General features: G+C 40.6%; 1 long non-coding RNA gene across 2 annotated transcripts; it reads right to left on the reverse strand.

Moving 5' to 3' along the window:
• Positions 1–12247: 12247 nt before the first annotated feature.
• LOC112586883 lies at positions 12248–41188 on the reverse strand. 2 transcript variants are annotated; one of them, XR_006553338.1, is made up of 3 exons: positions 40969–41188; positions 28082–28201; positions 12248–12421 (listed from the first exon to the last, which is right to left on the reverse strand). It is a non-coding gene; the product is annotated as an uncharacterized LOC112586883 (long non-coding RNA). The 2 variants fall into 2 exon arrangements; XR_006553337.1 differs by having other exon boundaries at positions 28114–28201; positions 40969–41185.
• Between the last annotated feature and the right edge of the window lie 11656 nt (positions 41189–52844).

Genomic DNA, 52844 nt, shown 5'->3' on the forward strand with positions numbered 1-52844 from the left:
AAGATTATACAGAAAAATATTTAACCTTACAGAAGCTATATGATTAAAGCTAAAAGTCTTTCTTCACTTCCTTCAGCCTTGAGTTCCATACTTTAAAAACTACCACTGACCTTTCATAAACCATGTATCCTTTCAGAAATCAGATAATGTATAAAGAGAGATATATACACAGATGTATAAATGTTAGTGGTAGCTTAAAATAGTGCATAAAAGCCCTTCAGGCAAATAATATCATCTTATCTATACTGTCTATACCTTACTTTTTCACTTAATACATTTTGGACATCTTTCTAATCAGTACTTTTTTGTCTTCCACATTCTTTTAAGCAGCTGCATGGTATGTCAGAGGTCCATAGACCATAGCTTAGAAATCTGATCCCCTACTTTTAGGCATCTGAATAATATTAATTACTTTGCTATTATAAATAATATGAAAATCAACTTCCTAAAGTATATGTAATTGTATCTAGAGCTGAGTATGTATATAAAATTATTCTCAAACAATGGCATTCCTAGAGCAAAGAAAATACGCATTTTCATAAACATTACCAAGTTTTTGAAAACATTTATACCAATGGTGTACAAAAGTACCAATATACCCCTGCATCTTCGCTGATATTGAGTTTCATCAAGCATTGTATTTATTGTCAAGTTAGTAAAAATGATTTTGTTTGATCTTTTTTGTCAATCTAGTGAGGTATGTTGCTTTGCTTTGTGTTTCATTATGATGAGGTTGAACATCTTTTCATGATTATCAGTCACTTTTTTCCCATGAGCCTCTTGTTTGTAATTTTTGCTCATTTAAAAAATTTTCTGTTTTGTACAGTGTAAGCTATCTCTATACAAAGATAACCTCTGTCATGTGTGCAGCAAATTTGTATTCCTAGTTTGTTATTTGTTTTTTTTACTTTATGGCATTTTTATACTACAGAAGTACTTCATTTATGTGGTTTTCCTTTATGAATGCTGGGATATATTCATTTTAGTCAGACATTTGATGATATCTTCTTCTTGTGACTTCTGATACTGGAATCAGAATGTTGTGATTATTAAATCAAAGTCAAGAATTCAGAATTCTCAAATTGTATGATTCTTAGCCCAAATTTGATACTTTTACTGACCCATATTTTAGTTAACATCTATGTATGTGTGTCTGTGTGCATATTAATCTCTCCAACTACATGAAAAGCAACTTGAATGGCTGAAGGAATGAATTGCTATTTTACATACACCACTCCGCAGTGTCCAGTATCTAGAAAGGGAAAAAATTTAAACCTGAGGGAATTTCAAATTAGAACACTGCCAAGAAGAGTAGTGTGTTATAGGTCCAAATTGACACACTGGCCCAAAGAAGTAAGATTTCCCCAAAGAAGGTAGGAATGATTCCAAGACAAACCCAGCCTTCATTCTCCTTTTGCCTAGAATAGAGGTAGTTCTTAGTTTTTCAAGATCTTGCTCTACCTACCTTCCTGACTTCTCTTGTACTATTCTTTCCCTTATTCATTTTATCTTATTACTCTTGGCTCTTAGCTGTGATTCAAATATTCAAGTTACCTGTCACTTAGGGCCTTTGCCTGGCATGTTCTTCTTGACTTTCATGTTCCTCCTTGTCCTTGTCATTCAGACCTGTGGCAGATTAGATTTTCCAAAGATGGCCACACCACTATATATCCTACAATGTAAGGATGACATGCCTCCTTCAAGAGGTGGGGTCTCTGTTGCTCCCTATTGATCTTTTCAGTCATCCTAACCAACAGAGCACAGCAGAAGAGACTTTCAAAGCTGGGCCGCAAGAAACGATAGTGCTTCTGCCTGGCTCGCTCACCCACTCACTCTCCCGAGACACTCACCCTTGGACCCCAGCCACCATATTGTGAGGAGACCAGAACATGTAGAGAGACACTGTGGACGTGTGCTGGCCAGTGGTCCCAGTTAGCACTCAGCAACCACCAGATATGTGATTGAGCAAGCCCTGAAGTGGTTCCAAACCCAGACTTTGAGTCCTCCAGCTTGGCCCCAGACATTATGAGGCAGAGACAAGCTGTCTCCACTGTGCCTTCTGAAAATCCCTGACCCAGAGAATCCATGTGTGTAATAAGCTGTTGTTTTAAAGCTACTGAGTTCATGGTACTTCAGTATGCAGCCACAGGTAGCTGAAATAAGACCTCAGCTTAAATGGCCTCAGAGAGGCCTTATCTGACCACCCAGTCTAAAGCAGTAACCCAATTATCTCATCACCTTCTTTAATAAAATTAAACGATGCATGGCACACTCTTGTTTGGTTGGCTTGCTTGTTGTCTGTCTCCCTCTACTAGAAAGTAAACTCCATGTGTGCAAGGACCTTATCTTTCTTGTCCACCTCAAAGTCCTCAACACCCACAACAGTGTCTGGTTGTAGATAGGTGATCAACAAATATTTGCTAAGTTAATAAACAAATGAATGAATGAAACATTCCTAGGTAAATAGATTCCTCCATTAGACCTTATTTTTCCTACTTGATATAACAAACTTTTACTGAGAACTTCCTCTATTCTTAGGGGATATGTTATGATTTCCTATTCTATGGCTATAAGTGTGCTTCAAAGAGTGATTTAATGCTAATAGAAGGAAAAATAGTAATAAACATAGCAATTCACATAATTAAATTTTTTAAATTGGATTTAGAAATGACAGAAGTAGGGAAGAGTAAAATAAAGGGAAATAAGGCAAGATCTTTAAACATTAAGAAAGGAAAATAAACAGAGCTTGCCAAAGAAAGTGATAGTTTTCAGTCACTGCAAAACAGAACTCTACCATTTTTATATGATTTTCAATTTCCTAAAAACAACTCAGAGAAGGCAATGGCAACCCACTCCAATACTCTTGCCTGGAAAATCCCATGGATGGAGGAGCCTGGTAGGCTGCAGTCCATAGGGTCGCTAAGAGTCGGACACGACTGAGTGACTCCACTTTCACTTCTCACTTTCATGCATTGGAGAAGGAAATGTGGCAACCCACTCCAGTGTTCTTGCCTGGAGAATCCCAGGGACGGGGGAGCCTGGTGGGCTTCTGTCTATGGGGTCGCACAGAGTCAGACACGACTGAAGTGGCTTAGCAGCAGCAGCAACAAAAACAACTCAGTGCTTTTTTATTTATTCAAAGAACACTACCATGTTGGTCAGAGAATTCATTGGACAATATGGGAAAAGTAAGCTCCTTGAAATCTGATTCTTTATGGCCAGGTAGTATGGTAACCAAAAGCTTCCCTTCTCTCTCACTTACTTAACCTTCTTTGCCCAAAAGAGGTTGGAACCAGTGACCAAACCAATAGATCAGTGAGAAAATCTATAGTGCATGAATAGATCTCAGGCTTTTAAAAAAGTCTAGATTGCTCTTAGAAATTGTTCGTGAAGTAAGTCTGGTTTAGCCAGGTACTTGGAAGTTTCTTCCTAAGACAGTGAGTTTTTTTCCATTGCATAAGTATATTTACATTTTTGTTTTCAAACAAAACCACCTTTGCTGTTTTATAAAATGTTGAAGCTAATTTAACAGTTCATTGGCCTTAGAGAAAATATTAAAATATCACAAGGAAGCATAGAACAGAATATTATGGAGAGTTGCTAGGGTAAATATGTATTTTTTATGACATCCTTGGGAAAATGAACACCTCGCAGCCATAAACCTGCAACTTGTTTGTATCTATTATAACTTACAACCTACAGTGATGACTTCTTGTCACTAAAAATGTTGAAAGTTCCTTGGCTAGACAAAGATGAGGCATGGCCTGTTTGAAGTTAACTATCCTTCTAAAATAATCATATAGTGCATAACAGATAATACTTTCCAGAGGATGCCAGGGTTGAAATGTGAGATGCTATAATCCTCTTGATCCCTTACCATCCAACAATTAACTATTATTCCATGGCCTTTCATTATGTAATCACAGAAATACCCATGTTGATATTACAGTTGACCTTTGAACAACACTGGGCTTAGGGGTTCTGACTCTCTGAACAGTAGAAAGTCTGTTTATAGTAAGCCATCAGTATTCAAGGTCCCTCCATATCCTCAGATCAGCAACCACAGATTCAGCCATCTGCAGATTGTTGGAGAAGACTCTTGAGAGTCCCTTGTACTGCAAGGAGATCAAACCAGTCAATCCTAAAGGTAATCAGTCTTGAATATTCATTGGAAGAACTGATGCTGAAGCTCCAATACTTTGGCCACCTGATGCAAAGAAGTGACTCACTGGAAAAGACCCTGATGCTGGGAAAGACTGAAGGTGGGAGGAGAAGGGGACAACAGAGGATGAGATGGTTGGATGGCATCACCGACTCGATGGACATGATTTTGAGCAAGCTCCAGGAGTTGGTGATGGACAGGGAAGCCTGGTGTGCTGCAGTCGATGGGGTTGCAAAAAGCTAGACACAACTGAGTGACTGAACTGATAGTATTTACTGTTGAAAAATTCTGTGTGTAAGTGGACTCACAGTTTAAATCCATGTTGTTGAAGAGTCAGGTGTACTTACAACCACCTATGCCTTTTCTTCTGATTTGGTACCTGTTCTGTAACTTTTTTCATGAATCTCAATTTAGGTAAAATTCTTCATAACCCTCTTTTCAAATATCAGTTGAGAAAAGTGAATTCAAAGATTATAAAGTAAAATTGCTTACCCCTCTCTCCCTATCATCTGTTAAGTCAGAAGGCAGCTAGGGCTCTGACCTGAAAACAAGACTATAACCAATCATTAGACCAAATCTTAATGAGACTAAAACTGTGGATTCAGCTCTGCACATGGGTTAATTGTACTTACTTTACAAGATGCCAGAATTCCTCTAGTCTTTTTATATGCTCTTTAAAAAGCAATTAAATGAGGAGAATGTAAAAATTCGTCAAAAAACAGCAAATGTCTGCTAAACAGCCTTTGGAAATTTGTGCTCCAACCTGAATTTACTGTCTTAGCTTAAGCCAGGTCCCTATTCCCTCTTACCAGTTGAATGTCAAACAGATAGCTGCTGCATAGGAGTTAACCCAGTTGCTGCCTTCCCAACCTTGGAGCTTACCTTCCAGCAAGGAGACTAATTGAAAGCTCGTAAGATACTTTTTACTCAGGAAGTCAGTTCACAGACTAGAGTTTCTGCCTTCAAACTTAATGTTCCTTATGCGTGCCGTTGCTTTTAGCCCAACAGTCCCTGACTGTTTCTTAGTTTTCCCTTCCAGTTCTTATGCCTGTTCAATTTTTATAGCATAATTGTTAGGAAAAACTTGTTCCAAGAACAATCAGAAAATAATCCAAACCCAATCAGTTAAATAACCACAATCATCATCATCATCATCCTTATAAGATGGTGGCAAAGGTCAACTTGGTTTTTAATAAACAGATTCCAGCAAGTTTAAAATTCTTGAACCTTCTTTCTGAGTTAAATTCAAACTGAAAATTTTACATTCTTTTTATTCCTTTACCAAACTCCATATCCTAACTGAATAAAATAAGCTTTCAGGAGTGTTTTTGTTTTTTTTTTTAATGATTTAAATGGCAAGTTTAAAAATCAAATGGTTCTGATACAACAGATAACTGATGCATTAACTGTCAGTGAATATACCACAAGGATGAAAATCTTCCTGAAATGCATGTGGGTGTGTCTGAGGGTAGGGCACTTGGGGCAAAAGACTTTCCAAGCTTTTCTAAAATCCATATATTTGCAAAACTCACTTGATGCATTTTAGAAACTAATTCCAAATCTAGCCTGTTTCAAGGTCAAAGAATTTCTGATCTTTTTTAGGCACCTTCCTCTGTTTCTGTACAGGTACTTTCCTTTTTTTTTTTTTTTTTTTCCTTCTTTTTCATGTTCTTCAGTGAAAGAAAATGTCCAGCTTCAGAAACAAGAAGCTTATCCATACTCTCAAATCTACAAGCAAAGCAGCAGGCTGGGAAAAAGAGAAATTGAAATTCATTTCCAGTGGAGTAGCTAGTATTGGGCTACCCTGTTCAACTCTAGCAGCCCACCATTGCTCTGGAAAATTTTTGTAGTCATCCTATCGATTCATATGGAGTTTAGGGTTGAGTCTTTTCTCCTGAGCTGCTATCAAGCCAAATTTCCCCAATCCTACAATGGAAACCATGACTTAATTTTGAATTTAAATACAGGTCTATATTATTATCCTCATTAGCCTTCATCTTGTTGGTTTTGATTCATTGCTTTAGTATCTTAAGATTATTCTGAATCCTAACTCAGTCAGACATTAGGAGGAAATTACATTTTACAAGGAGATTTGAGTCTAATATCCATGCATTTAGTGGTTAGTCTGTTATCAGTGATATTCTAGATAAGACTCAGAATCCTTCTCAGTGTTCCAGTGCCTGCTATTAATTATTCTGAGTTGGCATTTGAGAGCATATCTATTCACTGTGCCTGATTTAGGTATTCACCTTTCTCTTCATTGGAATTATTCACAAATAGGCAGTCAAGGTTACAATCTTAAGTAACCTACGTCTCTTGATGTCGATCTCTTGGAATTTCTGCCATAGCAAGCCTGCTCAGGTCATTTGAAATCTATTTCCAGAACCTGGAACACACAGCGGAGTCCTTCGAATCACCTAGTTTTAATGGCAGATTCACCTTCTCCCAGGCTCTCATCCTTTCCACATCACCAATCAGTGGCCATTTGCTCATTGGAAAAACAGTGGGAACTTCTTGTGGGGTTTTCCCCCATAATTTTTGACTGATAAAGCCCAAGCAAATCAAATACTTGTCAAGAAAAAATAAAAAGCAGTAGATATTTGTTACCATTTCTACTGATAGAAGCCTAGGTGAAAAACGTGGAAAGTACTTTACTACCCAGAGACTGTATAGACCAAAGGCAAGAGAGGACTGCGTCCTCTGTTTTATATTCCATCCAAGAGTCTTATCCATTGCATTATCAACATCTGTGAGATAGTTCTTTCTTATGTTCCACTGTCAGCTTGATCTTGTTCATCGCCTCTAAGTATCTGTATACAGACGGTAAATTTAGTGAAGGTGGGAGTCTTGACTTAGCTCCACAACCCAATACTGAGTGTGCCAGTAGTGGTTTGAATGAATGAATGAACATGAGCGTTACACAATTATTTATTTTTTTCTGAGTAGCATTAACTTTTTCCTATGTTACAGTTTTATATAAAAGCAGTTTGAGTAAAAATGAACAAGTTTCTATGTTTCAGTTCAGTCGCTCAGTTGTGTCTGACTCTGCGACCCAATGGACTGTAGCACTCCAGGTTTCCTTGTCCATCAGCAACCAGAGCTTGCTCACACTCATGTCCATCAAGTCAGTGATGCCATCCAACCATCTCATCCTCTGTCGTCCCCTTCTCCTCCCATCTTCAATCTTTACCAGCATCAAGGTCTTTTCCAGTGAGTCAGTTCTTTGCATCAAGTGGCCAAAGTATTGGAGCGTCAGCATGAGTCCTTCCAATGAATATTTAGGAATGATTTCCCTTAGAATTGACTGGTTTGATCTCCTTGCTGTCCAAGGGACTCTCAAGAGTCTTCCTCAAAACTACAGTTCAAAAGCATCAATTCTTCAGTGCTCAGCTTTCTTCATGGTCCAACTGTCACATCCACACGTGACTACTGGAAAAACCATAGCTTTGACTAGAGGGACCTTTGTCGGCAAAGTGCTGTCTCTGCTTTTTAATACACTGTGTTGGTTTGTCATAGCTTTTCTTCCAAGGAGCAAGTGTCTTTTAATTTCATGGCTGTAGTCACCATCTGCAGTGATTTTGGAGCCCAAAAAAATAAAGTCTGTCACTATTTCCATTGTTTCCCCATCTGTTTGCCATGAAGTGATGGGACCAGATACCATGATCTTGGTTTTCTGAATGTTGAGTTTTAAGCCAACTTTTCAGTCTCCTCTTTCACTTTCATCAAGAGGCTCTTTAGTTCCTCTTCATTTTCTGCCATAATGGTGGTGTCATTTGCATATCTGAAGTTTTCGTATTTCTCCCAGCAATCCTGATTCCAGCTTGTGCTTCATCCAGCCCAGTATTTCACATGATGTACTCTGCAAAGAAGTTAAATAAGCAGGATGACAATATGCAGCCTTGACCTACTCCTTTCCCAATTTGGAACCAGTCTGTTGTTCCATGTCCAGTTCTAACTGTTGCTTCTTGACCTTCATACAGATGTCTCAGGAGGCAGGTAAGGTGGTTTGCTGTTTACCAAATTTATTTTTCTGGAGTTTCTGAATCAGAAAGATTTACTTTGAAATCAAAGATTGGAATTACTGATTTTCAGTTTCTCTCATCTCCTTTCATCTCTCTTCACCTTGAAACACACACAGTGGAGGCAGTTTAGTGAGTATGTCAGAGTACTTTGTTCAGTAATAGAAATGGAACTATCCAGACTATCCCTTGGATCCCTCTCATGTACAAGAATATTTTGGGGCGAAATGGATGGTATGTGTTAGGCCAGAGCTCTGGATCAAAGAAGAGCAAAATGCTTCCCATAAAAACACAATCATCAGATTAATCTTGCTTAGCCAGGTACCAGTCCAGCTAACCATCCATTGACAATCTTATAACTATCTGCATTCATCCACAACAAACAAAGCAGTGCCTGATTCCAAAGGAAGACAAGGGGAAAATGAAGTATTTCTGCTCATTTACTTTTCAAACAAAAGACAAAACGTAAGCTAGGATGCAATATGAAAAGCACAGGTTTAGTAAGATCACAGAAGCTAAGTCACTTTGGGTACAAAGTGTATATTTTTGAGTGTACCTGGTGCTTTCAAATCAGGACATTATAATAACTGAAAATTATAGGTCAGTGATGGAACCTCATGGTTAAGAGTACAGCCTTTGAGGTTTAGCAGAACTGAGTTTGAGTTCCTGTTTTGTCACTTTCTTTCTGTGTGCCTTGAACTAATTATTTAATCTCTCTGTGCCTCAATTTCCTCAGCTGTAAAGGGGACACTAGCAGTTTCTATAATATTTAACAGGGTGGGTATAAAAATTAAATGAGGTAACCCAGATAAAGTCTTCGCAGACTGCCTGGCACAGAGAAACAATGAATGTTTGTTATTATAGCTATGTGTCTTACATTAATCCGAGAGCAATTAATTTGGTAGGAAGGTTGATAGATTGACTAGAAATAGCACAGAAGTGTCTTATCACAGAACGTAGCCTTTCTGAGAAATCATCTGCCCAGCAAGGCCAGTAGCTTAATTACAATTCATTTGAAATGAAAGGGAGACAAATACACCATTGTAAGAATTGGAATGGAGAATTGCTAATGAGGATTGAGACAGTGGTTTGAGGAAGAAAAAAAAGGCCAGTCAATCTATTTGCAGTGGACAGAACCTCTGGCCAGTGGCCCAGAACAAGAACATATATCTGAAAATCTTCATGACTCCCTCTAAAAGCTGAATCGGAGTCCTTAGAAGCTAGGTCTTTGGTAACCAACCAGGGGTACCTTGGGAACTGACGAACACCCTTTCTACAACATGCTGTGAGGGAGGGTCATGAGGCACGTTGCACCAGGGGATCTCTGCGGTGCCTGAGATGGGGGTCCAAAGTAGCAGTCTTGCTGGTGGAAGCTGACCCCACTTTCACTAATTCCTTTCATTTGAGATCCCCCAGAGACGTCCATCTGGCCTCATGGAGCTCACAGCTTAGTGAAAGGGTGACTGGATTAGAGCAACAGTTCAGAGGGATGGGTACCCTGGCAGGGATACACGCAGGGTATTTGTGGAGCTCAAGGAAGAACCATGTAACCAGTTTTCTTGGAGAAAATATCTCAGATGGGACAGGAAGAATGAATACAGTTAGAAAGACAGTAGGGCTCACAGTTGGGGAAGAGGAGAGAGGAAAGCATGGGCAAAGGGCCATATGAGGAGCAAGAGCGTGGCATATTTGAAGGATTAAAAAATGGTCTGTGCAGCTGCAGCGGGGAGCACATTCATTTTGGTGATGGATATCCAACATTAATTTGCACTTACTCTGTGCCAGGCCCTGTCACAAGCAGACCCATTATGAGTATTGGCTCATTAAATCTGCACAGCAGCCCTCTGAGCTAGAGACTGTGGTTCACCTCGTGTTACCGAAGGGGAAACTGTGAATCCGGAAAGTTAGGATTCATGATATTAAACCTGAACCATAGATCCCACCTTTTGTAAGTAAGCTGAGATTTCTATTCAGGCTTTCTGGCATGCACACTCACATTCTTAGCCACTGTACCTCCCCGAAGGCATGGGTTCCTGCCACCCCAAGAGTGTTAAGATACAGAAGACTAGAGAGTGCTTTTGTGTAGAAGTTTATGCCTGTGACTGGCCTGAAGTTAAATTTAAATAGTCCACCCTCCCACCCCCAAATCTCTCCAAATATGTTTCTGAATAATAGAAAGTATGAGCACAAGTTTTTAATTCTACACAAGTTTTACTTCTACAGACCGGAGTTCCTGCAAAGTCTTGATTGAGACTATTTTTAAATGCTTTGGGTAAAAAAAAAAAAAAAAAAAGCCTCATCTGAGAGGGCTATTCTATCTGGGACTCAGGCAGAGTTTCTGAGTGTGCCCAAGGCTGGAATTCTATCCATATCCCAAAGGAAGGAGCTTCCAGGTAGCCCTGTGACAAAGAAGAAAAGTCACTATTTAAATATAACTTTACTACACTATACAGTGGCCACCTAGAATACTGGCCACTGTTGGAGTCCAGCAGCACCTAGCACATACCTTACTATGCAGGAGATTATCAAAGAAATGTTGGGAATGAGTAGATAAGAGCTTGAATAAATAAGTGAGAGAAGTTTTCGTTGTTTCTCAGCTTTCTCCTTTCTGTTGATGTGTAATAGTGTAAAGGAGAAACATCTCTGACTAGGGTCAGAAGTTATAAGAACAGATACAACTTCTTTGACCACAAAAGTAATACCATCTTGAAAAGATTTTGCACACCCATGTTCATAGCACAATTATTCACAACAGGCAAAAGTGGAAGCAATCCAAGTGTCCATTCGTGGATGAGTGGATAAACAAAAATATATATATGCAATGGAATATTGTTTAGCTTTAAAAAAGAAGGAAATTCTGACACATGCTGCAACAGGGCTGAACCCTGAGGACATCATGCTAAGTGAAATAAGCCAGTAACAAAAGACAAATACTGTATGATTCCACTTATATGAAGTACCTAGAGTAGACAAATTCACAGGGACAGAAAGCATGGTGGTGGTTGCCAGGCACGGTGAGGGTAGGCGATAATGTGGATTTATTGTCTAACAGGTATAGAGTTTCAGTTTTGCGACATGAAAAAAGTCCTGGAGATGGATGGTGGTGATGATTGAATAGCATTGTGAATGCACTCAATACCACTGAACTGTACACTTAAAATGGTTAAGATGATAAATTTTATGTTATGTGTATTTTACCACAGTTGAGATTTTTTGAATGAAGACAAGATATTTTCAGGTGAAATAATGCAAACTATTACAGTTCAATCTATGATACTATTATAACACATACTTTGTATAACATATGCATTAATTATTATCATAGCTAACATCTACTTCATACACTATATTATAATGTAATGATAATCTAACAATAATAATAGTTGCTATTATTTTTTTTATATTCAGTTGCTAAGTCATGTCTGACTCTTTTGAGACCCCTTGAACTGCAGCACTCCAGGCTTCCCTCTCCTTCACTATCTCCCAGATTTGCTCAAACTCATGTCCATTGAGTTGGTGATGCCATTCAACTATCTCAACATCTGTTGCTCCCTTCTCCTCTTGCCCTTATTCTTTTCCAGAATCAGAATCTTTTCTAATGAGTTGGCTCTTCGTATCAGGTGACCAAAGTATTGGAGCTTCAGCTTCAGTTCTGCCAATGAATATCCAGGGTTGATTGCCTTCAGGATTGCCTGGTTTAATCTCCTTGTTGTCCAAGGGATTCCTCAAGAGTCTCCTCCAGCACCAGAGTTTGAAAGCATCAGTTCTTTGATGCTCAGCCTTCTTTATAGTCCAACTGTCACATCCATATATGATTACTGGAAAACCATAGCTTTGACTAGAGGGACCTTTGTCGGCAAAGTGATGTCTCTGCTTTTTAATACACTATCTAGGTTTGTCATAGCTTTTCTTCCAGGGAGCAAGCGTCTTTTAATTTCATGACTGCAGTCACCATCTGCAGTGATTTTGGAGCCCAGGAAAATGAAATCTGTCACTATTTCTACTTTTTCCCCATCTATTTGCCATGAAGTCATGGGACCAGATGCCATGATCTTCATTTCTTGGATGTTGAGTTTTAAGCCGGCTTTTTCACTCTTCTCTTCCACCTTCATCAAGAGGCTCTTTAGTTCCTCTTTGCTTTCTGCCATTAAACTGGCATATCAAAGGTAGTTGATATTTCTCTGGGCAATCTGGACTCCAGCTTGTAAGTCATCCATCATGGCATTTTGCATGATGTACCCTGCATATAAATTAAATAAGCAGCGTTACAATATATAGCCTTGACATACTCCTTTCTCAATTTTTAACCAGTCCATTGTCCATGTCTGGTTCTAACTGTTGCTTCTTGTCCTGCGTACACGTTTCTCAGGAGGTGGGTGAGGTGGTCTGGTATTTCTATCTTTTTAAGAATTTTACAGTTTGTTGTGATCCACACAGTCAAGGGCTTTAGCATAATCAGTGAAGCAGAAGTAGGTTTTGTGGGGCGGTGGCAGGGGGGTTGGGAATTCCCTTCCTTTTTCTATGATCCAGCGGATGTTGGCAATTTGAACTCTGATTCTTCTGCCTTTTCTAAATCCAGCTTGTACATCTGGAAGTTCTCGGTTCATGTACTGATGAAGCCTAGCTTGAAGGATTTTGAGCATAATCTTGCTAGCATGTGAAATGAGTGTAATTGTACGGTAATTTGAACATTCTTTGGCATTGCCTTTCTTTGGGATTGAAATGAAAACTGACCTTTTCCAGTCCTGTGGCCACTGCTGAGTTTCCCAAATTTGCTGGCATATTGCTACTATAGCTAACATCTATTGAGCACTTACCATGTGCTAAATTCTCTTTCTAATTATTCTTTGCTTATATGCATATAATAATACTATGAGTCAGCTGCTATTATTTTTCCTATTTACAGATCAAGAAAGTGAGGTACACAGATGTTAAATAACTCTCAAAGGAGCACACATAATAAATACAACTGTGATTAATCTAAAGAAATAGCTGAAGGGTGGTAGCTGCATTGACATCTTAAAACGAGGCAAGGATGTAGATCAGCCAAGCCAGAGGTCCTAGTAGGTTACAACCTCACCCCAAATTTCTTCAGCTACAGCTGATCAGTAATAATAATAACAGTAAAAGGGGCTCCTAGATGCCTGGTACCACAGTAAGGAGTTTGGATGCATCATCTTATTTGATCTTCCCAACAACCATAGGAAGTAGCTGCCACTTTCCCCCATTTTACAGATAAGGAAACTGTGGCATGGAGAGGTGAAGAAGCTTGCGTGGTGGAATCAGGATGTAAATACAAGCAATCTGAAGCTGAACTTTGTGTGTTGACCACAATGCCAGTTTCTCAAATTGTGACTGAGCTTTAACTTCCTGGTACTTTTCACGACAGTGATAATAACAGTTGATATTAACTGAATACTCACCATATATGGAGCTAAATGCTTCCACTGTGTTACTTCCTAAGTGCCCCAAAAGGACCCTGTGAGAAAGTTGCTGTTACTGGCTCTACTATATAGGAGAAGAGAGCATCCCAGGGCTTCCCCACTAGCAGGAGGTGGAAGCAGGATTCAAATCCAGGTGGTCTGACCCTGGTTTATACTCTGAAAGATGCCACCCTACCTACTCAGAGTGGCAACCTTGCATCATTGCCAAGGAGAGTTGAAATGCATGTATTTGGACCCTACTCCAGACTGAACCAATGAGAATCTGCCTTTTCATAAGCTGGCAGGTGATTTGTGTGCCAGTTGAAGTTTGGGAGATGCTGGGTTGCATTTCACTCTTTTCCTGAAAGGCAGGCCACAAGAATACAGTAGTAAACAGCCTAGACAAAGTCCTGCCTTCCAACAGCCACCACACTGGTTGAGGGAGATGAAACAGACCACAGATAAGGAAAGGGTTTCAAAAGTGGCAACCCTGGGTTGTTTCTCAAGGTGCAGTTTCTGGTCTTGCCCCAAGACTTACTGAGTATGAGTCTTGTGGATGGAATTTTGGAAATCTGCATTTAACATGGTGATTCAGATGCTCTCTGAAGTTAGGAACCACTATGCCCCCTAGTAAAGTGCAGGGGAAGAATCAGAGAAGAACACCGACATCTTTCCGACTTTTCTTATGGCCCCAGTCCTGAGGACCAGAGAGAAACATCTCCAATAGGCTAAACAACTGGCAGTCAGACAATGAAGAATTGAATTTGGCCCCTCTCTGTGCATTAATTTAAAATATTGAACTTCAGAGATCCATTGATGCTACTTAATATGGTGCACAAGGCTGCAGGCACTCACAATTGACCCTGGGTGGTATTGACCTGTTCCTATGGAAACAGGCCTTGGTTCTGAGCCTGCCTTTGCCTGTCTGCTGTATAGCCCCAGCACCCTTGGGACGGGTCGAACATGACAGTGGCAGCCAGGACCTAAGCAGACACTGACCATGCTGTGAGCATATCCAGCCAGGAACCAATTCTCATGTGAGATGCTGGCCCAATGCGAGGCTCCTAAGCTGTTCAGTTCAGTTCAGCCTCTCAGTCGTGTCTGACTATTTGCAACCCCATGGACTACAGCACTCCAGGCTTCCCTGTCCACCACCAGCTCCCGGAGCTTGCTCAAACTCATATCCATCGAGTTGGTGATGCCATCCAACTATCTCATCCTCTGTCTCCTAAGGTGTCTCATACAGAAATATTTTATTAGCAGCTCTGCTGTTCTCCTGTTACTGAGAGCCACTAGCAGGCCTCAGTGGAAAGAACTAGGGAAAGAAATACAGGCAAATTTTTCCCAAGACTTGGAGTTTGAAAAGACAAAACAGAAGAACCAAGAGGAAAGGAATAATATAGGCAACCTGCCTTTTTTCAAATGGTGATAATCTTGACCAACATATAGAAGGGCTTACTATATGCTAGGCCCTGCATTAAGAACCAACATGCCTCATTTCATTCTCCCAATAATCCTGTGAAGTCATTATTATTTTAATTATCCCCATTTGACATAGAGATGCCAAGCTGTCACTTTGGAGGAAGAGAGAGAGAAGAAAAGGAAGGTAGGGGGACAGAAAAAAAAAGGAAGGAGGAGGAAAGAAAAGAATGGAGGGAGGGGGAGGGAAAGGAAGGAGGAAAAGAGGGGCAAAGTTCTCAGCTTTCTTCAAAGATAGAAGGAAAAATGACCATGGAAGGCCTAAAGCAAAAGAAATTTCCCTGAAGATCAGGAATGCAAACTGACTTTTTACCTTAATTTGGGACAATGGAAATACTTAAGCGATTGGCTTGTTTCATGTTCTATAAACTGAAACCAAAAAGTTGGCTGAATTTTAACCACCACCAAATAACGCACGCGCGCACACACACACACACACACACACACAGTGTTTGTTTTCCTAATTATGACTTCTTGAGAATGAATGGAAAATTTGGCAATCCGATTAACTGTGGCTTACAATAAACTAGCACTAAATGGGTGTTTTATATGCCCTTTGTTTCCCATTCTCCTTGGAAGATTGTCAAGGATTTAATGAAACTAATACTTGGGGATTTAAATCTCTCATAACAAGAAACCAGAGCCTCTCCAACACTAACAACTGGAAGGAACTCAAGCTCTCTGAGCCTGTGGGATGTGTCAGGCACTGAGCTAAGTGCATTGTGTACTCTGTCCCACCAGGTCTGCTCACCAAACTCACAATGAAGATATGATGCATACTTTTGTTTTACAAAGGTGGTAACTGAGGCTCAATAAGGCTGTGTAACTTGCCTAGATGTTGAGTCAAGGAGCTAGAAAGGGTACCTAGGCTTTGCTAATTGTTTTTAATGGCTTTACAGACAATGCCTCAGAAAGTCATCATCCCCTCCTCAACAGAGATTTGACCTCCACTCAGGGAGCCGGGGGAATGCCTGTGATTCCAGAATGTTATTAAGGAGTCATTGAGCCACTCAGTCATTCAGCCTTCTCTGCCCAGCTGCCATGGGAAATGCACATTCCCACACAAGTCCACTGGGCATAGCAGGTGCCCCATAGGGCTGATGCATTCATTCATTCAGTAGATTTTAACCAACTAACTGCCATGTGCCAAGCACCAACCTGGGCATTTCACATGCTACTGCTATTCTTTAATTATTAAAAGAGCCCTAAGAAGCAAGTACCATTATTATCTCTATTTCATAGATGGGAAAAAAGAAAGTCAAAGCTGTTAACTGTAGCTGGGAGTCTCACCAAGTCTGTCTGTTGATTCTGGAATTTGCTCTCCCAAGTGCTACGGAATAGTGTGCATGAAAAGATAGACACGATACCCACCTCATAGGATCTATCACAACAGCAGAAGAGCTGTACAGCAAGCCACTGATTAGCCAAATAATTATTTCCTACCATTATAGAGCATACTGGGGGCTTCCCTCATAGCTCAGTTGGTAAAGAATCTGCCTACAATGCAGGAAACCCAGGTTCAACTCCTGGGTCGGGAAGATCTCCTGGAAAAGGAAATGGCAACCAACTCAAGTATTCTTGCCTGGAGAATCTCATGGACAGAGGACCTGGACAGGCTACGGTCCATGGGGTCGCAAGAGTCGGACATGACTTAGCAACTAAACCACCATAGAGCATACTACCCAGTTGAAGTAGAGGACCCCCATACGCGTGTTGACAGGAGGAGTTGACCTGAGGGAATCAGGGTATTTTCCCTGACAAAGTGATGGTTCAGTTGAGAACTGAAGTGAGAAGGTATTAACCAGGAGAGGAGGAAGGGGGAAACTATTTCAGAAAGAGGGGAATAGCAATATATTTGAAGACCCCAACTTATTAAGAAATAGTAGTATATTGAAGGGGAAGAAGACAGAAGATACAAGAATCTATTGAAACAAGCATATAATGTCCTCATCCCTTCTCCTTGTCTGGAACTAGCCTCAGGCTGGGTCCACCCACTGTCACGTTCTTCACTGTGTGCCCACTGCTGCCTAATACACATTCAGCACATCACTAATGAATGAAAAAAGTGGACAAATGTGTGAAAACTGTTTGATCCAATGTCAAACAAATGTACTAGAGAGGGAAAAAAAATCCATGAAATCAGTTTTTCATATCAATATTCAATCTGTGGTTGGTTGAATCTGCTGTGAAGTTTATGAGGATTTTCGATTGCACCCCTAGTCCCCACTGCTCCCCCCCACCATTGTTCAAGGATCAACTGTATATGAACTAATGAGGAAAGAATTTTGTTTAGTTGCTAAGTCACATCCAACTCTTGCAACCCCATGGATTGTAGCCCGCAAGGCTCCTTTGTTCATGGGATTTCCTAGCCAAGAATACTGGAGTGGGTTTCCATTTCCTTGTCTTTTCAACAAATGATGATAGAAAAACTGGAGTGTCACATACAAAAGAATGAAGTCACACCTCTTCTTTACATTATACACAAAATTAATTCAAAATAGATCACAGATTTGAATGTAAGTGCTGAAACTATAAAAACCCTCAGAAGAAAACATAAGTGCAAATCCTTGTGACATTAGAATAAGAAACAGTTTTTTACATACGGCATCTAGAGCACAAGCAATCATAAAAATAAAATTTTCTCAAAATCTAAAATGGTGATGCCTCAAAAGACCCTATTAAGAAACCAGAAAACCAGCCCTCAGAATAGAAGAAAATATTTGCAAATCATATACATCTAACAAGGAACTTGTATCCAGAATATAAAGACTCAACAATTAAAAAACAAATAGCCCAGTTTTAAAGTGGACAAAAGTGGAAAATGTGGAAAGTGTAGAAAAGTGGAAAGTGTTAGTAGCTTACTTGTATCCAACTCTTTGTTACCCCGTGGACTGTAGCCCGCAGGCTCCTCTGGCCATGGGATTTTCCAGGCAAGAATACTGGAGTGGGTTGCCATTTCCTTCTCCAGGGAGTTTTCCAGATGCAGGGTTCAAATTCACATCTCCTACATTAGCAGGCAGATTCTTTACCACTGAGGAACCAGGGAAGATCACACAAGTGGGTAAAGGATTTTAATAGATATTTCTCCAAAGAAGATATCAGATCAGATCAGATCAGATCAGTTGCTCAGTCATGTCCGACTCTTTGCGGTCATGAGTTTCATTCCTGGTCAGAAAAGTAAGATCCCACATGCCTTGTGGTATGGCCAAAAAAATAAAACAAACCTTGTATACAGATGTTCATAGAAGCATTATTTTTTAATTTATTTTTAATTGGAGGATAATTGCTTTACAATATTGTATTGGTTTCTGCCATACATCAGCATGAATCAGGCTTACGTATACATATCTCCCCTCCCTCTTGAACTTCCCTCCTAACCTGCCCCCCATCCCACCTCTCTAGGTTGTCACAGAGCACGGGGTTGAGCCCCCTGTGTTATATAGCAACTTCCCTCTGGCTCTCTATTTCACATGGGGTAGTGTGTGAGTTTCCATGCTGCTCTTTCTATTTGTCCTGCCCTCTCCTTCCCCCACTGTGTCCACAAGTCTGTTTTCTATGTCTGCGTCTCCACTGCTGCCCTGCACATATGTTCATCAGTACCAGCTTTCTAGAGTCAATATATATGCATTAATACATGATGTTTGTTTTTCTCCTTCTGACTTACATCACTCTGTACAAGAGGCTCTAGGTTTATCTACCTCATTAGAACTGACTCAAATGTGTTCCCTTTTATGGCTGAGTAATATTCCTTTTGTATATATGTATATATGTACCACAAGTTCTTTATCCATTCTTCTCTCAGTGGACATCTAGGTTGCTTCCATGTCCTAGCTGTTGTAAATAGTGCTGTAATGAACACTGGGGTACATGTATGTTTTTCAATTATGGTTCCCTCAGGCTATATGGAGAAGGCAATGGCACCCCACTCCAGTACTGTTGCCTGGAAAATCCCATGGATGGAGGAGCCTGGTAGGCTGCAGTCCATGGGGTCGCTAAGAGTCGGACACTACTGAGCGATTTCACTTTGACTTTTCACTTTCATGCATTGGAGAAGGAAATGGCAACCTACTCCAGTATTCTTGCCTGGAGAATCCCAGGGATGGGGGAGCCTGGTGGGCTGCCGTCTATGGGGTCGCACAGAGTCGGGCACGACTGAAGCGACTTAGCAGCAGCAGGCTTATATGCCCAGTAGTGAGTTGTTGGATCATATGGTAGTTTTATTCCTAGTTTTTTAAGGAATCTCTATACTGTTCTCCATAGTGGCTGTATCAATTTACATTCCCACCAACAATGCAAGAAGGTTCCCTTTTCTCCACACCCTTTGCAACTTTTATTGTTTGTAGATTTTTTGATGATGGCCCTTCGAATTGGTATGAGGTGGTATCACTGTAGTTTTGATTTGCATTTCTCTAATAATGAGTGATGTTGAGCATTTTTCAGGTGTTTATTAGCTGTGTATATGTCTTCTTTGGAGAAATATCTCTTTAGATCTTCTGCCCACTTTTTGATTAAATTGTTTTTCTGGTATTGAGCTGCATGAGCAGCTTGTATATTTTGGAATTCAATCCTTTGTCATTTGTTTCATTTACTATTATTTTCTCCTATTCTAAGGGTTGTCTTTTCACTCTATTTATAGTTTCCTTTGCTGTACAAAAGCTTTTAAGTTTAATTAGGTCATATTTCTTTATTTTTGTCTTTTATTTCCATTACTCTAGGAGGTGGGCTATAGAGGATCTTGTTGTGATTTATGTCAGGGACTGTTCTACCTGTGTTTTCCTCTAAGAGCTTTACAATTTCTGGCCTTACATTTAAGCCTTTAAACCATTTTGAGTTTATTTTTGTGTTCGGTATAAGGAGATATTCTAGTTTCATTCTTTTACACATAGCTGCTCAGTTTTCTCAGCACCACTTATTGAAGAGGCTGTCTTTTTTCCATTGTATATCCTTGCCTCCTGTATCAAAGATAATGTGCCCATAGATGCATGGGCTTATCTCTGAGCTTTCTATTTGTTTTATTGATCTATATTTCTGTTTTTGTGCCAGTATAATACTGTCTGGATGACTATAACTTTTTAACACCCTCTTCCAACAACACAAGAGAAGACTCTATACATGGACATCACCAGATGGTCAACACCGAAATCAGATTGATTATATTCTTTGCAGCCAAAGATGGAGAAGCTGTATACAGTCAGCAAAAACAAGACCAGGAGCTGACTGTGGCTCAGATCATGAACTCCTTATTGCCAAATTCAGACTTAAATTGAAGAAAGTAGGGAATACCACTAGACCATTCAGGTATGACCTAAATCAAATCCCTTATGATTATACAGTGGAAGTCAGAAATAGAATTAAGGGCCTAGATCTGATAGAGTGCCTGATGAACTATGGAATGAGGTTCGTGACATTGTACAGGAGACAGGGATCAAGACCATTCCCATAGAAAAGAAATGCAAAAAAGCAAAATGGCTGTCTGGGGAGGCCTTACAAATAGCTGTGAAAAGAAGAGAAGTGAAAAGCAAAGGAGAAAAGGAAAGATATAAACATCTGAATGCAGAGTTCCAAAGAATAGCAAGAAGAGATAAGAAAGCCTTCTTCAGCGATCAATGCAAAGAAATAGAGGAAAACAACAGAATGGGAAAGACTAGGGATCTCTTCAAGAAAATCAGAGATACCAAAGGAACATTTCATGCAAAGATGAACTCAATAAAGGACAGAAATGGTATGGACCTAACAGAAGCAGAAGATATTAAGAAAAGATGACAAGAATACACAGAAGAACTGTACAAAAAAGATCTTCACGACCCAGATAATCACGATGGTGTGATCACTGACCTAGAGCCAGACATCCTGGTATGTGAAGTCAAGTGGGCCTTAGAAAGCATCACTACGAACAAAGCTAGTGGAGGTGATGAAATTCCAGTTGAGCTATTCCAAATCCTGAAAGATGATGCTGTGAAAGTGCTGCACTCAATATGCCAGCAAATTTGGAAAACTCAGCAGTGGCCACAGGACTGGAAAAGGTCAGTTTTCATTCCAATCCCAAAGAAAGGCAATGCCAAAGAATGCTCAAACTACCGCACAATTGCACTCATCTCACACGCTAGTAAAGTCATGCTCAAAATTCTCCAAGCCAGGCTTCAACAGGATGTGAACCTTGAAATTCCAGATGTTCAAGCTGGTTTTAGAAAAGTCAGAGGAACCAGAGATCAAATTGCCAACATCCACTGGATCATGGAAAAAGCAAGAGAGTTCCAGAAAAACATCTATTTCTGCTTTATTGACTATGCCAAAGCCTTTGACTGTGTGGATCACAATAAACTGTGGAAAATTCTGAAAGAGATGGGAATACCAGACCACCTGATTTGCCTCTTGAGAAATTTGTATGCAGGTCAGGAAGCACCAGTTAGAACTGGACATGGAACAACAGACTGGTTCCAAATAGGAAAAGGAGTACGTCAAGGCTGTATATTGTCACCCTGTTTATTTAACTTCTATGCAGAGTACATCATGAGAAACGCTGGACTGGAAGAAACACAAACTGGAATCAAGATTGCCAGGAGAAATATCAATAACCTCAGATATGCAGATGACACCACCCTTATGGCAGAAAGTGAAGAGGAACTCAAAAGCCTCTTGATGAAAGTGAAAGTGGAGAGTGAAAAAGTTGGCTTAAAGCTCAACATTCAGAAAACGAAGATCATGGCATCCGGTCCCACCACTTCATGGGAAATAGATGGGGAAACAGTGGAAACAGTGTCAGACTTTATCTTTCTGGGCTCCAAAATCACTACAGATGGTGACTGCAGCCATGAAATTAAAAGACGCTTACTCCTTGGAAGGAAAGTTGTGACCAACCTAGATAGCATATTCAAAAGCAGAGACATTACTTTGCCAACAAAGGTTCGTCTAGTCAAGGCTATGGTTTTTCCAGTGGTCATGTATGGATGTGAGAGTTGGACTGTGAAGAAGGCTGAGCGCCGAAGAATTGATGCTTTTGAACTGTGGTGTTGGGGAAGACTCTTGAGAGTCCCTTGGACTTCAAGGAGATCCAACCAGTCCATTCTGAAGGACATCAGCCCTGGGATTTCTTTAGAAGGAATGATGCTAAAGCTGAAACTCCAGTACTTTGGCCACCTCATGCGAAGAGTTGACTCATTGGAAAAGACTCTGATGCTGGGAGGGATTGGGGGCAGGAAGAGAAGGGGACGACAGAGGATGAGATGGCTGGATGGTATCACTGACTCAATGGACATGAGTCTCAGTGAACTCCAGGAGTTGGTGATAGACAGGGAGACCTGGAGTGCTGCAATTCATGGGGTCGCAAAGAGTCGGACACGACTGAGCAACTGATCTGATCTGATCTGATAGTCTGAAGTCAGGAAGGTTGATTCCTTTATCTCCATTTTTCTTTCTCAAGATGGCATAGAAATAGTATTCTTAACAGCCAAAAAGTGGAAATAATCTAAATGTTTATCAACTGATGAATGGATAAATAAAATATATTTTATCCATGTACACTTGTCCCTCAGTATCCATGGGGGATTGGTTCCAAGAACCTCAGCAGATACCAAAATTCTGGGATGCACAACTCCCTTATATGAAATCATATAGTATTTTCATATAACCTACACACATTCCCCTGTATACTTTAAATCATCTGTGGATAACTTATAATACCTAATACAGTATATTGTTCAGTCATTAAGTCATGTCCAACTCTTTTGTGACCCCATGTACAGTAGCCTGCCAGGCTTCTCTGTCCATGGGATTTCCCAGGCAAGAATACTGGAATAAGTTGCTATTTACTTCTCCAAGGGATTTTCCCAACCCAGGGATTGAACCCACAGCTCTTATATTGGGAGGTGGATTCTTTAGCACTGACTGAGCCACCAGGGAAGCCCAAAATGCAGTATAAGTGCTATGTAAATTAGTTGTAAATAAAACATATATGCTATGTAAATAGTTGTTAGCATGTAGCAAACTCCAGTTTTGCTTTTTGGAAGTCTCTGAATTTTTTTTTAGAATATTTTGTGTCTACAGTTGATTAAATCTGTGGATATAAAACCCAAAGATATGGAGGGCAGACTATAAAGTCATATCATACATCAGTCAGAAAAATGAAGTACTGACACACTCTATAACATCAGTGAAACTTGAAAACATTATGCTAAGTGAAAAAGGCAAATCACTGAAGGCCCCAAGTTGTATGATTCCATTTGTGTGAACTCTCCAGAAAAGGCAGATCCATGGACATAGAAAGTAGATTAGTGGTTGCCTGAGGTTGGCACAGGGATGGGGAGTGGCTGCCAATATTAATAGGTTGCTTTCCAGAGTAATGGTTGCACAGTTCTGTGAATATATTACAAATCACTAAGTTGTACATTTTAAATAGATGAGTTATATAGTATGTAAATTGTATTTCATATAATATATAAAATTATATAAAGTTTATATAAAATTATATAAAGTTGTTTTTTAAAATTTAGAACTAGAACTACTGTCACAATCCTCAAATTTACTGTAACTGCCTTTTTGAAGCATAATTGACTTACAATGTTGTGTTAATTTCTGTTGTAAAGCGACGCAGTTATATATATATATATATATATATATGCTAATCACTTTGGTTGTATCCAACTCTTTGTGACCCCATGGACCATAGCCTGCCAGGCTCCTCTGTCCATGGGATTCTTCGGGCAAGAAAACTAGGGTGGGTTTCCATTTCCTACTCCAGTATATATTTTGTGTATATATATACACACACACACATACACTACACACACATACACACACATATATGCATTCTTTTTTTGTATTCTTTTCCATTATGGTTTATCACAAGATACTGAATATGGTTCTTATCAATTCCATGCATCATGCCTTACATCTGCTAACCCCAGCTTCCCGCTCCATCCCTTCCTCCACCCCCCTCCACCTTGGCAATCACCAGTCTACTCTCTGAGTCTGTCTGTGTTTTGTAGGTAGGTTCATTTGCGTCATACTTTAGATTACACATATAGGTGATATCATATGATAGTTGTCTTTCTGACTGACTTTACTTAGTGTGATAGTTTCTAGGTCCATCCATGTTGCTGCAAATGGCATTTCCTTCTTTTTACGGCTGAGTAGTTCTCCATTGTATATATGTACCACATATTTTTTATACATTCATCTGCCAATGCACATTTGGGTTGTCTCCATGTCTTGACTATTGTGAATAGTGCTACTATGACCAGTGAGGTGCATGTGTCTTTTTAAATTAGAGTTTTGTCTGGATATATGCCCAGAAGTGAGATTGCTGGATCATATGGTTACTCTATTTTTAGTTTTCTGAGGAGCCTCCATACTGTTTTCCACAGTGACTATACCAATTCACATTCCCAACAACAGTGTAGGAGGATAGAACTGCTTTTTTTTTTTTTTTTCACACTGAGATAATGAGGAAAGACTTTGATATTGAATGTCTTTCCACCCCTCCATTTCCCATAAAAGCACTACTTCCAAGATTGAGGGGGCAGAAATAAAGATTAGTTCAGGTCTTCTAAACTTTCTACATTTCTGTCCTGCCCAGTCATAATCACCTTCCTCCTGATGAGCCCTGAGGCGCTGGAGAGCCCTGAATTATTCAAAGAAGATTAAAATTGTACAGAAGTACAGAAGATTCTCTCTACTGTATCTCTAAGCCTTCCCCCTTACTCCCAAAAAGTCTGTGAGCAGAAAGCTTGAAATAAATTTTCTTCTTAGTCCAAACTAAGCAGAGCAACTAAAATAACAATAACACCAACCCATTCCCCAGGAATTCTAGCTATCCGGGTTTTTTTCTATAGTTGAAGCAGCATCTTTTAGGCAGATGTTGGCTACAGGGTAAGGAATTTAGGTTACACAAAAGTCATTTTCTTAGGAGTATTGCTGAACAGTGGGTTATTGAGCAAACATGGAAGCTTTCCATCTATGGACATCTTATTCGTTTTTTAGTTTCTTTAAAGATTTTTATCTGTGAACTCCAAACTGCAGTAGGCTTAGCATTCCCATAAAGTAAGAAGGCAAACACAATTTCTTATAGTCCACCTCCATTTCTACTACCTAGATATTTAATGGTTTCTCTTCAACTCCATCAGGCCTTGCAGTCCCTTCTCTGTTTTACTGTTGTTCATTTTTAGCTTAATAGCCACCTTATTCTATGCATCATCTCTCTGAAAATTTCAGAGAATAGCCATGTTAGAGAATTGCACTCTGAATTTAGAACAGTACATTATGTGTATACTTTTGTATTACGTTCCATTTGTGCTGCTCAAATGGCATTGGCCAAGCTCATTGGCAAACTGAAATGACTATGATGTTTTCCATTTTGAAAGGATGGCTTATTTAGCAGATACATAATAGCATTTATTTTCTTTACCATTAAACATAGTTTGGTCTCTGCCTCCTAAATCAGTTCTAGGCATCAGCCTCCCAAGTTTGAACTATTTGTTATGACTGAGGAGATTATAACCTCAGTGTTTTTGTTTTGCTTTAGCCTCTTAACCCCGAAGACTGATAACCTATCAAAAAATCTCTGTCTTTAAGATCCACAGAACTCCTATTTTTAATACCAATTACAGACATTAGGTGAGAGTAATAATAATAGCTAATATTTATTGAACTCTTACAATGGCCTTGGAGAAGGAAATGGCAACCCACTCCAGTATTCTTGCCTGGAGAATTCCATGGACAGAGGAGCCTGGTGGGCTCCAGTCCATGGGGTTGCAAAGAGTCGGACACAACTGAGCGACTATCACTACAATGGCCTGGCCACGCTTAAAAGACATAGACATAGAGAGATATCAGTAATTAATTTACTTAACCCCAACAACAACTCTATGAGACAGGTACTATTATTACTCCTATTTTACAGGTGAGGACATTGAGATACAGAGAGATTAGATAACTTGCCCAAGGTCATACAAGTTGTAGTGGCAGAACTGGGATTTAAACACAGGAGTCTAGCTCCCAAGCTACTAGGATGTGTTGCCTGGTAGCGGGACCTTAATAAACTTCTTTGAGTAAACAAAATATGTAGTGCAACAAAGAAATCTATGGCAGTAAAATTCCGTCTGTTCATCTCCACCCATCTTTTCCAGGCATATGCCCTCCAGGAATCCTCCCCATATTACTAGAACAGAAGGGACATTGTTCTGTTGTCCCTCTTCCTAGCTCTTTCACCTCCTTCCTAGTCATGGAGAGACCTTTATAGGAGGTATGTTTGACTGTGTGGATCACAATAAACTGTGGAAAATTCTGAAAGAGATGGGAATACCAGACCACCTGACCTGCCTCTTGAGAAACCTATATGCAGGTCAGGAAGCAACAGTTAGAACTGGACATGGAACAACAGACTGGTTCCAAATAGGAAAAGGAGTCTGTCAAGGCTGTGTATTGTCACCCTGCTTATTTAACTTCTATGCAGAGTACATCGTGAGAAACGCTGGACTGGAAGAAGCACAAGCTGGAATCAAGATTGCCGGGAGAAATATCAATAACCTCAGATATGCAGATGACACCCTTATGGCAGAAAGTGAAGAGGAGCTAAAAAGCCTCTTGATGAAAGTGAAAGAGGAGAGTGAAAAAGTTGGCTTAAAGCTCAACATTCAGAAAACGAAGATCATGGCATCTGGTCCCATCACTTCATGGCAAATAGATGGGGAAACAGTGGAAACAGTGTCAGACTTTATTTTTGGGGGCTCCAAAATCACTGCAGATAGTGACTGCAGCCATGAAATTAAAAGACGCTTACTCCTTGGAAGGAAAGTTATGACCAACCTAGATAGCATATTGAAAAGCAGAGATATATTACTTTGCCAACAAAGGTCTGTCTAGTCAAGGCTTTGGTTTTTCCAGTGGTCATGTATGGATGTGAGAGTTGGACTGTGAAGAAAGCTGGGCACCAAAGAATTGATGCTTTTGAACTGTGGTGTTGGAGAAGACTCTTGAGAGTCCCTTGGACTGCAAAGAGATCCAACCAGTCCATCCTAAAGGAAATCAGTCCTGGGTGTTCATTGGAAGGACTGATGCTAAAGCTGAAACTCCAGTACTTTGGCCACCTCATGTGAAGAGTTGACTCATTGGAAAAGACTCTGATGCTGGGAGGGATTGGGGGCAGGAGAAGAAGGGGATGGCAGAGGATGAGATGGCTGGATGGCATCACCAACTCGATGGACATGAGTTTGAGTGAACTCCGGGAGTTGGTGATGGACAGAGAGGCCTGGCGTGCTGCGATTCATGGGGTCGCAAAGAGTCCGACGTGACTGAGTGACTGAACTGAACTGAACTTACAGAGAAAAACGTGTACTTTGCAAAGCAAACTAATTCCCAGGAACCCAGTTATCAGTGTGCAAATGCACAGAGTAAATCTATTCTTTGACTCATTATCACTGTAAGAGAAAACAGAATTCTAGTACAGCAGAATATGGAGAGCAAAAATTCTGCAGAAACCTGGAGCTGTGACACTGGTTTTAACCTTATCTATTTCCAGCATTTACATGAGACCAAGATGGCATGGCCGGAATTGGATTTTATTTGAAAACCTCTCTCTGATTCCTTGCTAATGAATCAGACAAATTAACCAGGCTGCTCTTTCTCAGTTTCCAAATCAGAAGTCAAGATTTCAGAAGCACTTGGCGCCTATAAAATTTGGTAGTGGTGGCAACACTCTTTGTGCCCTGAACGTATCATAGCTGCCTCGGTCATATATTCAGAAGTGACAGTTAGACATATGGTAGCTGACGGTCCTGACAGAATGGCTAGACCAACTGTTTAAAAAGTGAAGAGGAGGACTTCCCTGGCAGTCCAGTGGTTAAGACTCTGTGCTCCCACTTCAGGGGGCATGGGTTTGATCCCTGTGTAAGGGGCACAGGTTCCATTTCTGGTCAAGAAATTAAGATCCTATATACCACGCAGCATGGCCAAAAAATAAATAAGCATAAAAAATAAGAGAGATGAGATCTCCCTCTCCAAACCTGGGGATTAGAGTAAGAAAGGGTTCACGCACAAGCCAGGAAGAGGTCCCTCACCAGGAACCAACTCAGTCAGCATCTTGATCATGGACTTCCCAGCCTCCAGAACTGTGAGACATAAATCTGTAAAGTAAATAAATAAAATTAAATTTAAAAGTGGAGAGGAGTTAATCTGAGGTAACTGAGATCACAATTTAAGAACAATAGCCCAACAACCTTGCCTCACCTGTTGGGAAATTTCAACTAAGGCTAATTTTCAGCCACATCCTGAAGGGGATGCTGCCTTATATACATGAGCTCATTTAATCCTCCCAACAATTCTCCTACCTGATTATCTTTTTATCCTCAATACAGAGAGGGAAGTAGAGGAAGATTTGAACCCATCTTTCAAGCTCTAAACCCCTTCCTATAACCATTTTAAGTTTCATAACATACATCTAAGCATGAAGACAGAACCTTTGGAATAAATTCCTTTGTTGTTCAGTCCCTAAATCGTGTCTGACTCTTTTCGACCCCATGAACTGCAGCATGCCAGGCTTCCCTGTCCTTCACTATCTCCTGGAGTTTGCTCAAACTCATGTTCATCGAGTCAGTGATTTTGTCTAACCATCTCATCCTCTGCCACCCTCTTCTCCTTTTGCCTTCAGTCTTTCCCAGCATCAGGGTCTTTTCCAATGAGTTGGCTCTTTGCATCAGGTGGCCAAAGTATTGGAGCTTCAGCACCAGCATCAGTCCTTCCAGTGAATATTCAGGGTTGATTTCCTTTAGAATTGATTGGTCTGATCTCCTTGCAGTCCAGGGGATTCTCAAGAGTCTTCTCCAGCACCACAGTTCAAAAGCATCAATTCTTTAGTGCTCAGCCTTCTTTATGGTCCAACTCTCACATCCATACATGACTACTGGAAAAACCATAGCTTTGACTACACAGACCTTTGTCAGCAAAGTGCTACCTCTACTTTTTTAATATATTGTCTAGGTTTGTCATAGATTTCCTTCCAAGAGCAAGCATCTTTTAATTTCATGGCCTCAGTCACCATCCACAGTGATTTTGGAGCCCCCAAAAATAAAATCTGTCACTACTTCCACTTTTTGCCCATCTATTCCCCATGAAATGATGGGACCAGATACCATGATCTTAGTTTTTTTAATGTTGAGTTTTAAGCCAGCTTTTTCACTCTCCTCTTTCACCTTCATCAAGAGGCTCTTTGGTTCCCCTTCAATTTCTGCCATAAGGGTGATATCATCTGCATATCTGAAGTTATTGATATTTCTCCTAGCAATCTTGATTCCAGCTTGTGAGTCATCCAGCCTGGCATTTAGCATGATGTATTCTGCATATAAGTTAAATAAACAAGGTGGCAATATACACCCTTATCATGTTCCTTTTCCAGTTTTGAACCAGCCCGTTGTTCCATGTCTGGTTCTAACTGTTGCTTCTTGACCCGCATACAGGTTTTTCAGGAGGCAGGTAAGGTGGTCTGATATTCCCATCTTTTTAAGAACTTTCCACCATTTGTTGTGATCCACACAGTTAAAGGCTTTTGCATAGTCAGTGAAGCGAACTAGGAATAAATTCATTACTGGAACCAATGTGACTCATTTCAGTAATCTCGGTAGGATTTTATAGACAGTAGAAGTCCATGGACCTAAGCATATTTCTCTCAAGAGCCTGGTTTTCTCTGTTCTGCCCTTGGGGGTAAAGTATTATCTCTAAAACACCCAATTAAATATGGATAGGAGATAGTAAGATACAGGTGATGACAAATTTAAATACAGATGTAGGTAAATTATTTTATATTCTTGTGGTCTTGTTATTTTATGACAACTCTTCTGTGATATTACACTTGGGTAATAAAATTTGGTTGTTGGTGTTCCAGTGTTGCATAATCCATCAGATTTCAAAATCTTTTCAGCAACATTATTTCATTTGATCATTTTAGCACCCTTGTGAGGTAGGCAGATAGGAGACCATCATTCTAGTTTTACAGAAGGAAAACTGAGGCTTTGTATTTGGATGTGGCATAGTGGCTAAGCAGTTGAGTGGGTGCTGCAGTCCACCACGTTTAACTCCCAAATCAGTGCTCTATCAGTCGTCACTATTCCATACTGCTTCTCATAAAATCCATCAATACACGCTTTCACTCAAACATAAATTGGGTTGTTCAATTATCTGTCTCATATAGCTTTCAGAGACCCAATCCATGTCAGTTTTGACATTTGAATCTGTAAAGATTCAATGTATTGGATACCACAGTGCTACCTGAAAGAAAAATAACATTGCAAGTAAGGATATTCATGGCATTGTGGTATAGGTAAAACTTAGAAAATAACCCACCAAGAAAGCCGATGAATATTGGGGTAGTCATACAATAGAATACTACACGGCAGTGGAATAAATAATCTCTAGCTAAATTCAACAGTGTGGATGAATCACAAGAACTTGAAAACTGCCAGTTGCAGAATACATATAACACTTACATAGACTATAAAAACATACAAAATAATATTATAGGTTTGCATATGTGTGTAATGAAAGTACTAAGAAATGTATGGAAATAGTAACCAAATTCAGACTGCTAGTTGCCTCTAAAGAGCAGAATGTAATCAGGGAGTGATAAGCAGGGATTTAAACTCACAACTATAGTGGATACCTGAGGGTTGTGATATTTTTCTTTACACATTTGTGTATGTCTTAAATATTTTGTAATACATTTTTCAGAAAGGAAAGTGAAGAAGGCAGTTGTTCACTCTGCAAACTCTGGCTGAGGGCAGTAACTATGCCAGGCATTGTGCTGGGTGTTGGAGTCCATGGTGACAAGGCAGATGCCGCACCTGTAGTCACAGACCTTCTAATCTGGTAGAGAATGTAGAATAAGCAGGTTTTGTGTTAGGAAGCACAGGGAACCATGGAAGTCTGTGACATAGAGACAGTGTAGTTTAGATGACCTAAGAAATCTTCCAAGAGAGAATGCAACTTAAGCCGAGACTAAAGAATGAAAAGATTCAGTTATTAAGAAAAGGAAGAACAGCCTAGATTAATTGTATTCTAAATGTCCATGTCTGAAACTACACATTGGAGCAAGCGTGGCAGAAAGAAGCATGAGATAAAGCTGGACAATGAGGAAGAAACCAGATCATGCAGGGCCTCATATTCATTCCTGATTGCCGTTTCAATTTCTTTTGTTTTTTTTTTTTTCTGTTGAAGTTGAGTTGATTTACAATGTTATTAGTTTCAGATGTACAGCAAAGTGGTTCAGATACACACACACACACACACACACACACACACACACGCATTTCTTTCTCAGGTTCTTTTCTCTTACAGATTATTTTAAGACATTGAGTTCCCTGTGCTATACAGTATATCCTTGGTTATCTATTTTATATATAGTGGTGTATATGTTAACCCCAAACACCTAATTTATCCCTACCCCCTCTTGTCCCTTTGGTAACCATAAGTTTTTCTGTGTCTGTGAGTCTATTACTGTTGTATAAATAAGTTCATTTGTACTTTTTTAGATTCTACATAAGTAATAGGATATGATATTTGCTTAGTTCACTTAATATAATCATCTCTAGGTCCATCCATTTGCCACAGATAGCATTATTGCATTCTTTTTCATGGCTGAGTTACATTCCATTGTGTATATATATCACGTCTTCTTTATCTATCCATCTGTCAATAGACAATTATGTTGCTTCCATGTCTTGGCTATTGTAAATAGTGCTACAACGAACATTGTCATTCATATATTTTTTTTTGAATTATGGTTTACTCTATAAATGCCCGGGAGTGGGATTGCAGGATCATATGGTAGTTTTATGTTTATTTTTTTAAGGGATCTCCATGGTGTTCTCCATAGTGCTGCCATTTCAGCTTGATGGAGCCTAGTATGGGGCTACACGCTAACAAGTATAGAGTGAGGGTGGGGAAGGGTGGGGAGGGAAGCAGAGAATCCTAAATGTTTCAGTGACTTCACTTTCTTGCTAGATTCAGAACAGTTCCCATATTCTCTGCTAATACAGAAGCAGTTTCAGCGGTTGTGGGCAGGGAGCAAAAGACAGGGAGATAGAAAGTTTATGTGAGCTGGATAAGGTTTTCCCTCCCTTTCCTATGAAAGAAGGCTCTGGCAGATTTCCACATTTGTAGGTGTTTTACCATTTGTCATAGGCAAGTTACACAACTCAGTTAGTGATTAAATTATCAACAGAGCTGCTGTTTGAGGACGGAAGGTTCAGGGTTGTTTCTTGCTCCTGTGCTTTGGTTTAAAGGGAATTGAATTAATTCTTTTTTAATCCCTTTGGTTAGAAGGAACATTAAAAATCATGTCTGGCCTCCAGTTGATGGTGTAAGAAGCAGCATTCAAGCTCATTCATCAACTGCTAGGGTCCCTGTGTCTAACCCTGGTCCCATGTTTAGATTTATAAAGTGTGAGATCATTGTCAGTTTCATTTATCTCTGTTATTAAATTTACTGGGCCTTCTTCAAATGACATTATATCTTCTTATCTAATTCAAATAAATGTCTCACTCATAGCTAGAATGTAGATGGTGAAATCTCATGGTTAACTCAATAATTGAGATAATCTCATTGTTTTGTTTTCCTAGGAGAACCTTAAATGCATTGCTCATGTCTGAGATGCCATACAGTTGTACAAAACTTTTCTTAAAACTGCTACTCTTGCGCATTCCCTTTCTCAGAGTTTCTATACGAATGGAATATTTTTGCCCTATTCTTTAACATTTATCTTGGTCTGTTTATCTTATACAAAATAATCACTCAGTTTGGCATCTGTGTTTATCTCCATGTATTGAAATAAAACATACTGATGGTATATTAGGTAAAGGTACAAGCTTTAGGATAAGTCCTACATGTGATCAGTTCTGTGACCCCATGGTGACTTAACCTCAGTTTCCGCATCTGTAAAATGGGAATAAAAATAGCAACTTCATAAGAGTGTGGTGGAAATTAAGTGAGAATATTTTCAGTGCATTGCCTGGGCTGAAACCATTCCGATTTTAGCCAAATAGATTAAGATACTATACTCTGTATTGACTAGAAATACAATTTGTCGTTTAAAGATTTGAACCAGCCTTTTGAATTGTGACTTTTGAAAGGGAATTTTCTCTTTGCTTTATATCATCCTATACTTAGGGCATTTGCATCTGAACCGTTAGTGTTCCCTGGGTCATGTATGCAAACCAGCATCTAAGGTCATTTTGTTTGATTTGGTTTCATTTTCCTGGTGACTTTCCTAGCTGCCAAAGGTGGGTCTCTTGGTCTGAGGGCAGTGGTTGATGGTCCTTCAACACCTTCTTCAGGTGACTGTCCTGAAACAGCATTCCAAATTCCCAATTCCAGCCAGTGCTGCCTGGTTCCCAGGGACAACAGCCTGCAGCCTGAAAATAATGTATTGGGTTTATCACCCACAATCAGCCTGAAACAACCATGGCTGCCACCCTACACCCCATGCACTTTCTTACATTTGGAGCTTTATACCTACTTTAATCTCTGCCCGGAACAATCTTCCCTACACCCCTCCTTTGTCAGATTAGTTTCTATTTATTTATCAAGTCTTAGCTTGTGTGTCACCTTCTCCAAGTAACCTTCTATGCCTCTACAAGTTGGGAATTTCTATTACGCACCCACCATGACATTCTCTAGTTACCCCTGTTATGTGTCCTCATTTTACATAGTTGAGGTGCACGAACTCAGGACCACGATTTAGTTATAGAACATCGGTCCTCCAACAATACAGCTGCCATGGTATATGAACTGTGAATAGTTATGCACAGTATAAACTTCCCAGCTGGGTTATCAGTCCACAGATCACTTCAGTGAATAACAGATTCACATCAGTAACAAATTCTGTTACTGTTATTATGATCAGTAGCAAATTATGTCACTTCTTCAAGCGACATGGTGAGCGGTCATTGCACTCTTGGTATTCATTTCACACACAAACAGCAAAAGCAGCACTTGTGCTGCCCCTTGTCTCCTGGTGATAAACCCATATGGCATTTTATGAATATGGATAATTGAAAGAGGAAATTAGCCAGAAAAAAATTAAGTGCAGCAAGAGTGATTATCTTAGAAGTCAAACGTAAATCAAATGTAAATATAGAAGAAATAGCTGGCCATGGACTGTATGACAACTTTCCCATTGGACATGGTCTAGATTTGCAGCCAGAGGAACTTGGTGAAGGCAAATTTATTGACATAAATAAGCAAAGTGTTCATGACAGAAGGAAAGATGATGTCCCAGGAGAAGTGATTCTGCAAACCATTTCACGTGGAAGGAACTCTCAGAGATACTTCACAATGATATAAAGAGAGCAAAGGGTAAACTGTTAGAAGCTGATCTGATTTTAAAGGGAATATGATCATTTGCCAAGACAGAGAGAGTATGTTTGTTCTGTGTTGTTATATGATGAAAAGAGAAGGCAAGCTCTGTTCGAATGACTCTTAAGAAGTTTTTTATACTAAGTCTCAAAGTTTCTAATGTTTTAAATTAGAGTACTAACTAAATAATAGTCTTACTATTTTTTTTTTCATTTCCTTGTACATTTATAACTAATAGTAAGAGAATTGTAAAGGTCATGGAGCAGTCACACTTTCCTCGTTGATTCCAATGGTCACTTTTCCGATTTCAGTTTGCAAGTAATTTTTATGGTCCTGCACCACTGTACAGAGTGAGCACTGCTGCAGTATAGTTACTTTCTATGCACACACTCACAGATACAATTTTGAATTGGATGAGTGAGGGAATGAGTGAATTCTATATAAATACTAGGGATGAAAGAGAATATTCCCTTCCTCCCTTGCCAATTCCTTCCCATCTGAATGCATGGCCCATATTCCAAGGAGTAGGTCCACTCTGGTGCTCAAATTAATTCTGCAGCCCTAATCATGGCCCTGAAGCTGAGGGTCAACACTTCAGCCAGCAGGTCAGTGCAGCCGCTTGTGAGGCTCCGCCAGGCCCAGCCCCAGTCAGTCACAGCTACAGCCACTGCCGGCTCATTCTGGAACTGGGTTTATAATTCAGTATTCCTAAATAGAAAAGTTATGAGCAACCTAGATATGCTATCTGCATATTCAAAAGCAGAGACATTACTTTTCCAACAAAGGTCCATCTAGTCAAGGCTATGGTTTTTCCTGTGGTCATGTATGGATGTGAGAGTTGGACTGTGAAGAAGGCTGAGTGCCGAAGAATTGATGCTTTTGAACTGTGGTGTTGGAGAAGACTCTTGAGAGTCCCTTGGACTGCAAGGAGATCCAACCAGTCCATTCTGAAGGAGATCAGCCCTGGGATTTCTTTGGAAGGAATGATGCTAAAGCTGAAACTCCAGTACTTTGGCCACCTCATGCGAAGAGTTGACTCGTTGGAAAAGACTGATGCTGGGAGGGATTGGGAGCAGGAGGAGAAGGGGACAGAGGATGAGATGGCTGGATGGCATCACCGACTCAATGGACGTGAGTCTCAGTGAACTCCAGGAGTTGGTGATGGACAGGGAGGCCTGGCGTGCTGCGATTCATGGGGTCGCAAAGAGTCGGACACGACTGAGCGACTGAACTGACTGAAATCTTAGAATGTGGTCATGGGGCCTAGGAATATCCAAATAAATGAAACTTACTGCTCTAATATAAACTTCAGTCTGGCCAATGACTTGTATACCCTCTCCTCCCACGTCTTGACTAGAATTGTTAATAAAAGATTTCATGTTCATTTTTTCACCCTGAGAAGTGGTAAAGTGGCCAAGATGACAGCATTGCCACGACGGCCCTTCAAATCCATTAATGTAATCCCAGGATAATGGAAAACCTAACTCTTCTGGTATTTCTAGAACTTGTATCATGATAAACGTGTTGGAAATAAGACTGAGAAAAGACAAACTCTGAAAGGGGCAGCATTCCCATAGCTTTTGGATGCCAGCTAAGCAATCTCATCAAGACATTTTCAGGAAATACCACAAACCAACTTATGTGGCTCTTCCTCCTGGGATTCATCTCTGAGGATACCTTAAAAATTGAATTAAGCTCTTTACAAAGGCCCTTAATAATCCCTTACTCCTTGGCTGCACTGAAATTTTCTTCCAAATATGTTGGGGGCAGTTGGGAGCAATTCACTTGGCTAACATTTATTGAGCACATACTCTGTCTCCAGCTCTGCTCAGCCCTGGAATCAACAGTGAGCCGCCAGACATGCCCTTCTGGGGCTTAGAGACTGATGGCAGAAACAGACAATAAACAGACAAACAAAAAGATTTGGAATTAGACTCACACCACGTGCCATGAAGGGACCAAACAGTAAAGGGAGGAGAGCGGGAAAGACCTTACAGGGAAGACGGTCAGGGAAGAACTGTGAGGAGGGGAGACCTGAAATAGGAGGAGTTGAGGAAAAACATTTTCTGTCAGAGGAGATGCAAGCCCATAGCCACTGAGAAAGCAAGCGTATGAAGTGCTCAAGGAAATGTAAGGGAGGAAACTGAAAATCATGCATAGATTTGTACATAATGGAAGCCATTTAAGGCCAGAGTAACTGTTGCGACCCTTTGGAGCTGGCCTTTAGTCATGGTGAGTCTATCACCTCCTCTGCAGCCTGGTCCTCTTAGGGTGAAGGCAGTCCACCAAGATGACAGGGAGCCTGGGCTTCACCCCCATCTGTTTGTTATTTGCAGTAGGCTTGTCCTGATCTGAATCTCCATCCAAGCTGGCTTCTCTGAAACTTGCTGACCTCGACTTAGGAATCGCCATAAAGGTTCTTGCTGCTGCTGCTGCTGCTGCTAAGTCGCTTTAGTCGTGTCCGACTCTGTGCGACCCCAAGTTCTTAGTTCCAGGATAATCTTTTCCCAAGTGCTTTTTCTTTTAACAACTTAAGGGTGTTTATTTCTTCATCTTCCCTCACTGCCCACAAGCAGGAGGCTGAACAGTCTTGCTGGCACAAACACAAGGAGGGCAGGGGGACTTATCCTAAAGGGGTCTTCCTGAGCTCGTGGGAGGGAGAATGGCCCTGGGCCAGCTTCACCCAGGAGGAAACCTTGCTGAGTTAGGGGCACAGAGACTCAACAAATATATTTCTCTGTCTTCTTTGTTTCAGGATTTCAAAAGAAGCATAGCATACATGGTTGAAGCTCATTATTGCACGTAATTGAGAATGTCTGTAATTTGAACTAAGCCAAGAAACTATTTATAAGCCTGGTGGGCTGCCGTCTCTGGGGTCGCACAGAGTCAGACATGACTGAGCAGCAGCAGCAGCATGTCATACGATAGAAACTATATGTAGAATAATTTTTAAATAATCCATTATAGGACTCTTTTGGCTGTTTTGTTTCAGTTATAGGGACTTCATAATAGGAATATCTGTTATGATAAGGTTTGGGGGAAACAAGATAACAGAGAAACTGGTATATCCTGTGAGTCACTTCTCTCTGAAACCCTCAGCTTCTTCATTATTTAAGAAGGAAAAGCTATAACTCTTGACTTTGCAGGACTGTTGGGAGGACTGAATAAACTGATGAGTGTCAGGCACATGGCCCAGGCTGAGTCATAGGGCTCATAAACAGTGACTATTATCATATCATGATGAAATAGCATTTCTCTTTAAAAAAAAAAAAAAAAAAAAAAACTTCTGTAACTCACACTTTTTACCCCTAGAACAAACTCTTCCATCAGTAAGAGCCAAGCAAGGGCTTATTCTATATGCTGGGTGATTATTTTTTAGAATTTTCTTTAGGTTTCTCAGTTTTGTTAAGAAATTAGAAATTATAGTTGAATCCTTATTCTGTGGATGGCACAATTGAGTCCCACAGAGGGAAAATTCTGAAACCACATGGAGTCTGGCAAGTTGCTGGTAAAAACAGTCAATCCATAACTGTCATCTTGGCGTCATTAGAACTAGTGACATATGATCTATGCTGTATCTATTCTACTTCCTGAGCAAGAGACACTTTGGTACTCATTACAATATAAAATAGTTACAATCTATATAAAGGGCCTAATCTTAATCACTGTGATTTTTGATACCAGTTAAAAAACGAAAAAAGAAGCAGAAGAAGAAATCTGTATATTCTGGTTCTTAATGTATTTCTCAAGAGTACGAGTACCGTGTACCAGTACCAGTCGCTAGCCACGTACTAGCCACTGTGCTCAGTGTGCTATATGAATTCCCTTATCTGTCACTCTACCTGTACGTTGGATATCTGATCTGTGCCCATTTTATAGATGAGAACACAGAGGCTTGGAGCTGTGAGGTATGTTGCCCAAGGTTACGCACCTGGACAAACCCCCATCTCTGTTGTCTTGCCTGTGCTCTCCTTATGACAAACATGCACCTCTTCTTCAGGCTAACTGTGATGGATAAGAGCACAGACTCCAGGATAAGTCATATCACCTCTTTGTGCTTCAGTTTCTTCATTGATCAAACAGGGACAATAATCCCATTTGCCTCAGTTAGCTGCTATGAGAATTAAATGAAATGATGCATGTAAAGCATTTAACCTGGAAGAAGCAGCCTCACCCTTTAGGAACCTCGCCCACCCCTTCTGGAATATCATGCTCCACTTGATAGGAAAGAATTTCCCCAGATGGTCTGGCCCAACAGTTCGTTGTTCCCAGCCAAGGTCATGTTCCATAAGTAGTTCCACCCCCCTGTTTTGGTTTCCTTGGATAGAAGGTTAATTTTTTTTTTTTAACTTTACAATATTGTATTGGTTTTGCCACATATCAACATGAATTTTTTATAGTCATTACAACTTCCTTAATCTTCCCAATCTAAAAAATATACATATTCCAATGATTCTGTTGCTTTCTGGGCTAGAAGATTTAACTGATTTCCAGAGTAACATGCTTCTCCATTCCCAACCTTCCTCTTCCTAGAAATGAAATCTTAAGGAAATCCATGAAGTCACCTCATCTATTTTTTTCCTTTTTGAAGTGTAGGTGATTTCCAATATCATGTTAGCTTCAGGTATATAGCACAGCAATTCATATGTATATATATATGTGTGTGTGTGTATATATATAATTCTTCTTCAGATTCTTTTCCTTTATAGGTTATTATAATACATTGACTATGTTACCTGTGCTATGCAGTAGGTCATTGTTGGCTATCTGTTTTAAATATAGCAATGTGTACACATCAATCCCAAACTCCTGATCTATTCCTTCTTCGCACCCTTAGCACCCCCTCACCCCCCAGTAACCATAAGTTTTATTCTCTAAGTATGTGAGCCTGTTTCTGTTTTGTTAATAAGTTAATTTGTCTTTATTTTTACATTCCAAATATAAGCAATATCATATATTTGTCTTGGTCTGGCTTGTTTCACTTAGTATGATAATCTCTAGGTCCAATCCATGTTGCTGCAGATGGCATTATTTCCTTCTTTTTTATGGCTGAGTAATATTCCATTGTATATATGTACCACATTTTTATCCACTCATCTGTCAATGGACATTTAGGTTCCTTCCATGTCTTAGCTATTATAAATAGCCTGTAATGACTATTGGTTATTATTATTTTCAAATTATGGTTTTCTCTAAATATGTGTCCAAGAATGAGATTGCTGGATTGTATAATTCTATTTTTAGTTTTTAAGGAACCTCTGTACTTTTCTCCATAGCGACTGTGTACCAATTTACATTCCCACCAACAGTGCAGAAGGGTTCCCTTTTCTCCACACCCTCTCTAGTATTTATTATTTGTAGACTTTTTGATTATGGCCCTTCTGACTGGAGTGAGGTGATACCTCACTGTGGTTTTGATTTGCATTTCCCTAACAACTAGCATGTTGAGTACCTCTGCATGTACTGTTGGGCATCTGTATGTCTTCTTTGGTGCTGGTGGTTTAGTCACTAAGTTGTGTCTGACTCTTGCAACCCCATGGACTGGATGTAGCCTGCCAGGCTCCTCTATCCATGGGATTTTCCAGACAAAAATACTGGAATGGGTTGTCATTTCCTTCTCCAGGGGATCTTCCCAACCCAGGAATTGAACTCTGGTCTCCTGCATTGCAGGCAGGTTCTTTACCAACTGAGCTACAAGGGAAACCCATGTCTTCTTTGGAGAAATGTCTATTTAGATTTTCTGCCATTTTTTAATTGAGTTGTTTGTTTTATATTGCTGCTTATCCATTCTTTTTTTTTAAAAAATTATTTATTTTTAATTGAAGGATAATTGTTTTACAATACTGGTTTAATTTCTGCCATACATCAACATGAATTACCCATAGGTATATATATGTCCTCTTCTTCTTGAACCTCCTTCCCACCCTGTAGATTGTTACAGAGCCCCAGTGCAAGTTCCCTGAATCATACAGCAAATTTCATTGGCTATCCATTTTACATATGGCAGACGGGAAGGAAGGAGAGGGTGAGATGAATGGAGAGAGTAGCTGATGGTCCATTCTTAAAGGATGTGCATTGCAGGAGGAAGGATTGGCATCACATCTCTGCTCCAGCCAGGCCGCATGAATTCACTGAGGGCTGCACATCATGCTAAATCCATTCTCTCTCTCCCTCTCTCTCCGTCTATTACCTACCCACCTACCTACATATTTTCCCATATTCTTCTCACTATCAGTTCTCCTTATCATATGCAAATCCCCTATAAGAAAGTATTTAAAAGACAGGCTTTGGAGCCAGACTTTCTGGGGATAAGCCTGGTCTCACTATTTACTAGCTATATGACCTTGGACAAAGTGTGCAGCCTTCCTGTGCCTCGTTCCTCATCTGTAAAAGGAGATACTAATAGAATCTTCATCATGAAGTAGTTTGAGAAGTAATGAATGGAGCACTTAAAACAGTACCTGGCACATGACTCCCTCAATATGTTATTATTGTTAGTTCACTTAATAGATGGTAAACCCTGGTTTTGAAAGGTTGAATAACTTACCTGAGGTCACACAGGCCATGAGTTGTGGAGCTGGCACTGGCTGGTCACAGAGCCGATGCTCCAACTGCATTGCTGTACTACCTCTTGTTAAGCACAGGCCATGTGTCCAGTACTCGGCAAGTGCTGCTGGGCATTGTGGAGTATTCAAGAGACAGAAATGTACTTTGATCATCAGTTTCACTTCTAAGAATTGGACTGAAACTGGAACAAGTACATAAAGGCACAGGGATAATGCTCATTGCAACATTATTTGTGATGGCATCAGACCAGGATACATTTTCAGCAAAAAGACTGGAATATAAAAAGACTGTTAAAAAGACTGTTAAATTTAGGACAAACTAAATAAATAAATGTTTCTCCCCATGTGATCTTTTAAGCACAAATTTTCATGGAAAATTGACTCTCTAAATATTGTTGAGGAACAAGCTGTGGGAAATATTCAGAGACTCGAGGAGAGAGAATTGGGACTTATGTATCTCTCCCTCTCATTCTCTTTCTCTCTCTTCTTTTTTTGTAATTTATTTTTTTTACTTTATTGAAATATAGTTGCTTCATAGTGCCATATTAGTTTCAGGTGTACAGCACAGTGATTCAATTGTGTGTGTGTGTATGAAAAAGTATATATATATACACGTAATCTTTTTCAGGTTGTTTTTCCTTGAAAGTGAAAGAAAATATTAGTTGCTCAGTCATGTCCAACTCTGTGCCCTATGGACTGTGGTCTACCAGGCTCCTCTGTCCATGGATTCTCTAGGCAAGAATATTGGAGTGGCTACTCATTCCCTTCTCCAGGGGAATCTTCCTAACCCAGAGATTGAACCTGGGTCCCCTGCATTGCAGGCAGATTCTTTACCATCTGAGCCACCAGGGAAGCCCTGTTTTTTCTTATATATAGGTTATTACAAAATATTGAGTAGAGTTCCCTGTGCTACACAGTAGGTATTTGTTGGATATCTGTTTCATATATAGTAGTGTTCATGTGTTAATTCCAGCCTCCTAATTTATCCTCCCCCCTTCTTTTTGGTATCTTCCTGTCACTTGATGGCTATCCAACTCTAAGTACCAAAGTGCCAATCATGTCTGGGTACACCAGATCTAGGAACTCAACTCTATCTCCAAAAGCAAAGAGAGTTCCTCCCTCCTGGATCAGATTAAGAAGTACCAGGGTTCGTGTCTTGCCCAACTGGGCCAGATAGGGTGAAAGTTCTGTGGCTGGGTCCCATTCATATGACTGCAGAAGACACTGCTGCAAATCCAGACTCTCACCCTAGTGAGGACCTACCACATGGCAAACAAATACCTGGATAGTCAGGCAAAGATTTAGGCTTTTTTTGTGTGTTTGATTTTTAAAAATTGTTGTGCTGTTTAACACAGCGCACTGTGCCCTTCCCTTTGCATGTGCAGACACAACCCTTTTAAAATCTGTATTAAAAAACAGATTTGGCAGTGGCTTTTGCTCCCACTTGAGCTTGCCAAAAAGGGTGGAAGTGAGCATGCTTCTTCCTGCCTCTCTTGGCTGTGTTCCCTCTTAGAAGTTGGTGGAGACAGAAGCCTTCTCTTCCATAACTTTCCCTTAAGCAGTAAGGGACTGGGGTGGGGTGGGGTCCAGGAGAAGGGCCCCTGCCTTTCATAATCAAGGAGGTGGTGATGTAGAAAGATCAGGTGCTGGCAGTGAAATTTCGGAAATTCTGATCAAGTTCCCATGCTGTTGTTTAATCCTTAATCATCCTTCCTGGCATACTTCCCACTGCTACTGCTTGTTTAAAATTGGAAGGGACTAATTGCCTCAATCTGTATTTTCTATAAAGCTATATTCAATGCAAAACCCACTGGGGCTCTCTGCATGATCATCTTGACCTAATAGACTGTTTTATTTGCTTCCAAGCAGTCTCTTCTGTCTTCCCCTTATAGACTAAAATTTTCTTAGTCCCAAGTGAAAGTGAGCAGTATGGGAGATATTTAAACATTTCCTGCAGAAAAACAAGATGTTAGCTGAATTCCATATTCATCTCTCTGAATGGGTTTAACTATCCATGAGGTTTGCTGCCATGCACAGGGGTCTTTATGGAAATTACTTTAACTATTTTGTTTTTCCTAAAGACTATTCCAGAGACAAAGAATAATCATTATTCTTCAAATCTTCTATGCCAAAAAATGTCAGATTGCTTCATCTAATTGAAATTCGAGGACTCTTGTGATCTAAAACATGCCATTCAAATGTAGGCTTTCTGAGGAGAAAAAGTTCATTGCACTCCTCAAGAATGAAAGTCCAAGATCCACCCAAGTTATTACATAAAGTTTTGGCTTGTACTCATGGCTAATCACATGCACAAGCAGGGGAGGCCAACCCATAGGTGCCGTCCCTTTGTTGCCAGAGAGGCCCTAAAATCTAGTTTCCTCTAATGCTTAAATTCTACCTTCTGTGAAAGCTGCCTTATAATTCCTAATAATCCAGGAGGGAAAATATAATCAATCCCTAATTACTCGCAATTTGTTCAATCTTTCCCTATGCTGGCATTAGGAGTGTTTTCTTCCCATTGCTTTCTTTTTGTAGATGTGACCATAGGTAGATAGAGAGGCAAAATAAGTATATGTTATTTAGGAAAAAGATGTTAATTTCTTACTCCATGATAAAAGAAGTGATAGCACACAGTTGCTTCAAGAAAGGAAGACAGAAAGATGTTAGGTTGGATGTGGAGAGGCAAATAGAACAGGAGATAGAAAGGGACATGGGGTACCTAAACCACAGTGATGTTGGGCAGGATGGACATGCTTACCAGGGCTGGGTCAGGTGAGGTGTGAGGACAGAATAAGAGAGGCACACCAATTTCTGCAGAAGGCATTTTTCATTTCCATCTCTGATTAACTATGCATGCCAGCTCTGTAAGATTAACATGTCCCTAAAATAATATTTGGACTTGTGAGTCTCACTTCATATTCATAGCAGTGAATTCTAAAAAAACCAGAGCCAGTTTCCCATCCTGAAGGCATTCTAAACAGATAATATAAGTAGTCCAACTTCAGTCAGGTATCCATTCCTGAGCCAAATAACTAGGACCAAGAATGCAAGCATGGGTACCTGGAGCCCACCCAGGTGACTGAAAAGATACTCTCAGAGGAAAGAAGGGTTAAAGGAATTATCTCACTTGTGTGAGCTCAGGGAAAGTAATTTGACCTCTGTGAGCCACAGCTTATCAGTGAACTAGATTGAACTTCCTATTGTAAGGATCACGGCTCTGTAAACTTTAAATGACTAGTCAAGGATTGGGGACCTAAGTTGACTAAAAGTTTAAGATGAATCACGAGTCTTATGAGGCTGCCAAAAAAAGCAAGCATCATCTTGGCTCATAATAAGTATATATAATAAAATGAGAGTAATATATGAGGAGGCTTTACAAATAGCTGTGAAAAGAAGGGAAGCAAAAAGCAAAGGAGAAAAAGAAAGATATACCCATTTGAATGCAGAGTTCCAAAGAATAGCAAGGAGAGATAAGAAAGCCTTCCTCGGCGATCAATGCAAAGAAATAGAGGAAAACAATAGAATGGGAAAGACTAGAGATCTCTTCAAGAAAATTAGAGATACCAAGGGAACACTTCATGCAAAGATGGGCTCAATAAAGGACAGAAATGGTATGGACCTAACAGAAGCAGAAGATATTAAGAAGAGATGGCAAGAATACACAGAAGAACTGCACAAAAAAGATCTTCACAAACCAGATAATTACGATGGTGTGATCACTGACCTAGAGCCAGACATCCTGGAATGTGAAGTCAAGTGGGCCTTAGAAAGCATCACTGTGAACAAAGCTAGTGGAGGTGATGGAATTCCAATTGAGCTATTTCAAATCCTGAAAAATGATGCTATGAAAGTGCTGCACTCAATATGCCAGCAAATTTGGAAAACTCAGCAGTGGCCACAGGACTGGAAAAGGTCAGTTTTCATTCCAATCCCAAAGAAAGGCAATGCCAAAGAATGCTCAAACCACTGCACAATTGCATTCATCTCACATGCTAGTGAAGTGATGCTTAAAATTTTCCAAGCCAGGCTTTGTGAACCGTGACCTTCCAGATGTTCAAGCTGGATTTAGAAAAGGCAGAGGAACCAGAGATCAAATTGCCGACATCCACTAGATCATCAAAAAAGCAAGAGAGTTCCAGAAAAACATCTATTTCTGCTTTATTGACTATGCCAAAGCCTTTGACTGTGTGCCTCACAATAAACTGTGGAAAATTCTTCAAGAGATGGGAATACCAGACCACCTGATCTGCCTCTTGAGAAACCTATATGCAGGTCAGGAAGCATCAGTTAGAACTGGACATGGAACAACAGACTGGCTCCAAATAGGAAAAGGAGTACGTCAAGGCTGTATATTGTCACCCTGCTTATTTAACTTCTATGCAGAGTACATCATGAGAAACACTGGGCTGGAGGAAGCACAAGCTGGAATCCAGATTGCCGGGAGAAATATCAATCACCTCAGATATGCAGATGACACCACCCTTATGGCAGAAAGTGAAGAGGAACTAAAGAGCCTCTTGATGAAAGTGAAAGAGGAAAGTGAAAAAGTTGGGTTCAAGCTCAACATTCAGAAAACTAAGATCATGGCATCCGGTCCCATCACTTCATGGCAAATAGATGGGGAAACAGTGGAAACAGTGACTGACTTTATTTTTTTGGGCTCCAAAATCACTGCAGATGGTGATTGCAGCCATGAAATTAAAAGACGCTTAGTCCTTGGAAGGAAAGTTATGACCAACCTAAACAGCATATTAAAAAGCAAAGACATTACTTTGCCAACAAAGTTCCATCTAGTCAAGGCTATGGTTTTTCCAGTGGTCATGTATGGATGTGAGAGTTGGACTATATAGAAAGCTGAGCGCCGAAGAATTGATGCTTTTGAACTGTGGTGTTGGAGAAGACTCTAGAGAGTCCCTTGGACTGCAAGGAGATCCAACCAGTCCATCCTAAAGGAGATCAGTCCTGGGTGTTCATTGGAAGGACTGATGTTGAAGCTGAAATCCAATACTTTGGCCACCTGATATGAAGAGCTGACTCATCAGAAAAGACCCTGATGCTGGGAAAGATTGAGGGCAGGAGGTGAAGGGGACGACCGAGGATGAGATGGTTGGATGGCATCACTGATCGATGGACATGGGTTTGGGTGGACTCTGGGAACTCGTGATGGACAAGGAGGCCTGGTGTGCTGCAGTTCATGGAGTCGCAAATAGCTGGACACGACTGAGCAACTGAACTGAACTGAATGACAACCTTCTTCCATTGGATAAAAATCGGATTCTCCTAGAATAGAGTCTTCTGTTTGAGATACCTCACTAGAATAGATATTGGCAAATTGAAGTAAGATATGCTGGGATTTGGGGCTTTCTGGGTGGCTCAGTTGAGAAAGAATCCACCTGCAGTGCTAGAAATCCAGGTTCAATCCCCAGATCAGGAAGATCCTATGGAGAAGAAAATGGCAACCCACTCCAGCATTCTTGCCTCGGAAATCGCATGGACAGAGGAGCCTAGTGGGCTACAGTCCATGGGGTCACAGGAGTCAGACACAACTTAGCAAATAAACCCACCACCAACACCATGGTGAAATTTAATAATGCTACTTTACAGCATATCTTCATATGAATTAGAAAAGCTTTAAAAAAAAAAAACTCTAATCCACAGGGTCTTAAACAGTCAGAAATGTATTTATTTATTTATTTTTACATAGCAAAGAGTCTAAGAAGGTTTTTTCTGGCATTGGGTCATTGGTCCAATGATGTTAAGGCTGGCATCTCTGTGATTCAGCTAACCTTTCCTTGTGGTTGCAAAATGACTATCAGCACTCCAGACATGTCATCTATTTTCACAGAAGGAAAAAGGGGAGAAGGCAGGCTATTGACTTGATCTGTTCACAATATCAGAAAAGCAAAAGCTTTTTCTGAGAAAACTCCAAGAAGATGTTCCCTTATATCTCATTCATTAGAACTGTGTCTCATGATCATCTTTAATGCAAGAAAAGCTGGGGATATGTTGGATGGAAGGCACCTAGAAAGAATGAGATCTATAAGAGCTGTATTTCAGCCAAACACTGTTATCTGCCACAATTGCCATTATTTCCTCTCCCTTTGGGGAAAAAAAAAAAAAGGAAAGAAATATTTCAAGTATATACAAAAGAGAGAATCATGCTGGTCTAGCTTAAACAAGTATCTTCCCTGATTCATCAGCTATGGCTAAGATACAGACACAACTGCAGGTTTGTTACTATAAAAAATGTTTGTAATGTCACCCAAACAAGCATACCCAGCTAAAAAAAAAAAAAAAAAAAAGAAACATTGCAAATCCAATTGAAGGCTCCTGTATATTTCTCAGCTGCACTTCCTTACTCTGACCCCATAACCAATCACTATCCTGAATTTGAAATCTATTATTCCCACACATATTTTCACTGTATATAGTTACTCTCATAATCTTGCTTGGGCTGTTTTAAAATTTGTGCAAATACTGTAACTTAGCCTGCCCTCTTCAACTTCCTATCTTAGCTAATTAGATTCATGCTTATACATATGATCTAATTCATTCAGTTTCACAGCAGTATAATAAGTATTTGGTGAATATAGCATAATTTATTTACCCATTCCTTCATTGATAGACATTTGAATTATTTATAATTCTTTGTTACTCTAAAAATGTTTCAATGAATTTCTAGTACATGCCTCTTTCTGCTTACGTTTAATTATTTCTCTGAGGCATATACCCAGAGGTGGAATTGCTGGGTCAAAGGTTCTCTCAACTTTTAATTTTACAAAGCAGTGCCAAATGGCTCTCCAAACTGGTCTCTCAGTTAGCCATCCAACACAAGGTGTTATTGTTCTAATTGCTTCACATTCTTATCAACAGTTGGCATTGCCAGACTTCTCAGATTATGCCAATCTCATGAGTGTGGGTGTACTATCTCTTTAATTTCCCTGATTGCTAGTGAGACTGAGCATTATACAAGATGTTTATTGGCCATTTGGCTTTCCTCTTCATTTAATTTCCTGCTGATGTCATTCGCCTATTTTCCCATGAATGTGTTATCTTTTCCCTATCTTTCACATCTTTCTATATCTCACTGCCCCAACCAGACTAGTGAGCCTCTCTAGCTGAGTCAGGGCTTCCACCATTCATTCAGTTAATATCCACTATGTGTATGCTAGATGCCGTGGAAGCATTGGAGATTCAGATCCTTGCCCTGAAGTTGTTATTATGTCTTTACGTTCTTCACGTATGTTTGGCACATAAAGAGAGTTGTTGAATGAATAACCAATAAACACAATTCTAAGGAATCTGAGAGCTGTCTCTGTGGTCTTTGCGTGGACAAGTCCTCAAACTTACTTTGTATCAGTCTAAAGGGAAGAGTAATTTTAGACAGATAAAAGCTACATGGGAAGATATGGGCTCAAACATAACAGAAACTTTCTAATAATAAGATATGTTAAAAGATAGAGTAGTGAATACCCCCACCACTGGGGTATTCAAGTACAGCCTGATTAACTACTGAGCAAACCCATTGTATAAGGAATAGAATATCAGATAAGGAGTTGCACCAGGTAAGGTCTTTCTCTATTCCCTGAAATTTTGTAAAATGCAATGCATCATTTTAGTTAACTCAAGATCCCACTTTTTAAAACTATCCCTCATAATTAAGTATAAAATTCATATCTGTCCATCTGATGATTTTCATATTCAAATACCTGAAATTATTCACAAAATGCCATAAATCTGACCTTTTCTTATGCCTGTGTTAAGTTTCATAAATCATTTTCTTTATAGCCTTTTCAAGTTACATAACTCTTCACATTATAACGGAATGGACTCAACCTTTTATTTCATGCAGTTGACCTACTGTGTTACACCGTAATGCTTAAGAAAAGGTGAAGAAAGACTGGCTTCCCTACCCCAGCACTCCTTTATAAGGAACGAAATTACTGCTCTGAATCCAGACTTTCTGTTACCATACATGCACCTGAAAACATAGAAGCATCAACCTTGGAATTAGGCTCCCCATTGGTTTAAAAACACACAGTTTCTCCTAGAATCACAGATTTTAAAGCAGGAAGAGACCATAAAGCCCTTTACATTTACGCAAGTCAGGCCTCTGGTATTGGGCGGCACTGAAGAATCAAAGAGCACTCCTCTGAATATCTGCCTTGTTTGCACATCGTAGATTGCTGTATGGCCGCTTAAGTGATCAGTAAACACTTAACTGGAGTGCCTGCTGGGAATTTTTCAACGTGCTGGAGTTAGGACCTGGCTGGGTCGTAAGAGAGTCACAGCTCTCCAGGAACTTTTGGCCTTAGTGGAGAGAGAGAGGTCACATATATAGAGAACAGAGACACTATCATAGATATGAATGGAAGCCAGAGTCTGGTCCATAGTCAGCATCATTAAGTGTGTCTGTAACGAGAGAGCCCAGGAAGGAGTCCAGAGTTCTGGCTTCTGTGCCTGGGTGGATGTAAAAGCCATTCACTGGGAGAAGGGACTCTGGCAAGGTCAAGATGGACAGCAGAGGCAGCGGGCAACAGGTGGAACAATCCTGTATCTGTCATGGCTGTACTGGGGATATGATTGAGAGTCCAAGAGTTGGATATAAGAGTTTATTGCATGGAGGGAATATCTGGGACAGGATACTAATTTGTGAGTTGTTTGTACATATGTGGCAAAGGAGAAGAGAGAGCCTAGGGCTGTACTTGGGGAAAATGCTGGGTAGAAAATGGTGTATCCACAGAGGAGGCAGAGGAGGACAGGTGGGTATCACAAAGAGGTGGGGGGACAGGAGAGGTCAGCAGAATTGAATGCTGCCAAGATGCCAAGTAATTGAGGGTGTGGAAGGGGTTACTAGCTTTAGTTTGAGATGGTGAGGTCAGGGCTTTTGCTGATTCCTAAGTGCAGGGTGGGGATGGTACCCAGACATGGAGAGGAAGAGCACAGGCATTCTGGGAAGGGGAACAGCACCACCTAAAACCCAAACAGCAGAGTAGCCATTGGGGTTTGACGTGTGTCACAGTGGAACTTTCCCATTTAGTCACCATCCAGAAGGGGACACTGGAGAAGAAGCCTGGGCTAGGAGGGCCTTGGGTGTCTGGCAAAGAACTTGGATTTTCCTTTCTAACCAAAAAGACCCATCGTTGGTTCCTGAGCCTAGAAGTGACTCTGTAAAGCCATGACACACGCTTGGTAGTTATGGGAGATCCAGCCCTTCTCACGAACTGGGTGGAGGCACACTTCCGAAACACAAAATCAAGCTAAGATTCAGTAACAAAGGACAAAAACACTCTTGAGTGGGCAGATTTGTTGTACCGTCTTATGAGCTCATGGATGGGAAACTCTCCACCCTCCGAGGGAGGCCCTATTTAGAGATGTTGTTGTTATAGTAATAGCCACTGCCTCTCCCTCCAAGAGAAAGAGTAGAAAAACCAGAGCTCCAGGCAGAAAGTAGGAAAACAGTAACAACTCTCCTCTTATAATTTCTGACTGAGTGAGTTACATAAGGAGGGGCTGTACTGGGTCCAAGGTTCCCACAGCAGGGCTTTCATCTCCTCTGCCTCCATGACCTTGGCTCATTTGACTACCGTGAGGTCTCTGCTTGCTCTGGTGCACTCAAGGCCCTTAGGGCAGTTGGTGAGCAGGGATTCACATGTGTGTTTGAGAAACAAAATACTGTGGTCCTGACCACTCTGCCTCCTGCCTCCCATTTCTAGCAGGGAAATAGAGGCAGAAAGCAAGATAACGGAGTTTGGAGTCCTTTCTAGGGGACTGTGGGGCAGAGGAGCTGCCCCAGCAGTCAAGAGAGGCAAGAAGAGAGGGACAGCCATGAAGCAGGGTTCTCTCTGTTTGCCACCTTCCTCTCCCAACATTCTTCCTTCCTTCACTGATTTTTGAGAACTTACTACACACTCAGCTCTGACCTGGGCACTAAAGATCACCCAGGGAACAGCTCAGATGGTCTCCCTACCCTCATGGAATTTGCAGTCTAGAGGAAGAGACAGAGATTCAGGCGATTACATCAGCTGATGTGCATTTGCAAATATAATGAGTGCATACTGACTGCTAAGAATGAGGAAGAAAGGCCAGACCACAAGGTCAGGTTGGGGAGGTCTTCAGGCCAAACTACCCAGTGTGCCACCCCCCAGCCTGCAACTGATCAGGATATAGGTAGCTATCCTAAAAGCACTGAGCAGCCAAGGAGCATTTTAAGCAGGAGGTGGATGGCAAGATCAGATTTATATTTGAATCCTCAACAATAACAATAAGCATGTGAAGGTTACTGCAACTAGCATGTCATACATATTTGAGTTACCCGGATGCTTCCTCCTCTTCCTTTGCCTAGGTTTGTCCCTGACCCTGGTCCTGGCCCTGTACTTTTCTCCGGGCTGTGATAAAAAATCCACCTGCAATGCAGGAGACAAGTGTTCCATCCCAGTGGGAAAGATCCCCTGGAGAAAGAAATGGAAACCCACTCCAGTATTCTATACTGGGAAATCCCATTGACAGAGGAGCCTGGTGGACTACAGTCTATGGGGTTGCAAAAAAGTTGGACATGACTTGGCGGCTACACCACCACCACTACATGGATCACTTGGCTGCTGCAGGAGAAAGAGGCAGCAGGCAGATGTTCCCCTGGAATAGTGGCCAAGAGAAACTGCTTTCAGGCAGCTGGCAGACACTTAGAAATGTGGGAGTCAGATAAGGGCATCTTGGAACTGTTTGGAGGTTAAATGAGCCCGCTTAAGAATGCCATGCATATGAGGGAAATGCCCAAGCTACACTGTGCAGTGGAAAAAGCCAGGGGCAAAGCAACAGAGGCAGCATCCAGTGCCCTGGGTGTCTCTATGTGCTCAAATACTTAGAGATATGCATCAATATGTTTGCATAGAAAAGAAGCATAGAAGTCAATACACAAAACTCTTAATAGTAGGTAACTTTGCATAGTGGGACTGTGGTGATACTTTTATTATTCTTTATGCCTTACTGGGTTTCCCAAGCTACTCTGCTCTTTAAAATCTCAAACTGCACCTTAGAGGGACCAAGGAAAGGGATCACTCAGTGATGTCTTCAATCCACCAGTCATGACCGAGTGGCTCCCTCAGTGACAGGAGCTGTGACTCATGCCATGGAACTTGAACTCACTGTGTAAGGTCTGAAAGTAAGGGATGTAGAAACTGTTCAGAAATGTTTCTTGATGTATTTGTTAGAAACCTTCGAATAGCTAATGAAGCTGAAGTCAACAGAGTGTTTTGCATAGCCGAAAAGTCCTAAGTATCACTGAGTCTCACTGGTCTGGCCTAGTCCCATGTCCATCACTGACCCAGTCACTTTTCTAGGAGGACAGAATATATTGAGTAGCTTGATCTGGGTCAGATACCAGTCTACGGAGCCTGGGCCTCCTGTGGAAGCTCAGATTGAGTTTGGGATAGGAATAGTTCCCCCAAAAGGAAATTGAAATACTATTGCCATAAGAATAAAGGAATGGATGCCCATCAGGCAAAAATAGCAGATGCCCAGAAAACCAAGGGAATAACTTAAAGGCTTTCTGGAGATATTTGCTTCCAGCTGAGTCCTTGGGGGACTCAGCGTGGTGTAGTAGGTGAAACCCTGGGCTCAGAAACAAGAGACCAGAGTTCTAGACTCACTAGTCCTCCTGCCTCTTGGTCTATCCCCAGATTCATTTCCATGGTATTACCATGATGATCCAGCTAAAATGCAAATCTAACCATGTCTCAGCTTGAAATTCTTCACTGCTGCCCACCCCACACCTATCTCCCAACCCCAGCCCCACGGCCTGCCGGATCAAGCGCAAAGGCTCTCAACAGCATGCGAGACCCTCTACCTGCTCTTCAGC

This window comes from Bubalus bubalis, chromosome 9 (assembly GCF_019923935.1).
Source record: "Bubalus bubalis isolate 160015118507 breed Murrah chromosome 9, NDDB_SH_1, whole genome shotgun sequence".
NCBI lineage: Eukaryota > Metazoa > Chordata > Mammalia > Artiodactyla > Bovidae > Bubalus > Bubalus bubalis.